This window comes from Scyliorhinus canicula, chromosome 7, assembly GCF_902713615.1.
Source record: "Scyliorhinus canicula chromosome 7, sScyCan1.1, whole genome shotgun sequence".
NCBI lineage: Eukaryota > Metazoa > Chordata > Chondrichthyes > Carcharhiniformes > Scyliorhinidae > Scyliorhinus > Scyliorhinus canicula.
The window spans coordinates 188,195,275-188,267,363 of NC_052152.1; the positions used below are offsets into that span (position 1 = coordinate 188,195,275).

Consider the following 72,089-nt stretch of genomic DNA (forward strand, 5'->3'; position numbering starts at 1 on the left):
TCCTTTCCGGTGATTGGCTGCTGTGTTCTGTGTGTTCATTGGTCATCCTGTGTGTCAATCATTGCCTGTCTGTGCACCATCATATACCTGTGTGTATATTATGACACCGCCCCCCCCCCCCCCCCCACCACTGCCACTTCCCTGAGTGATGCCTGTCAATCAGAGGTCGACAGCTGTGCTTTACTTGCAGTTCCACCTGGATGATGGGTCTGTTGCCAATATGCACCCACTTGTATCACTGAGGGAGACAGGCCATGGGTGAGTGATGGTGGGGGGTGGGGAGGGGGGAAAGTCATGGGGTAGGTATTGCAGGGAGAGGTAAGGTGGGATCAGCAGCAACTCCCCCACTCCCCCCCCTCCCCCCAGCCCCACCACACACACACCTCCTGATGTTGGGTCCCTTGATCATGAACTGAGTGCTTTCCTGTGCTGTTTCTAGCTGGTGCAATGGGGAGATGGGTTAATGAAGCAGAAAGTGAGTGTGAAGTTGGTTCTCAGATTTCATAAGTGAAGGCCTCGTAAATGGAGACAGAGAGTGAAGGATCCGTGCAGCATAGAACTGTTTTCAACTTCATTCCCAGAGTTGCGCTTTCACATTCTTTGGAAAAATAATGCAGTGGATTGTTAATGCTGCTGACCCATTCCCTTTTAAATCAGTTCACCCTTTCCCAGACTCCACTGGTAGTTCCTTATCATGGCTGCTGGAGAGAACGGGTAGGCAATCGGCTGGTAACTTGATCTTACCTGGTCTGTCACTCTCTATCCCCCCCCCCCCCCCCCCCCCCCCCCCCCCCCGCCCCCGTCCCTAACACCATCAGATTACATCCCACTTTTATAGCATAAACTGGAAAGACTTGTCTTTATTCTTCCACCTTAAGATTCATGCTCAGCCTCAGTTGTTACGAGGTAACAAAGTTTGAACTTCCAGACATTAAGCTTTTATGGAGTTGAGCTACCAAGCTGAAATCTGCCAGGAGACACAGAGCATTTTCCCGCAACTGTGTGCAAAATAACATTGGTGGGGCCTGGATACTTGTCTGCCCTTCTTCTGGGCCAACGCTGGCACAGGGCACGGGAAGAAAACAAAGAAAGAGAAAGGTGAGACCGCTCTGGCCATTTATCGGTTCATGCCCCGAACAATCACAGGGAACTAAAATTCATCATGAATAAAATCGATTGGACTTTATGGGTGCAAAATTGATGGGCTGGTCCCAGCTGTATCCCCCCCCCCCCCCCACCCCCCCCCCCCCCCTACCCTCACACACCCCTGGCACTGAAAACATCCTGCCAGCCTCTGATAATACGGGAGATGCCAAACCGAAGCCCGCCCACTCTTTTGGAAAAAAAAAGAATGAACAAGTTCTTAAAAAGCCAATCGACTGCAATTGCATTGTTGCCCATTCCATTTATCGCTAGTTGCAGAGAAACCGCGAATGTGAGTTGCGGCAAGCATGAGGTGGCGTAGAAGAGGTCGATGAAAACGCCCACAAACAGAGCAGTGGCAGTATTATTACTGGCCAGGGTTTAGAGAACACCAAAGCATATCATGGAGTTCACCTGACGACCCACAACTTTAAATAGATTTTGGTGTGATATGGGGAGCACAAAGGCCTACTTTACCGGAGTGATGCAACAGAGAGCTAACGTATGTTTAAAACAAAACAATGTTTATTCTATGAATCCAGTTAACATTTTTATAAGCACACAGTAAACAGTTTATCAACTACCAATCCTGACCAGCCCCCAAAAGATACAGTACTCTATAGATAACCCTTGATAACTATCCGAACAACATCCACAAGTTAAACCCTTTTAAAATAAAGGCAGCAGGTTTAAATTATCTACAGAAACAGGTATTAATTTGAAATCATCAAGTGATCTTTAGGTTGCAGAGAGAGATCATAACATCTTCTTGCTGTGAATGCAGCTCTTCACCTCTGAAAACGAAACCAAAAACACACTGCAGCTGCCAGCTCAAAAAGTGAAAGTGAAAGACAGATAGCCCAGTTCCACCCACACACTGACATTACTGTAGCTATTTGATAAACACCCATTTCTTAATGGTGCATCCACCTGACAGTATGTAGTGGCAGAGTCCCTGAAAGTGACAGCATTTGGCTGTGAACAGACTTAATAATTTGGTCAGTTTTTCCATGCTGACGTGACAATTAGGGGAAGAGCGAGAGGGAAGGGGACCTTTGGGTTGGTGACAGGCACCGTCTTTCCGGGATTTCCGATTCATGGCTTCTCCCACCGGATGTCCCATCCCAGATGGTGAGCCGATGCTCGATTCGATGTACTGAAAACAGTGGGCGCAGCACGAGCGGTGCAGGCGTTTCATGTCCCACCTGCCTGAGGGAACAAGAAAATGCAGCCCATAGAGCTTGCAGTAAAAATGCAGAAGAAAATTACGGTTGTGTGAATTAAACGCACCTTCAGAACGCTTGACTTTCCAAACTGAGAATGGTATTGTCTTAAAGTCATGAAGCATTTTGGAAAGTTTAATATTGAATCTTTGTGCCTGCAAGGCCTGCAAGGTCTGAAACTGCAGCCAGCGGAATCCTATTTTCAATGATGTGGCACAGAGTACAATCCAAATTTAGGTAGTTATAAAAACGTGCTTAGCAGATTCCATTCAGGTCAAAGAAACAAATTGGAATGCACAGCTTAATTATAAATGCAATGCGTGTCGTATCACATACATATCGCAGCCTAAACTGATGATATTTAATCAGCTTGTTGTAACTGCGACTTAAATTAAGATGGCATCGTACTTGCTCTCGCCATTTATGGAGATAATAAGATTATAGTCATTCTTATTAACTCATTAGGATCACATCAATGGTCATGACAGGTGGATTAGGATTAGGTTTCACTTATAAATCACCAGCTTTTCTATCCACGGGCAAATTGAGATACTGTCCTCACGCTGAGGGTGCTGATCTAGAGCCCAACAGGCAGACTTCAACTGAGCAGTTCATGGGCTGAAGCTTCTTATCATTGTTGGTAATGCTTCTTTTAATACAAGTCGTTGCTAACCAAATGAAAAAGATTGATTACAAGATTACCTCCGTTTCTTCCAAGGCACATTACCCAGGGCACTCGTAAAAGATTGCACTGAGTGCTCTGCAACCCTTGATTAAAACATTGCATGAAAAGGCTGAGAGCTGGCACAGAACCAGGATGCATACTGTGTAAGTGTCTACCTTTCAAGTAACTCTCAGACAGCTGAGAGTGTCTTTGTTCAGGTGCCAAACTACACACTGATACAAACATATTTAACAAGGAGGAATCTGTTCCCTCTTGATGAATTATGAAATGAACCATTTCTATCTAAACATTTATGTTTTTCTATTTGGCACAACTCGACCCTAGAATTGTGATTTGTTTTTGTCCGAGCCATCCAACTGCTGTCAATGTTTGTGCTGGTGCCAAGTGTTTATGTTCACCCTGCTACCTCAGTGTGCGGAGAGGCTAATGGCGGATGTTTTTTGAGCCCCTGCCAAGCTGAGAGACAAATGGAATGGATGAATCGGTTGAAGAGCCCCAAACCAAACTCGGATCAATGTATTGCTTCCAGAACTGAACTGAACGAACGATTGGTAAGGGAAAATTTGGAATGATAATGAAAAATGGTGAAATGGACAGAATAAATCTATACCTTCAGAACATTCTTCTATACCAAAGGCATGATATAAAATCCAGTTTGTTGCTGCTGCCATTGTTGTTTACGATATTTGCTTATGATTATCCTCTGTTTTTCCTCCTCCTGCTACGACAACTTACATTTGCCTAGCGTTTTCAACATAATGAAACGCCTCAAGGTGCTTCTTGGGGCATTGTAAGATGAAATATAATATCGAGAGGCATGAGGAGATGTGAGGTCAGTTGGCTATAGTAGTCACAGAGGAGTCCAGATTTTGCCGGGCCCGTCCAAGGAGAACCAAACAAATGGTACAAAAGAACAAAAGTAAAGTATTTACAGGTAAGAGTCCCAGTCCCAGTCGGGACTACTCTGCAGTTCGGCTCCTACCTGGGCCGGCTTTTGAGGTCCTGAGTTGACTATTCCGCTGGGCGTCCCCCACCCTCAGCGGGGAACATCGTACTCCACGAGGCTCATGGGATGATGAAGTGGGTCGTCCCCGTGGGTCTCGTGGGGGTTATAACATCCCTCCCTCCCCGGCATCCGTTTGTCCCTCCGAAAAAGGTTGAACTGGAGGACATAAGCTCATCCTCGCCCACAACTGAACTTCCAGTGGCTGCAGTGTTGTGTCAGGGAGCCTATAGCGTCCGGGGCCCTTCACTATTATTAACGACAGCCTAACGGACTGCTGCCCGTAAATTACTGGGGTCATCGTCGTGCCCGCTATGGCTAGGAATTCCCCCGTGCAGGTTGCGAGCCTTGCCTCAGTGACCCGCAAGCTCAACTGTTGATCTCCATTCCTGATTCTCTCGAAGGTCAATTGCGGCAGTGCAATTCAACTGTATACATTGCTCATCATCAGGTTGCTCTAAGTGGAGCTTCGGGGCTCGGGGCTGGCATCTCCCTCAGGTAGGGTGGCGAGCTTATGACTGGCCTGCGTTTCCTATCCCTGCGGTTTCACCGGCCACAATTGCCGCACCACCTTGGATCATCCTCCATTAACTTTGGGGAGGTGCCCCGCCTGGCTGTAGTGCCTTTGACCAACGGGCCTGGTCCCGGCGGTGTTGGGGTCAGGGCAGGGCTCCGGGGGTCCCAATCCTACGGGGTGCTCTGTGTGGAATGAAGGAGGCATCCTACGTTGTTTACCTCCATTCCTGACATCCCCGTGAGTTCCTGGACCCCCTTCTCTGCGCTCTCGCATGAGAAGGAGATCTCAACGGCCTTTTTTAGATCCAGCAATGGCTCAGCCAGCAATTTCCGCTGATTCACCATTTTACTTACTCCGCATGCAAGGCAGTCCCACAGCATCTCGGGTATGGTGGCCCATAGTCACAAAACTCTGCCAATTTGTGCAATCATGCCAAAACACAGTAATGGACTCCACTGAGGTCCTCTTTGCCATATTAAATCGGTACAATAATCGACGGTTAAGGTGGTAGTGGTTTCCCATGAGTGCCACTAGTTCTTCGAAAGTCTTGGGGTCTGGCGCTGCTGAAAGTGGGGTCCCCTTGGCTGTCAGAAGAATCACTGTCTGGCGATCATCCCCAACGATAGTGTTTGCCTTCAACAAATAGCGTATACGCTCCGCATTTTGAGTCCAGTTCTCTATACCCACATTGAATACATCAAGTCTGTCACAGAGCGGCATTTTTTCAAAATGGTGCTAACCTTATTCCGTCCTGAAGGGAGGTGTCTGTGCTCCAAATGGTTCGCAGTGCAAACTGTAGTTTCACTTTATCTTCGTCCGCAGTCACAGAGGAGTCCGCAAAGGAGAGTCAAACAAATGATTTATTACCGAAAGTAAAGTCTTTACAAGTGTCAGTTCCAAACCCAGTCGGGAATACTCTGCACCTCGGCTCCTTCCTGGGCCGGCGAATAAGGTCCTGAGTGAACTATCCTGCTGGGGCCTCCGCCTCAGCAGGGAAGTTTCGTAATTCACAAGCCTCATGGGGAGATTGATCGGGTGGCCCCACTGAGTCACCAGGGCCGGTGAGGGTAGCGGGGGGGGCGGCCAGGAGGTGGGCCGTGGGGTCGGGGTGGACGGGCACGGAACACCATCGTCGCAGTCTGCAAGGCAACCATGCAGCTGCGCACGCCGCTGACTGCCCACCGTGAACTTAGTGCCATGGGATGTATGGATCTCCCCCCCTCCCCCCCAAGCTACCCCCTCGGTACCCTCTGGCCCCAGCCGACCCATCAACAGGATGGGTGCACTCCAGCGCAACCAGTACCATCTTGTTGGTTGGGATGTGTGTGTGGGGAGTGGAGTGCTTACGTGCGGCTGCAGCTTGTCAGCCTCTCGAGTGCCAATCCCAAACCCAGCGATTCTGACTCAGTTTTTCATTGGAATCCAACGTGTTCTACGTGGCGCTGGTGCTAGCCCATTAACGGTTCCTGAAATGCTCCGGGAGCGGCTCCAATTTTGCTGTCGTAGGTGTCCAACGATTCTGTCCCATTTAATCTCTGAAACGGAGAATCCTGCCCATGGTATCTGCCATACTGAAACAGCCCTCTGTCACCCCGCCTCAAACGGGTTAGCAGAGAGAGCTGCGCAGATATTCAAAACAGCCACAAAGAAGCAGTCCAGCAGACCATAGTACCTTAGCTTGGCCAACTTTCTTCTCTCAACCACCCCTTGCCACCAGGAGTGTCACACTGGCAGAATTACTCACGAGCCGATGACTCCAGACCTGGTTGGACTTAGTTTTCCCGTATTTGACGGGGAGATTGGAGGTACGTGTGGCCTCCCTGAGGAAACAGCACGATTCACATAAAGGAGACAGGTCATTTCAAGAGAGCGATCTGGCCCTCATCAGGAACTTTGCCTCGGGTCCACCCGGCTACTAGGCAGAATTGTATTCAAGTTAGGCCCAGCCTTGTACATGGTGGATTTGAACAGCGGAAGCATGTTGACCAAGTAAGAAGCTGGGGGACTGCAACCCAATCTCAGAACAGTTGGAGTCAGCAGGCAGTACCAGTGCTCCCGTGGTGGAGCCAGAGCAAAGGAAATCTAGGAGTTCTGAGGCGGCCCGGTCAACGACCCAGGAGGGAATTGAAGAAATGAATGCCCCTGCTGTGGCGGTGGCCGAATCTCAGAGACAACCTTCCATGGATGGAACTGTTGCTACCTCAGAGGCAGAAGAGCTGGCTGGGGGACTAAAGCAGTCTATGAGGCCCAAAGAATCCCCAGACCGATTGACATTGTGACGAACTGTTATGGACTCTCTCCCCTTGTGTTTCTCAACCTTTTATTGTACATACTAACTGAAATAACATGTTCTGGAAATATGTTATTGAGGGACTGAAAGGGAAGGGTGTGGTGGGGGGGGGGGGGGTGAGCCTTCGCGGACCATGTGTCCGGCTCAAGGCCTATCATGCGGGAACGCGTAAACCTGAACCAATGAGGAAAAAGGTGCGGGAGTTGGGTCCCAGGCAGAGTAAACCTGGGAGCCAGAGAGTGGAGACCTGTTTAGTGACCATGTGCCTGTATAGTTTACCTTTACCCGTCACCAACAAACCCTTGTTCAGTTATATTGGAAGTCTCCACAGTTTTGCCTACAGTCACCACAGCATCGTTCTGGGTATGTTTATTCTGGATCTGGCTAGCAGAACACTATCTTCCAGTGAGATGTCATCTCTGATAGACCTGTTCTGTCGAATTGCTGGCTGTATTCTCTGTGTCTCACCAGGCCATTCCCTGAATCATTTGCAGAGACAGCTCTGTAACTCATCTTGCCAGTCTCATCTCTAATTCACATTAGAACATTAGATCATAAGAACATAAGAACTAAGGGCAGGAGTAGGCCATCTGGTCCTTCGAGCCTGCTCCGCCATTCAATGAGATCATGACTGATCTTTTGTGGCCTCAGCTCCACTTTCCCGCCCGAAAACCATAACCCTTTATTCCTTTATTCTTCAAAAAACTATCTATCTTTATCTTGAATACATTTAATGAAGGAGCCTCAACTGCTTCACTGGGCAGGGAATTCCATAGATTCACAACCCTTTGGGTGAAGAAGTTCCTCCTAAGCTCTGCCCTAAATCTACTTTCCCTTATTTTGAGGCTATGCCCCCTTGTTCTGCTTTCACCCGCCAGTGGAAACAACCTCCCTGCATCTATCCTATCTATTCCCTTCATAATTTTATATGTTTCTATAAGGTGGGGCAGCACGGTAGCATTGTGGATAGCACAATCGCTTAACAGCTCCAGGGTCCCAGGTTCGATTCCGGCTTGGGTCACTGTCTGTGCGGAATCTGCACATCCTCCCCGTGTGTGCGTGGGTTTCCTCTGGGTGCTCCGGCTTCCTCCCACAGTCCAAAGATGTGCAGGTTAGGTGGATTGGCGATGCTAAATTGCCCTTAGTGTTTGGTGGGGTTACTGGGTTATGGGGATAGGGTGGAGGTGTTAACCGTGGGTAGGGTGCTCTTTCCAGGAGCCGGTGCAGACTCGATGGGCCGAATGGCCTCCTTCTGCACTGTAAATTCTATGAAAAAAAAAGGTCCCCCTGCATCCTTCTAAATTCCAAAGAGTACAGTCCCAGTTGACATAACCTCTCCTCGTAATCCAACCCCCTCAACTCTGGGATTAACCTCGTGAATCTCCTCTGCATACCCTCCAGTGCCAGTACATCCTTTTCTCTGGTCAGGAGACCAAAACTGAACACATTACTCCAGGTGTGGCCTCATTAACACCTTATACAGTTGCAGCATAACCTCCCTAGTCTTAAATTCCATCCCTCCAGCAATGAAGGGCACAACTCCATTCGCCTTTTTAATCACCTGTTGCACCTGTAAACAACTTACAGGTTGCTTTACAGCGCAGCAGCATGTTTTAATATTTTATCATTTAAATAATAATTCCTTTTGCTGTTATTCCTACCAAAATGGATAACCTCACATTTGTCAAGATTAGTTTGTCAACCTCAGTTTCTGTGGTGTTAAGTTCAGTAGGCGATGGATCTTTATACCTGGATCTTTTATCTCATGTTTCTCCTGTGGTGACAAACAGGATGGAGCATCTGCGAGCAATATTCCTCTTCCTGGCTTGTATCTGAGTGAAATTGGAACACTGAAGCCTCAAGAACAACCTCTGCTGTCTTTCTGGAGCTAAAATCAATTTTTCTTGCCAATCTGCTCCAGTGGATAATGATCACTCTAAACTCTGAACGTTTTCCCACAGAGATAAGTGAGGAATTTCTCTCACCCCCCCCCCCCCCCCCCCCCCCCCCCCCCCGCCACGGCTGGCAAAAGATCACTTTCTAAATTGGCATGCCTATCTCAGCTGATGTTAGAGTTTTGGATGTAAATTCTATTGGTCTCACCCTCTTCTACCAGGGCTGCTGCCAGTTCTTTTGTAGAAAAAACACATGCAGAGTTGCAAGTTTCTTTCTGAGTAGTTTTATAGTCCTTGCAAACTATTTTAGATATGTTGAAACTCCTCTTCTCTCATCAGCCCTTGTAGGTTTATAAGTGTGTTCTGACATGTGTAAAAACTCATTTACTCAATCAAGTCACGGAAGCTTTCTTGCTCTTTGGAGCTTCCACCTCAGAGAGGCCTGTGACTTTACAGTACCTGTTTGTCTCAATCAGGTACATGCACCATTCTGAAGAATTGGCATTCTGTCACATTCACAATGCATTCATCTGTGTTTATTTGATCCCAGAGATCCAGGTTCTCTCCATATAGACAAAGGTCATGACCTTTTCCATCGACATCATGGCCTGGATTTTTGCTGAATCGTAATGACTTTGAAGCCTTTTAAAAATGACAGGCCAGGTCCTGAATCTGGGACTCCTAACCCCATTCCCAGGCTGTCCAGGTGTACCTGTTTAGGCTTACCAGACCGATTCCTGGGATGACGGGACTGACTGATAAGGAGAGATTGAATCGGGTAGGATTGTATTCGCCAGAGTTCAGAGGTTTGAGGGGGGGGTCACATGGGAACCTATAAAATTCTAACAGGACTAGACAGGGTAGATGCAGGAAGGATGTTCCCGATGGCAGGTGTGTCCAATACCAGAGGCCACAGTCTGAGGATACCGGGTGAACGATTTAGGCCAGAGATGAGAAGAAATTTGTTCACTGTAAGAGTGATGAGCCTGTGGAATTCGTCACCACAGGAAGTAGTTGAGGCCAAAATATTGTGGGCTGGATTCACGGTTCCCCAACGCCGATTTTGTAATAGGCGATCGGGCGGGGAATCCCTTCAGACAAAAAAATCAGGGGCAGCATCTGTTTGACCAGGTTTGTATCCTCCGTCCCCTCCGAAATGGGGTCATCACATTGCGTGCCACGCGCCGTTAGAACGGCGATAGCGCGTCACCTGAAGGCCCTCCCATGATGCTCCGCCCCCGATGGACCGAATTACCGACCGCGTGATTGACGTGTGGTTTCAGCAGCCGGGAACCCGGTGTGGTGGCAGCAGATTGTGTCCAGCGACGCCACAGTCAGGCGGGGCTGTGCTTGGGGGTGGGGGGGGGGGGTGTCTGGCTTCCACAAGGGCCGGGGGGGGGGGGGGGGGGACTGGTGGGGGGGGTGGCCAGGAGCTGGTTGGGGGTGGCCAGGGGGGGCACTATCTGGCAGACCTGGTACGCACATGATCGGCGCCATGTTTTACGGTGCAACCGCTGCAGGTCGTCGCCATGCGCATGTGCGGCCATGGACCCGGTCATTCTCCAGCTGTTCATATCGTGGGAGCCGGGTGTTAGCCCCTCACCGGTCGCAAGATCGGTGAGGCATTGGCGCAGATCTTCTTGATATAAAACGCCACAGTTCCTCCGCAGCCGTTAACACATGGTCTCAAAAACGGTGAATCCAACCCTGTATGTTTTCAAGTTGCAGTCAGATATAGCACTGGGAACAAAGGATATGGGGAGAAAGCGGGATGAGGCTATTGAGTTGGATAATCAGCCATGATCATAATGAATGGCCTCCTTGTCCTCCTATTTTCTATGATTCTATGTCTGATTTTCAGGAGTGCCTTTTAAGGCTGCAGGCTGGTTTTGATTGTGAGCCTGCACCCAGCATTCCTGACCTGACCGGCTCCATTGCAGAGATAGGCATGTCCTACTCCTCTGCAATTGGCATGGAGGCGTCATTCACCATAGCTTGCATGAGGGGAACTTTTAAAAGGTGAGTTCAAAAGGCCCTCCTCACACCACCTCCGTATCAGTCCCCATGTCCCTCATACCTTTTATGCCAACATATGACATTTCCATATCCATAGGCTCATTATAAAATGTACAGAACCAATGAGCCCTAGAGTGGCAATAGATGTGGGGGGTGGGGGGGCTTTAAAAACAGTCAATTCATTACTTTCCAAGATGTTAAAAAAAAGCTACTTCTTACCACAGACCAATAAAAGTTTCATTCACTCAGATTCTTTATTGTATCATTAACGGAAACTGCAAGCTCTTGAAACCTCTTAACCCACATCAGTGAATATTGTACAATTTACAGCAGAGACCGAGAAACATAGCTGTCAATCAAGCAATGATTTCTCTGATCCTCAGGTGTTTCAATTGAGTAATGGATGCCTGAGCTCTCAGCCAAGAAAACATAATGAGGCCTGTTTCTGGTGGGTTAACTGAAAGCTACTCATCTGGTTAGTCAGCATTTCCATTCATCTACTCATGGCTTCATGTGCTATGGCAATGCCTAGAGCCTGTGATATTGTGTCCTTATCCTTGCTGATCAATTCTTTTTTGAACTTCAGGATGTGTGAAGCCCTATATGAGCTGACCTAGCAACCTTTCATCCATGTCCTGAAATGTAAATTTAATGGTTGTATATTTCAGTCTTGTTAAGAAATTGTCAACAGGCTCTGCTGATTCCTGCCTCAGGCCGTTGAAATTCATCTGAATAAATCTGATGATTTAACTGTGGCTAAAGTGTCCTGAATTTTTCAAAACATGTCTATGTTTCTGTTGTCAGCTTCATTCAGCTCCCAGCTACTAAACAATGTCAACTCCTGCCTCTTTCCTCTTCATTCGCATATTTTAGAAAGCTATTGGATGCTTGCCCATGCTCTTGTTTTGATATTCTTAAATGCCTCGCCATCACAATCAGCCTCCCACTTCACCATGGGCTGGAGGTGTATGTTCATTTCTGGGGTGGCAGCCATTTCATTTTCACACTATTCAATCAGTTTTTCTCCCTTTGTCTAGCACTCATTCATATTAATTTTCAACCAAAACAAATCAGCATTAGATTTGTTTACAATGAACCGATTTTTAACTCAACCCGCTGCCACCATGTTATGTCTTTTGGTTCTCAGAAGTTAAGAAATAATCGCATTTTAGTTTCAAAATGCTGGAGCTTCATCAAGTGCATTTCTTTCAGTTCTCCTTGTGGCTGGTGAAATAATAGGGTGATACATTATTGCTTGCCACATGACTTCAGTGCAGCAGGAACATGTGACACCCCAGATGCATGTTCTCATAATTATTTCCTATTTCTTTACAGATAACACAACAATATAACAGGAGTGTACTAGATATATGGAGAATAGTGCTATTTCACTCTAGATTCTCTTTAATATGTCATTGGTTTCTACCGGGGCTGTTTAGCACACTGGGCTAAATCGCTGGCTTTGAAAGCAGACCAGACCAGCAGCATGGTTCGATTCCCGTAACAGCCCCCCTGAACAGGCACCAGAATGTGGCGACTAGGGGCTTTCCACAGTAACTTCATTGAAGCCTACTTGTGACAATAAGTGATATTCATTTCATTTTTTTCAAAGAAAGAGAGACATGGCACCAGTTTTTTGACCCATTTTCCATTATAGATTTTGCCACATTACTTATTATATTAGCAATGTTGCTTCTATAAGCTCATGCCCATGCAATGCTACACAGAAGGTGGTTAAAAAAAAAACAAGAAAATGCAGGTTGAGGATGTCTGTGTTGCAATACTGAAATAATGATTGTTCAATTGTCATGAAATGACACAAGCGAAATCCAAATGTTAAGAAAATTTGTGCTCACTTTAAATGCAGAATGCTTTGTTTGAGTGCTATGGATGCAGCGTGACTTATAGAACATAGAACAGTACAGCACAGAACAGGCCCTTCGGCCCTCAATGTTGTGCCGAGCCATGATCACCCCACTCAAACCCACGTATCCACACTATACCCATAACCCAACAACCCCCCCCCCCCCCCCCCCTTAACCTTACTTTTATTAGGACACTACGGGCAATTTAGCATGGCCAATCCACCTAACCCGCACATCTTTGGACTGTGGGAGGAAACCGGAGCACCCGGAGGAAACCCACGCACACAGGGGGAGGACGTGCAGACTCCACACAGAAAGTGACCCAGCCGGGAATCGAACCTGGGACCCTGGAGCTGTGAAGCATTTATGCTAACCACCATGCTACCCTGCTGCCCCAAATCTTCACATGGAAGTGGAAATTGATCTCAGAATTCTACCTAATTTACAGGTTTTTCCTCCCTAGTCATGTATTGGGAACAAATTCTGCATAATTTAATCTGAAGATGAATTGCAATGAAGCTAATTCACTAAAAAGCAACCTCCTCAAATTTGTCTGAAAACAAATTGACTTGTGTGTCTCAATTGAAAATGCGAGCCTCGACTTCCGGTGGCGGCGATGTCCGAGTGAGCCGCACATTCGGTGGGCTCTCACTCCGGCGGGACTGAACAGCTGTTTCCCCGCGATAGCGGGACCACGGAGGCGGCAGAAAGGCTGCCGGGAACAGAAGAGGAGAGCGGGCTGCAGAAAATGAAAGTGTGGGAGGCCAGCAGGTGAGGAAGAAAGAGAGAGAGACGGAGGCAAGGAGGAAGCTGACCTGCAGGGTAAGATGGCGGACCCACGGACCTTCCTTCCTCCAGGACAAAGGGAAAAAAAAGTTTGGAGTTGCTGAGGAGGGACAGCTTGGACCCACCTCAGATGCCCAGGAGGGGGTAAAAATTTAAGGTGCTGGGCAAAGGAAAGCGGCAGCGAAGGCGCTGAGGAGCGGGCTGCGGCATATGGAACAGCGGGATTCCAGAAGGCAGAAGAAGAAGGAGAAAAAGGGACAGAGACAAGGACCTGAAGAAAATTACCTGGGACCTAAGATGGCGGACACACGGACCCCGGACTCAGCAATCCAGTTGGCGCTGGATAACATGCTCCAGGTAATGAAGTCCAGTTTTGAAGCGCTGAAGCGGGACAGCTTGGACCCAATCCAGAAAGCGGTGGATCAGCTGAACCAGAGGATGGACGCCCAGGATGTGAAAGTTAAGGAGCTGGGAGAGGCGGTGGAGGAGCAGGCGGATGCGCAAACGGTTGCAGCGGTAGAAGTGGACGGCCTGAAAGAGCGGCAGAGAAGACTGCTGGACAGAGTGGAGGAGCTGGAGAATAGAATCCGCAGGAACAATCTGAGGATGGTCGGCCTCCCGGAGGGGGCGGAGGGAGCTGATGCTGCAGCGTTTGTAGCAGACCTGCTGAAGCAGCTGATGGGAGCCGAAGCCTTTCCACGACCGTTGGAGCTGGAGGGGGCACACAGAGTGCAGGCAAGGCAGGGGCGGCCGGGCGGACCCCCCCGCCCGATGGTGATTAGGTTCCACAGGTTCGTGGACAAGGAGCGGGTGCTGCAGTGGGCAAAGAGCGCCAGGAGCAGCACGTGGAACAACAGTGTTCTCCGCATTTATCAGGATCTAAGCCAGGAGGTGGCTCGGCGGCGAGCAGCCTTTAAGAATGTCAAGGAGGTGCTGTTCAAGAAGCACGTGAAGTTTGGTCTGCTGTTCCCAGCCCGGTTATGGGTCACGCACCAGGGTCAACACCACTACTTCTCCGAGCCCGAAGAAGCGATGGATTTTGTGAGGGACCTGGGGCTGGTCCCGAAAGGAGGCCCCAAGGACGCGAGTTAGGGCCCGAGGAATTCTGTGGGAAGGAACGCCGAATGTGCCTGGACCGCTGCTCAACGGTTTGCTGGGCCAAAGGGACCAAGCGGAACATTTGAGACTCTTTCCTTTGCTCATGGACATTTATGTGCTTTTTCTCTTTTTTCTGTGGTTTTTTTCCCTTTTTATGGGGGTTTTTTTTTATTTTTTTTTTATTTTTATTTTTTCCTGTTTGGGCTTTTTGTGCAGCTCGTGGAAGACACTGGAACTGGCTTGCCCCAGTGGGTGGGGAGGAGGGCGGGGAAACAAGGGGAATGGGACAGGAAGGCGCCGGAGTGTTGAGTCACCGGGCTAGCAGATTGGCTAGTCAAGGAAGTCAGATGGGGGGGGAAGTAACAGCCAGTAGATGGCGGGGGTGGGGGTATCGGGGGATGGGGTTAGGGGAGGGGGGGGTTGTTCTGCTGACGGGAGAGGGACTGGAAATAGGCACTGGAAAGGAGGTCGAGGGTGGAGGCAGCCGAAGGGCGGGCCAGGAATGGCGCGACGCACGGGTCAGGGGCCGGCCCGAGAAAGGCTATGGCTGACCGGCGGGGTGGGGGGGGTGGGATGTGCCCCCCGACCAGGCTGATCACCTGGAACGTCAAGGGACTGAATGGGCCGGTTAAGAGGGCGCGGGTGTTCGCGCACTTGCGGGCCCTGAGGGCGGACGTAATTATGTTGCAGGAGACACATCTGAAAGTGTCAGACCAGACCAGGCTAAGGAAGGGCTGGATTAGCCAGGTCTTCCACTCGGACTTGGACTCAAAGTCCAGAGGGGTGGCAATCATGATCAACAAGCGCGTGCAATTTGAGGCAGAGGGCATATCTGCAGACAGGGGGGGCAGATACCTGATGGTACGGGGCAGACTGGAGGGGAGAAGGGTGGTGCTGGTGAATATATATGCCCCGAACTGGGATGATGTGGACTTTATTAAAAGAGTGCTGGGGAAGATCCCGGACTTGGATTCTCGCAAGCTAATAATGGGAGGGGACTTTAACATGGTCCTTGACCCGACTTTGGATCGGTCGGGTCCCAGAACGGGTAGACTCTCAGCAATGGCAAGGGAGCTGAAAGGGTTTATGGGGCAAATGGGGGCAGTGGACCCCTGGAGAGAGGGACAGCCAACAGGAAGGGGCTACTCGTTTTACTCGCACGTCCATAAAGTATATTCCAGGATAGATTTCTTTGTAATAAGCAGGGACTGTATGGGGGAGGTAAAGAACACGGAATACTCAGCAATTACCATTTCAGACCATGCCCCGCATTGGGTGGACCTGCAGTTCGGGGGAGCGAGTTATCAACGCCCGCAATGGAGGCTAGATGTGGGACTGCTGTCGGAGGAGGGGATATGCGAGAGGCTTCGGAAATGTATAAAAAATTACCTGCAGGTGAATGACACTGGGGAGGTCTCAGCGGCGACCGTGTGGGAGGCGCTAAAGGCAGTAGTTCGGGGGGAGCTGATCTCAATTGGGGCCCACAAAGCCAAGGCAGACCGGGCAGAGATGGATAGATTGGTCAGGGAAATGGGCCGGATAGATGAAGAGCACGCGGAGTCCCCGGGGGAGGTTTTACTCAGGGAAAGGCGGAGGCTACAGGCGGAACTGGGGGCACTATCCACGAGCAGGGCCGTGGAACAGCTTAGGAAGGCGAGGGGAGTGGTGTACGAGTATGGGGAAAAGGCTAGCAGGCTGTTAGCGCAGCAACTCAGGAGGAGGGAGGCGGCCAGGGAAATAGGTAGAGTGAGGGACGAGGGGGGGCGCAAAGTGGAGGATCCGGCAGAATTGAATAGGGTATTCCGGGACTTCTATCGTAAGCTGTATACTTCGGAGCCGCCGGAAGAACCGGAGGGGATGAAAAGGTTTCTGGACGGGTTAACATTCCCAACAGTTGGGGGGGGGCAAGTGGAAGAGCTGGGCGCCCCGATTAGAGTAGAGGAGGTATTGGGGGGCCTAAAGGCCATGCAATCGGGGAAGTCCCCGGGGCCGGATGGATACCCAGTAGAGTTTTATAGGAAGTTCTCTGAGCTGGTGGGCCCGGTCTTGGCGAGGGTTTTCAATGAGGCAAGGGACAGAGGGACCCTGCCGCCGACAATGTCACAAGCCACCATATCTCTGATATTGAAGCGGGGTAAAGACCCGGAGGTGTGCGGGTCCTACAGGCCAATCTCCCTGATTAATGTAGACGCCAAGCTCCTGGCAAAGGTACTGGCGGGGAGAATGGAGGACTGTGTACCGGAGGTGATTGGGGAGGATCAAACTGGGTTCGTTAAAGGTCGGCAGCTGGCGGCCAATCTGAGGAGATTGCTCAACGTGATAATGATGCCCCCGGCGGGTAGAGATGTGGAGGTAGTGGTGGCAATGGACGCCGAGAAGGCCTTTGACCGGGTAGAGTGGGACTATCTATGGGAGGTGCTTGGACGGTTTGGGTTCGGGGAGGGATTGGTGGATTGGATCAAATTATTATATCAGGCCCCGAGGGCCAGCGTCAGGACTAACAGAGAAGTGTCGGAGTACTTTAGGTTGTACCGAGGGACCAGGCAGGGCTGCCCGCTCTCCCCGCTGCTGTTTGCGCTGGCCATAGAGCCGCTGGCGATGGCGCTGAGAGCCGCAGAGGGTTGGAAGGGGATGGTGAGGGGCGGGGTTGAACACAGGGTTTCTCTTTATGCAGACGACCTGCTCCTGTACGTGTCGGACCCAGTGGCCGGGATGGGAACTATACTGGGAATGCTGAGGGAGTTCGGCCAGTTCTCAGGATACAAATTAAATACGGTCAAGAGTGAAATGTTTGTGGTCCAGGCAAGGGGCCAGGAGAATAGATTGAGAGGGCTACCGTTTAGGCTGGTTGAGGAAAATTTCCGGTATTTGGGAATCCAGGTGGCACGAGACTGGGGCAGGCTGCATAAGTTAAATTTGGCCAGGGTGGTGGAGCAAATGAAGGGAGAGTTTCGGAGATGGGATGCACTCCCGCTGTCGCTGGCAGGGAGGGTGCAGACTGTAAAGATGACAATCCTCCCTCGATTTTTGTTTATTTTTCAGTGCCTCCCGATCTTTATCCCACAGTCCTTCTTCAAAAGAGTTAACGGGCTGATCATGAGCTTTGTCTGGGCGGGAAAGTCTCCGCGGGTAAAGAAGGCGATGTTGGAGAGGAACCGCAGCGAGGGAGGGCTGGCTTTGCCGAGTCTGGTCAATTATTACTGGGCGGCCAACATCGCTATGATAAGGAAGTGGATGGTGGGTACGGGGTCTATTTGGGAGCGGGTGGAGGCGGCTTCGTGCAGGGGCTCCAGTTTGGAAGCCCTGGTCACGGCTCCTCTACCGCTGCCGCCGGCCAAGTACACCACCAGCCCGGTAGTGGTGGCGACCCTGCGGATATGGGGCCAGTGGAGGAGGCATGTGGGGGAGATGGGGGCGTCTGTCTGGGCGCCAATCTGCGACAACCATCGGTTTGCCCCCGGCAGTATGGATGGGGGGTTCCGAGTATGGCGGCGAGCAGGGGCGGGAAGGGTGGGTGATATGTTCCTGGAAGGGAGCTTCGCGAGTTTGAGGAGCTTGGAGGAGAAATTTGGGGTGGTAAGGGGAAATGATTTTAGATACCTACAGTTGCGGGACTTTGTTCGTAGACAGGTCCCATCTTTCCCGCGCCTCCCGCCAATGGGGATCCTAGACAGAATAGTCTCTGGGAGGGATGAAGGGGAGGGTAGAGTCTCGGGTATTTATAAGGTGCTCATGAGGGAGGAAGGGTCCCAGACAGAGGAACTGAAACTTAAATGGGAGGAGGAGCTAGGCGGGGAAATGGAGGATGGGCTGTGGGCAGAGGCCCTGAGTAGGGTAAACTCGACCGCGACATGTGCTAGGCTCGGGCTGATCCAATTTAAGGTCGTTCACCGGGCCCATATGACGGTGGCTCGGATGAGCAAATTTTTCGGGATAGAGGACAAATGCGCTAGGTGTGCGGGAGGACCAGCGAACCATGTTCACATGTTTTGGGCATGCCCTGAGCTGAGGGGGTACTGGGAGGGATTTGCGGGGGTCATGTCCCAGGTGCTAAAAACAAGGGTGGTGATGAGCCCAGGGGTGGCAATTTTTGGGGTTTCGGAAGACCCGGGCGTCCAGGGGGAGAAAGAGGCCGATGTGCTGGCCTTTGCTTCCCTGATAGCCCGGCGACGAATACTATTGGCGTGGAGGGACTCAAAGCCCCCGAAGACGGAGTGGTGGCTAGCGGACATGTCGAGTTTCCTGGGGATGGAAAAAATCAAGTTCGCCTTGAGGGGTTCTGTGCAGGGGTTCACCCGGAGGTGGCAACCATTTATTGACTTCTTTGCGGGAGAGTGAGCGTCAGCAGGGGGGGGGGGGGGGGGGGGGGTTAGAGTAGAGTAGGAGGGAAAATATGGCGGGTAGTACCGATGGGAGGGGAGCGGGCTTGTGCAATATGTTACGGTGGAAGTATTGAAAGAACGTGGATGTTTGCACATTTTTGCCTTTTTTGCTTCCTTTCTGATGATGTCTGTAACTGTTTATAAAGCCAAAAACTACCTCAATAAAATTGTTTATTAAAAAAAAAAAAGAAAATGCGAGCCTCCCACCTGTATTGCAGGAGTTAGGAACACTAACATTACCTGACTAAGTGTGGGAGTTTTGTTTGCCATCTGCAGATTAATCTATTCAAGATTGCAAATGATGCAGCTTCATGCATTTGACTGTTGTGGAAACAAATATTTCTCAACTATTATGAAGCATATCCTGTTCTTGCCTCTTGTGCATTTCCAAACTTACTGGCTGCAACATTGAAGGCTGTTTTCAGTTGCCTGTACCTAGAGTTTACTCCCTAAACCACTTTGCCTCTCTATTTCTCTTTCTTTCCCTTCAAGATGCTGCCTAAAGCTTGCCTCTTCGCCAAAGCTTTGGGTCACCTGTCTAATATCTCCTTGTGCAAATCGGTATCAAATGTTGATCCTTAATGCTACTGTGAATCACCTTGGTGGCTTTGCTGCATTTTACTTTGAGTTAAATTAATTGTTGTTGTACGCAAAACAGTACGCAGAACACCGGAGTCTGGATTCTCCGTTTTGGAGACTAAGTCCCCACGTCGGCGTGAAAACGGTGGTCTTTTACACCAGGAAACATGGCATCAAAAGGCCATTGATTCCCCGTTTTGCAGGGGGCTAGCAGGGAGGCAGCGTAGAGCTCACAGCTTCAGAGGCCACACATGCAGCGGCCGTGCCATGCTCCATGGCGGACTCAGCCCACGGACCTGGGCCACCAAAGTAGTACCCCCCCACCCCCCACTTGCGCACCCTGGACCGCCCACCACAGAGCCCCAAGGTCCGAATTAAGTCCCTCCCCCCGCCCGCCAATTGGCCCTCCCCCGACTGTGGCGGCCCCGGATTGAATCCGCAGCCGACTTGCAATGTTCCCGATCAGCTGGGACCATGAAAGTTCCACGCCATCGGGAATTTGGTCAGTTGGGGATGGAGCATCGCGGGGCAGACCTCAGGCAGTGGCCTGAGGTGGTAGATACTCGGCGCGGCGTACTCCTTGAGTACACCGCTTTTCAGGGGGCGGAGTACTGAAAAACCGGCACGGCTCCCGATTTTGGCGCCAAAACAAATTCTCCGCCCAGTTGCCAAACGCGATATCGGCGTCGGGGAGCAGAGAATCCAGCCCCGGGTGTCATGGTAGCACAGTGTTTAGCATTGTTGCTTCATAGCGCCAGGGTCCCAGATTCGATTCCTGGCTTGGGTCACTGTCTGTGTGGAGTCTGCACGTTCTCCCGGTGTCTGCGTGGGTTTCCTCCGGATGCTCCGGTTTCCTCCCACAAGTCCCGAAAGACGTGCTTGTTAAGTAAATTGGACATTCTGAATTTTCCCTCAGTGCACCCGAACAGGCGCTGGAGTGTGGTTATTAGGGGGTTTTCACAGTAACCTCATTGCAGTGTTAATGTACGCCTACTTGTGACAACAATAAAGATTATTATACTTCTCACTGTACCTCGGTACCCGCCACAGTAAAACAAATCCAATTCAACATCACAGGCCAAATTCATTGCGGAGGTATTCATGATCTGCGCTGGATTTTGAAAAAAATGAAGTGACCAAGATCAGCACAAATAATTTCATTGCTGTGAGCTGAATTATTTCCTTTATCGGTCAAGTACTGGTCATTACCGCAGCTGTCTGTCAAGTTGTAGCTGCAGAGGTCTTTCATTGTTTATCTGGTATGCTGTGTGTTATTGCATTGATGTTGTAATTCTCATTTTGTACCTCCTGAATAACATGGATTACATACAGCCTTTGGTTTGTATCACTTCAGTACGTTAACAAAATAATTAACTGATGAAATAAAAGACAGCTTACAATGGCCATTTTTTGATTCTTTTGGTCAACCTTTTCCAGAGTAAATTAACATTTTATGGTAACCTATGTGATAAAGCATGTCAGTGGAATAGTCAATTAATTGATAATAATCCAGAAATTTGGCAAGACATGTATTATTGCATAGATATTGGCCCTTGCTGAGGACCCTCTAGTGGCAGTTCTCAGACGGAGTTTGATTCCTGGAGCAAGTTAACTGGACTTGTCCCTTTAAGGTCATTGTCCACACACAGGGGAAGGGATCCAAATAGATTAAGCCAAGTCATTGTAGCTGCCTGTATACTTCGGAGACCAGTCAGAGGCAATTGCTATTGGCTGTAAATTCTAGGCTTCATGTTAACAATTGATTTTTATTCTCTTTTACCTTAAGATTCTATTGCATCTGCAGAATGTGAAACTGCAGTGGGTGCTGGGCCAGTCAGTAAAGTTAAGGAGGAGTTAGACAGATTTTTAATTGGTGATTGGTTGAAGGGTTATGGAGAACGGGCAAGGCAGTAGAGTTGAGGCCATGATGGGAAAAGACATGATCACATTGAAGGTGCTTCGGCATGGGAGGCTACATTTTCTACTCCTGCTCCTAGGTCATGTGTTCTAGTGAGGAAATGCTCTGGCTGATTTTACAAGCCAGTGCTTGGTCTGTAGCATTGAAGGTAACAGATGAGGAACAAATCAGCCATGATCGCATGGCAGAGCATACCCGATGGGCCGAATGGCCTAATTCTGCTCCTATATCTCATAAATATGAACTTATGATAGTCCGCTACAAGGCACAAGACTTTGTAGCATAGAGTTTGTCTTCATCACCTGGATGGGAATGTGGCAGATTGGAATGAAATGAAAATTGGCAAAGTTCTATAAAAGTCAAGAGATCTGCCATGCCATACTGCCCATGGCTGTGAAGAATGAAGATTATATAGTTTACATATTCAGATAAAATTAATGGTTCTTATCCTTGACAAGCCTCACTGCGGATGCATTACAGATGAAATGAAAGGATCAGTTTTGTTAATAAGGTGCATTCTTTGGCTTGCTTTATTATTTTGACACATCATGAATCATGTTCAGTTCTGCTGCTCTCATTATTTGAAGTATTGCTGGAAGGTTCGTTGCATTCTAAATTGAACCCAAATTTCTATCAAGCTTCAACAGTGAACTAAATTTGAACTGAAATTAATTTTGAGAGTTGGAAGTGTTCTTCTCGCTTTTGAAATGAGCTGAGTGAACGAATATTTTGCCTCTCAAGAATGAGCTGGAGCACTTAGCAATGCAACTCAACAGCAGCATTTCTGGGCATTCTCAATGAAACTTGTTCGAACCCAAGAGGATCTTTAAGGTTTTGCATCATGGAAGAACTGCAGTCAGCACAAGTGTGGATCACCCATCATTGGTGGCATCTGAAAATGAATAGGATAAATACACTGATCCAGCACCCTCAAAAGGGCACAATGTTGATAAAGTGTACTTAAAACAGAGAGCGTTATTTCTCCAATCCATGTTTTCTTCACATATGCCGTCCTGCTGTGAGAATGAGATCGGTGAAAGAACCTCTACAAGAACAGAGGTCTTTAGTTTTGAGCAGCCTTGTAAATTAATACTGGGTTCACTTGATTTGTTTTTGTCTGGCTTCTAATGTGCCACATGTAAATGTAAACAGAGAGATTGGCCAATAAGGCATTCCACTCTGAGAAATGGAACCACAAGGTTAAACTTCCTTTAAGCCAATAAGGTTGCAGCTTTAGAACCTGCATTCCAGTACAGAGAATTCAAATTGTGAAATAGAAAGCATACTTATTACCATTCGTGGATGTGTCCAAAGGTCTAGAAATTAATTTACTCTCGCAATAATTGTCCCTTTTCAATACATTCAATTACTCTTCATAAAATTCTAACATGGAATGAATCCATTAACAACACATTTGTTTTGCTTTTTTGCTGATATATCATATCCTAAAGTAGATCAAAACTAAGAAAAGATGGAACCCTGTGTTAGCATGGCTAAGCTGGCTATTTGGGGTGAAGATGGATTGGGTAATGCAGTCTATTAGATATTGGCCGGAATTCTCTGATCTTGCCAATGCCGGGATTCTCCGGTCCTGCTGCAGGGAATGGAATTTTGGCTGAGTGCCAAATTCTCCGGTCTCCCTGGCAGCGGTGTGGGGGGAGAGACAAGAGCGGATAATTATGGCCATTGTCTTTTCAGTTCCAAGGCCGAAGTCTGGGCTAAAATCCAGGAGAGATAAATTGGACATATTGTTGACGATAAAGGTACAGAATTAAATGATCTGGTCAATCCGATTCCGAATGGCCATGAATCCCCATTATAAAACTAACCCTAATTGAGCCACTATACCAGCAAATTCACTTAGAAAAATCAACGTAGTCGGTGCAAGAAATGCGAAACTAATACCTGTGAGGTGATTTTACGAGGTGAAGGTTGGGAAAGAGTAAGAGAACTTTACTCCGCATCTAATAATGTTATATCCAACCTGGAGGTGCTTGATGCAGACACTGAATGGTTTAAGTGTTATGTTCCTCACATCCCTCTCTTTGATGAGTATGAAGAAAAAAAAGATTTGACTGTTGTAATAATGGAAGGAAATTATTGCAGTAACTCCAGTGAACCAGATAAAAGAGATTAAACCATTTATTTATATAATCAACACACAACTTGTACAAGTATTGATTAACTAATATTACGAGCTGGCTACATGAGAAAGATATTGCTTTGATGAATCACGATTCCACGTTAGGGGAAAAAGTTTAGCACTTTGAAAGGAAATGCCAGAATAAAGATTTCTCTTTCCATGCATTCCTGGCTTTCCACAGGTCTGCTTGATTAGGGTGCAGCCTACCAGTTTACGTACACATGATATATTTGTAGATGTCAAGCATCATAATTTCCCTATTGACAATGTCTTCATAGCTGTTTATCTTCAGCCTTCATTGACAGTTTCAGCTCAGGCACGTTCTCTGTCTCCAGCTCATGCTGTGGCGATCAATGCACAGCTACAGCTGGTTGAAGGGGACCAAATCCATAGAAGAGTTGATTTGGTTCCATTTTACCAGCTTTAGCAAAGCATTTGACTCAGGAAAGGGTAGTTGTTTATCTGAAATATTGATTTATCAATTAAAAAACATTCACATTTTATGTAAGAGCGTAATCGAATTATCATATCTTAATCACCATACAGCCGCTTCCGAATCCACTGTAACATAGAATGATAATGTACTTACCAACTGCACTGGTAAAATTTCAGCCACATCAATCTTTTATTGGTACTTTTGCCTATCATTTACTGTACATGGTTCTCTAAGAATTGACTGTTCTGGAGCTTATTTATTGGCAGATAATTATTTCTCGTGTGAAAGCTTAAGAACAGAAATTAATTTCGGCCAGAGCATTGGAGGCAGGCACTTTTGTCCTCTTCAGGGTTTCCTAGTTATGAGCAGAAAAAAAAAAGGAATAACATTAAAAGCAAAGATGGTTGTTGTTTTCTGCAGATCAGTTTGCCACCTCCACGACAGCACTGTTGGGTTAACTGGCACCATCTCTTAAGTTGTACATGTCTGATGAACGCAAGACCAGCATTCTATCATAACTACAAGTCAGCACTGAAGCACCTATAAATCAAAAAGTGGCAAAATATATATTCAGTTAACATTCACTTCCTTGAGTTAGACAGGAATACTCTCTCTCTCTTCTCCCGACTCAAGAAGTTAACAGAAATTTGAAAGAAATGTTCCAAACTTAGGAAAGGCATAGTGGAATAAAATGAACAGTTAAAAGGAGGGAATAAATTCCAATATTAACACGGCGCAGGCAAAATTGACCTCTGGAAACAGACAGGCTGAAAAATATGTCCAGGTAGCGATTAATCAGGAAATATACATGGGTCATTCTTATATGGACTATGCAATTATCAGAACAAAACATGCTGTGCTACTGATACCCTTTTTGTTATTGAACTGTAATTATCTCCTTATAGCACAATACATTTTGCTGTCATGATACCCCAGAATAAACACGCAAAGCTCAGCAGTAAGCTCAAGTAAATACATTCTACAATTATCCCAGAGCCGTAGGAAAAAGAAGCGCTGGATTAGCTTGGATCTCCAGAATGATCCTGGAAAAGAGAATGGTTTGATAGAGGATAATGATCAGAATTTGATCCATTCAGATCTGATGATGGATGGTTAGGTCAGCTGTGTATCAGACAAGCTCCTGTCTGAATCCTTTCAACTGAAGGAACAAAGATGGATGGCCTGGGTATTCATCCTCAAGATGGGTGGCGAGAGTTGGGAAAATTTCCAGCTGAATCCTTACCTGTCCTGGGAGAAAGTGCCCGCAAGGACAGGATTTTCATTGTAGGGGGTGGCTGATGTAAGTTGCAGTCATGCCAGCCAACTTAGGAAAGAGTTCCAAGATAGCCACAAGAGATGCTGGGTTCAGATGCAGACTGCTTAAAAGGCCTCTTATGGTGCATTATTCCAGTTAAAATACAAATAGAAAGTCAAATTTCCCTTACTCCTTACACCCCACAGTACTGTGGGTGTACCCACACCGCATGGACTGCAGCAGGTCAGGAAGGCAACTCTCCATCACCTTCTCAAGGGCAATTAGGGATGGCAATTAATGCTGGCCAAGCCAGAAATGCCCATATCCTGAAAATGCATGAAAAAAACACTCCCTGTGCCCTAACCATGCCACCTCATGTCCCCCACCGAACCCCAAACCAGTTTATAGATTTCTGTGCTGAGTCAGCCTTCATTATGTATTCGATGCGTATTCTATGCTGAAAGCCCAGACATCCATTAAAATGAATCATTATTTGATTACTAGCTCTGGCTCTCTGACCTCTTCTGTCAATTTTACAAAGTTTACTTACACAAAATGGAGGTTCAGAGTGATTGCAGGTATTGATAGTTTAATGGTCTGGATGATTGACTTTTTTGTGTTACAGTAAAATAAGTTAGTTTTTAAGAAACTGGAAAGTTATCAATGAATGACTTTTTTGAAAGCTCTGTTTTGCACATCCTACTGTCACTATGGGATTCATTGGCTCGATACTATGTATAAGTGGGTGAATGATCATGAAGGTCTGATAGCTTGTCTTGTGGGGACATGAGGGGCCATAAGGGTTTTTGTCAGCTGGGGGTCATACCATGACATGTGGATCATGAGGAGAACTTGGTGAACTCAACTTTTTTAAAGATCCCCTTGGTTCACGACACCTCTAAGGTGCTATGAACTACGACGCATTGAAAACCTGCCTGAACTCAATAGAAATTCTGGAGGACGGGAACATGCCTTTTCCCATCGTGGAGCCAGCCAGGTCAAGAGTTCAGGGTGCTCGCTCATGATCCAAACCAGCCCATAGCCTTAAAAAGCATCCCCAAAAATCAGAAACCCCAGGACCTGGGTCAGGGATCTTGCAATCAAGATATTTTTAAAGGGTTCCTGAGTCATTGCAACTCAGTGAAAATCACGTCTTGGACTTTAAAATGAGGAAGAATCAAGCAGAATGAAAGTGAAGGTTTTAAAAATGGTTGGGATAGTGATTGAGAGAAACAACAATTTTGTGAAGCAGAGGTCAAAGTCTAGGCAACTAGGAGATTGAAAGTACAGTCATGAGCAGCCATTAAAGTCTTTTTATGGACACAGAAGGAAGTTGAGTGGGAAGAGGTTAGGGCGGAATGGTGTCTCATATTGTTAGTGAGAGCTTATTGCTTTACTGGAGTCTGTTCAATTGTTTATTTCATGAATTAATAAATGAACTTAATTTGCAGGAATTTTTCAGCCCCCTCCGCTGGGGGTTCTCCCATGGAGAGGACAACTAACGGTTGAAATCTCCATTCACCTTGGTGGAAACTGGAAGATCCCACTGGTGTGAAGGGCTGGAAAATCCTGGCCAATTATATTTTTATTCTCACAGGTTATTAACCTCCTATAAGTATCAATCTAGGTGAACAATATTTAAATTTCAAATAGATTTGTTTCAGAAAGAATGCCATGATATTTTTCCTTTATAAGCTTACGTTATTAACTGGAACATTGACAAGTATGATTAAAATCTACTTGTGACAAACATGCAAAGTGAAAATAGCAGTTCACTGAAATTGAATAATCAAGGGATTATTTTTCAGTAATGTTCCACAAATTTAACAACATTTAGCCCACTTGAACAATCTGGAGATCTGGACATCAGGAAATGCCCTTTTCAAGTATTGAAACATTCCTGAGACATAATACCTCCGATATTCAGGTATTTTTCACATTTACTTTACTTAAGTTGAAGCTACAAATGTATGGAATAGAGAATGATAAATATAACATTACTGTAAATAAGGTTAAAAAAAGTTCTAATATGTGTATCAGTCTGACACTTTTGAGCCAAAAATATAACAAAGTTTTATGTTTAAATAGAGATCAACGGTGCATATTGGATTATCCAATAACAGTCATCTAAGTTGTCTATTTAATTATGTGTTTCAAAACTAGCCTCCATATTTACTGTGATTTTATGATGTTTTAAACTGAGGCAATTTTCTATATTCTCTACCACAGATAATGGTATTCCCTATCATTTCAGGTAATAGTGATTCTCTGTTTCAGTTGCTAATTCCTCTTCTCATTTGTTAAAGTGCAACTTAGCTGGTAAATTGGAATGCCAATGTTCCTCATAAGGAAGAGAGCAATATGCAGGATGCCAAAATTTCTGGAAACTATTCTCTTCACGAATCCAGAATACCAAATTCTGTCTTCCTGTTTGTCTTAGGCGCATAGAACATAGAACATACAGTGCAGAAGGAGGCCATTCAGCCCATCGAGTCTGCACCGACCCACTTAAGCCCTCACTTCCACCCTATCCCCGTAACCCAATAACCCCTCCTAACCTTTTTTGGACACTATTTTCGGCAATTTAGCATGGCCAATCCATCTAACCTGCACGTCTTTGGACTGTGGGACTGTGGGAGGAAACCGGAGCACCCGGAGGAAACCCACACAGACACGGGGATATCGTGCAAACAGTGACCATACAGCATCTACTTGTAGATTTTGGCATTTACTGTTATTTATAAAAAGTACTCGACAAAAGATAACATTGCTTTGCAGAGTTCAGTGTGTGTAGTTTGAAACTTGTGTTAAATTGTGTGCAATTTATTGTTGCATGATGGGCAAGCAATTACTTGGATTATGTATCACAGCTAAACCAAAATTAATAACATGGAATATTGATCATCTTTAGGTTTATTAAGACATGTTTTACTAATAGAAACAGGAATAAAGCACATGAGAATAGTTGTGTCCATTACCAGGATGGTACCTGAGACATGCGCAGAACATTCAGGGGAGGTTTAGTAGAGGTGTTCAAAATGATTACGAGTTTTGGTGTGGTAAATAAGGAGAAGTTATTTCCTCTGACAGGTGGGGCAAAGGTAAAAGGACACAGATTTAAGGTGATTAACAAAAGAAGCAGGGGAGTGATGAGGATTTTTTTAAAAATGAGTTACGATCTGGAATGGGCTGCCTGTAAGGACAGTGGAAGTAGAGCAAATAGTAGCTTGCAAAGTGGAATTAGATACACCCTTGAAGAGGTGCAATGGGAAACAATTGGAGGTCGGACGAACTGGGTAGTTCTGTTCAAGAGCCAGTAGGTAAAATGGGTCAAGTGTCTTCCTGCTGTGCTGCAAGACTCAACAACTTTCAAAAGCTTCTTGGCAAATTTTACAATTGTAAAGCTGTCAGAAATTCAATAAAGGAGCAATAACAATATTAAAATTTGACAGGTGAATTCTGCCTTCTCCATCATAATTTAGAGTTACTTTCAATTTTGCATCCTTTTCCATGTGATTGTTCCACTGAAAGTTTGCCGCTCTGTGATTTATTGCCCAATAATTCATCCTCCCCTCATGATTTTATTTGAGTTTTACTTGTGTGGCATCTGAAATGCAACAAACCTCCAGGTGAAAAAAATGGATTCTTTCCTTGTGAGAAATAGGTTTCAAAATGCTTCAAAACACATTGTAGCTTTATAATGAAAAATAAATGTCACTAATCATATTGTCCTTTATGGCTAACTAATTCTCAATTAGACGAGGTAACTTGGACATTCAGAATTCTCCCTCTGTGTACCCAAACAGGTGCCGGAATGTGGTGATTTGGGGCTTTTCACAGTAACTTCATTGCAGTGTTAATGTAAGCCAACTTGTGACAGTAAAGATTGTTTAAAAAAATATATAAAACCATTTGGTGGCTGAAGTATGCCCATGCATACACCCCTTTATGTCACAGATTTCTAGTTATTCAATTTTAAAAATAATAAATTTAGAGTACCCAATTAATTTTTTCTAATTAAGGGGCAATTTAGCGTGTTCAATCCACCGACCATGCACATCTTTTTTGTATTGTGGGGGCGAAACCCACGCAGACACGGGGAGAATGTGCAAACTCCACACGGACAGTGACCCAGAGCCGGGATCGAACCTGGGACATTGGCGCCGTGAGTGGGACCTCGGTGCCGTGAGTCTAGTTATTCAATTTAAATGCTTTTTTAAAATTCTGGTAATAACTATTTTATAATTCCGTTAAAATTCCACTTGAATTGTAGCCTTTTTATTTGTAGTTTATTCGCCGAATCTTAAATGTTCACTTTTGACTGAAAGACATACGAAGGTGGAGGTGTTAGGTAGTGCAGTGCTGGGTCGGAGAATCACCGGGGGTGGCGCGCAAATCACGCCACGCCGCCCGACGCCGGGACGCAATTGAATCGGCACCATTGGGGCCGGCGTGGTCGGCGCAGGTTCGGTCGGGGGTCGCTCTACGTGGCCCCCCCTCGATTCTCCGGCCTGCATGGGCCAAGTGGCCGTAAAAAAAAAACCCGAATCCCGCTGGCGCCGTTGTAACATGCTCTGAGCCGGCAGGGCCTTGGCGTGAAGGGTCCGGGGGGCGGTCTGTGGGGAGGGAGGGGGGGGTCCAACCCCGAGGGGGCCTCCGATGTGATCTGGCCCGCGATCGGGACCCACTGATCGGCAGGATGGCCTCTCTGTCTCCTGGCCTCCTTTGTTCCCGGCCGGCGCCTGTACTCCTGCGCCATGTTGGGTTGGGGCCGGCGCGGACAAGGGAGACACTGCATGTGCGCGGAAATCGTGCCGGTGGGACTGTGCATGCACGGGTTCGCGCCAGTCCTGCGCATGTGCGCATTCCCCCAGTGCCCATTCCACGGCTGGATCAGCAGCTTGAGCAGCGTAAACCTCTCCAGCGCCCTGCTGGCCCCCTATAAGGCCCAGAATTGCTGATCCTGGGGCTGTGTTGACGCCTTCGAGAAACGCAACGGCATTTCAGATTGCGCCAACACTTAGCCTCAGGATCAGAGAATCCCGCCTCCTTATTGTAACCCAGGAGTGGTGAGAAACAGACTAGAATTCTCCGATCGTTGGAATTCTCTTTTCCCGCCTGCAGCGCACCCCCAATCATAGTTTTCCCAGCGGCACGGGGTGGCTTCAATAGAAATCCCAATGGCAAGTGGTGGGAGTAGAGATTCCTATCGCCAGCGAACGTTGCGCCGCTGAGAAACAGGCGGCTTGGGGACTGGAGAATCCTGCGCACAATTTTAAATTCTCCACGCTGTTCCACTCCTTTTTAAAAAAATAAATTTAATGCATCCCATTCATTTTCTTCCAATTAAAGGTCAGTTTGGCGTGGCTAATTCACTTACCCTGCACATTTTTCGGTTGCAGGGTAAGACCCACACAGACACGGGGAGAATATGCAAACTCCACACGGACAGTGACCCAGGGCCGGGATCGAATGGTCCCTGGAGCCGTGAGACAGTCACCGTGCCACCCATGCTGTTCCACTCCTGGTTTCAGATTTACACGGGAGGAAAATGCTGAATAAGAGCAAAGGAAGCGGATCAGGTGGAAATTACAGAATGAACCATACCTCTGGACAGTCCAGAGAGTGGAATTGTCAGCGGTTGGGAGGTAGCTACTTGACCTCAAGGCGACAGAATGGATGAGAGTTGGAGTTGATGTTTCTCAGTTATATTTCACTGAACAAGAGCAGATCTCTGTTTTTATATCGATTAGAGTATTCATGCCCCCATGTGCATTTCTGTTAATGAAAGATAGAATCAGCATTCATAAGTTTCAGAAATGAACTTTAGTGAAAGTATTGAACCTCATCATTGTGTCATGAAGTCTGTAGTAATTAGTTACTGAAACTAATGTTTATATCTTAAATGTTTTAAATATTAACCCATCTTTCTCCTCCACCTGCTGACTGCCCTGCTGTGTATTTCCAGCATGTCCTCTAATAGTTTCAGTTCCCAGCACTCACTATATTCATCTCACCATTATAAATGTATTTCAGATTGTATTGGTGGACCTGTTAATTTAGTAAATAAAAAGATAACAGAAGACTCCAAAATAGGTTACAACCAAAAAGAAATCACTGTATTTGGGTACTTTCTTTGAAATTGTGATTATGATTCAGACCTCAAAAGTGACAATAACTAGGCTTGTAATTATCTGCTTGGGTGACCTTTAAATCTAGTAACTCTCCAGATAAGTAAATAGGATAATCTGCTCTAAGCAAGTTGAAATCCATAGTACTGAAAGAGGGCAGAAACGTGAGATGTATTGAACTTTTTTCCTCCAGAGCTGTACCAGTTAACTATTGTTAAAGGAAACATTTGAGCATTAAAAAATCATTTCAAATTGTTTTGCCCATTAATAAACATGTGATGACTCGAAGTGTTACCACTGTGTGTTAACTGAAATGTTTGGATGTGCTGTATGATCAAAATTATACATTGTTTTAAAAGCTGCTGCAGTTCAATGCTTCTGGGTTTAGAGTTGGACAGGAACAATTTAGACACAAGAAGAACTTCATTTGAAAGATTTTTAGTTTTCTTGTCATTTTTTATTACTTAATTTAGCTCAGAAATTCCACCACAGAGTGTTTACTGCAAAATCCATTCTGTGCGACTGAAATGGACATTCTTTGTTAGTTAGGTTTTTAAATCACAATTATTTCATCAGTTTGGATCCATAATGGCCATTATCAGGGCAACTCAAAGCACAAAAATGTGAAACGGGTTCCCACAGCTATTACTTTGAACATTTATTGAGCCGTAGTGTTTAGTTGAAGAAATTGTTTTCACCTAATTGCATCACAAATAAGTGTGAATTCACCTCTCAAAGTAAATAATTGTACCAATTAACTGTTACAAGCCAAGGTAACACCTGCAGAATATTTAACATTTCAGCTCTGCATGCTGACTTCAATGTTTTTAATGACAAATATGAACCATTGTAATTTTTGAGGTCCTGCTTAATAAATACTATTACCTCCTCTTTGCCAATATTTGTTACATTAAATTTTAATGTATAAAAAGACTCTAATTACTTAATGAATGTGGGAAAGTTCTTCACATCCGAGACAGTAGCTCTTTTAACTTTGAATCAGCATTTGCTTTATGAATGTAATATGTGCTGGAAAAAATTAATAACACCCAGAAACTTTTCACATGACAAATTTAATTATTTAATGAGGAAACTGCTCTGATAAAATATTAATTATTCACTTAAAATCTCATTTGGAAAAAAAGATGCTCACATCATTGAAGCAAATCAATGAGAAAGAACATTGACTTCAGATCATTTAAATGAGCATTCAGGACCGAAATAAGCGGGAGCATCAATTTTCTGTTGCTCCCTGTACAACATTGAATGGATTCAGAGTTTCTTCTGCCAACTGGCCTAAATTTAGTATCAGAGAAAACTTGTAGTGCTTCGCAAAGCAAATAGAAAGCAGCCACTTTCATTAACTGAAACTGGCCCATGGAAGTAAAACATAGAGGTTCAATATCCCGTGCGCTCAATTGACTGTGCGACTGACTTTAATCATATGGCCATGTACCCACTGTGCTACCCAGCATCATATTCTGACATATTAAAAAATTGCCTGTGGAAAAGAAAATTGTCAAAGTTTACCCATAAAACTGCCATAAAGGTTACATTGAATAAATCTTGCAGATTCCCAGTACAAAATAAGATATTAAATTGAATTTGATACTGCTGTGTATGGGGTCTTGTAATGATGCAGAATTTCATTTAGAAGATGTAACTCTCTGTACTACTCATTCTGTTTATTGTAAATAGGTTAACAATGTTCACAGATAACACAGAAGTATTTTTTTATAGTTGTTCATGCATTTTTTTTAATGTAGGAAATCCTTAAAAGATTGGGTAGTTCCAACAGCTTTACAATAAAGAAAATTGTCAATTCTTCAAATATTGTTGGCTTGGGTGTGATAATTAACAGATAATGTTGGTACATGTGTTAAAAAATTGGTTTTGACAGCTTTAAATTTGAGCCATGATGGCCGACAACAGGAATAGTTCAGATTTATCTTGCCCAGCTGTTCAGCTACCAATCACTGTACACTACTGCATTTGGTTACCATGAAAAGCATCTCACTGTTCCATTACAGGGGCTGGTTAAGTAGGATGTCGGCTGAGAGGGCAGCTGAGAATGAGGACTATTTATATCAGCTGTCATGGTGTTCTTGGACACTTTAGGCTGCTGGGGTTCTTATTTAGACAACAGAGCACTTCCATGAGCTGCCCATATCAGGGCATGACGAGCTACTTGCTCGGGCAGCAGAGCGCTTCATAGAATCTGCATCTGTTCAGAACGTCAATCAAGCTGAAAGAAATTGCTCCATCCACAAGAGTGTCAGCAAATGTTCAGACCTCTGTACCTTTTGGGAGGGTAGAGCAAATAGAGAAGAGGATGGGCAGGGGAGGGGGAAAGTTAATCACTCTGATAGATAAGGCCGTCTCAGCAGAGGGCATGAATGAGGCAACCACACCAGTGTGGTGCAATGTCTTTGTGGATTTATCTGGCCTTTTCTCTACTTTTATCTGAATATAACAGTGGAAATAGGGCAAGATTAAATAGCCAGGCCAGTGTCAGACGCATAAAGAGATACTGCAGTGCAGTGCTAATCTTTCTGCAATAGGACGTGCACAGCCCAAACTCTGACTCAGCAGATTTTTTTTTGATTTGTTGATCCAGGTACCATACTCTCAATTTATGCTAAAACGGCAGCTGCCGCTTCCCTTCTTTAACCTTTAACCACACATAAATTGAACACTTCTGGCAATCCTGTGCATTCTACATGAAACCCGTTAATGCTGAACACGTGCTTCTGATTTCACTTGCGCCCTTCTTTTTTAAAAACAAAAATATCTTAACAATTCTCCGTCCTGATCTGAGAAAACTGATCGACCTCTAATGCAGCAGCTGAAATATCTGTCCTTTGGGTCAATCTAATCATGCTTAATAGAGGTTTCCTTCTCAACGCAACATTTTTCACTTTGAGACGACAGCTTAAAATGAGATTGTTTATGCGCTATTCACTAATGCTACGCTGAGACCAAATCTGAGATTTTAAACACTTGCACCATAAAATGGTGACTGGCTTTGTTGCTGAGCTATTAACTTTGGATTGTAAGCTGTCTTAATTGTCTGTAGACACTGGAATTTGCTGGATTGCAAGTTTACCAACTCACATTATTGAAAGATCCATTGGCATTTTTTGACTATGTAATAAATGAATGATAAATTAACTTCACAAAGGGTGCCTTTGACAGGTTCACTTCCAATATGCTTCACACTACAAACTAACTAATGAGTTATAACTTTGGATTTACACTTTTACTTGGAAAGAAAATCTGAAACTTAGAAAAAGCAGTGTAAAGGGTTGGGCACTTGTTACAATTATTTGGGATATTTTGATATGAGATCCCTGCATGTTGAAATTAAAAATCTAAATTGATTTGGTAAATCGTAGATTGTGATGCAGTGAAGAAAAATCTCTCAAAAACAGTATCCCCTGCCTCCTATTAATAAATCATAGTTTTCTCGAAGTGCTGGCATTGAGTGGTAAATAAAATGCATTAACCAAATAGCTCAACATAGTCGTAAAATGCTGTTCAATTCTGCAATGACCGAATGGACCAAGACCTTTTCAGAGAATGCAGACTTATTCTGTTTGACTGTGCCTGTCAAGTTGGATTGAATACAACCCACAATGCTTTTCTGTCACCCTCGTCAAAGGTCATCCATTTATACTGCAGAATGTTCTCAATCTAGTCTGCTTCCCACCTGTTGCTGTCGCAGTTCCTTTGCAGTGCTTAACATTAGTGGGATTCTCCAAAAGAACACGTGTCACATGACTAATCAACAATACTTACACCCTCTGACCTTTATCAAAAGTTGCCAAAATTAAAGTGCAATTGTCTTTTCATAACAGAAAACCAATTATTTTTCTTTTGTCGGATTTTAAAACCTCACAAGCCTGTTTCGGAAATCACAGTGGTTTTTCATTTGTAGTCACTTCCCAACTAAATCATGAGGCAGAACCTGCAATTTATTTTGGCGTCTAATTTCTAAATTGCGCATGCGGCCATGCCTGGTGGAAGAAAACTATGGTGAAGGAACATGCTACCTGGAAAGCACCAAGAACGAAAAAAAATCTAATTCGCAAAGACAACTCCGTCTCGCCAGGAGAATGTGCCAGATTTCAATTTCCATTTTCCCGTAATGAATTAAGTTCACGTGAACATCTCATCCAGGTAAATCTACCAGGTTAAATTGAGCATAAAACAGAACGAAAAATGAAAAAGATTTGCGCTAACGTAGAGGCGTGCAATTTTACATTGTCAAAACCAAAATGTGAATGGTCAAGGTTCACATAATTAGTTGAACCTGGAAAGTCCAGTGCAACTTTGCGGCAAAACTTTTTTTCGGATGCGGGTTGACCTCTAACTTAGTCCAGGCTTTCTAAACGATGTGTATGGGAGTAGGATAACTCCCTTGCTGAATCGTGTTTTGGGCAACACTTTGACAAAATGTCTTTTTGAGGTATAGTTACATTTGACTATTCTGTTTGTAAAATATTTGACTTCAAATTTGCTGGAAATTCTTAAATTGTTAATTTGGACAATAATAATGGCAAAATACAAAAGTCACCACCTCATGCTGAAAAAAAAAATCAGGTTTAAATACATTTCTCCTGGTCCCGAAATAATTAAGGCTGCTGCTTCGTGCTGCTAGACTGATCTAGAGATAAGGACACTCCTGCAATTTGAAATACAATGGGGTGACTGCCTGACTAACCACAATTGTCACCATTTACGTGACATTATTTCCCTTTCAAAATAAATAAAATGAATGCTATTTTGATTCTGGTTTGTTAAAACAAATGTGGACAGGGAGCTTTTCTCTAGCCTTGCATTTCAAAGCACTGCCGCAGTCAGCATATTGAATATTTAATGTCCTGATGAGCAGTTCCACCTGCTGACACAGGAAAAGTGACAGAACAATACATGCACTACAACAAGCTCATCAATTGACTCCACATTCAGGCTGCCCTGTCAGGCAATTTATTTTTTTCTGGAATGGTCACACTACTCCGATGAACCTTTCCTACCAGAAATACATACTTCTTTACATTCCATAGCTTGCAACGTTCATATGGGCATATAAAGAAGTATGTGCTCCAAGTAGGTAATTGCCGGATGCGCATCCTTCATGTAAAAGAAATGCTGATTCAGAAACCGTATTCCCCTCGGTCTGGGAGACATGCAATGAATTTAAAGGGGTTAGAAGGGTTTCTTTCACACACACCTCCCCCCCCCCCTCCCCCCCACCACCACCTCACCTCAACCCCCCCCCCCCCCCCCCCCCATCCCATTCAACCCCTCTTTTTAAAACAATTGTTAAGAACTACAACATGGAAAGGCAGTCTGCTTTACATGTTTTCCATGGATTAGCAGATAGTAGAGTTGGGGGTGGGGGAGACACTGGGGAACACTTTTATATTTCACAATTCTTTAAGTCAAAAAGATTTTTACTGCAGTGACATATTGCAAAGTTTAATTCATGCTAAGATCAAAAAAGAAGACTTTTCATTATCCAAACTGGTTGCTTGTCACACAGTTTAGAAAAGAAAAAAAATTTGCTTACCTAGGTTCAAAAGACAAATTCCAGTAATGATATGGTTTCATTCGTCATATTTTGACTGGTGGATATGCTACTGCTCCTGGAATTACTTCCTGATTGCAGGGTAGGTGCACTTTTAGACTTGGTGCAGCTGAAGCACACATCTGTTGCCGTCGTTGACAGTTCACTTGTACGTAGCTGTTAGGCACCAAGGCTTCCCCACAAACAGAGATTTCATAAGGCCGGACGCAGCAGTAGTTCGGCCCCTCCTGACTTCCAGTCCCATTCTGTGCTTCCAGTCGCTCTTTCTCAGTCTCTGTCTTTCTCTGTCTGCTTTGCAGTCATTTCAGGCTGAGCTTTAAACCTCCCCTAACAATGTGGCCAGAGTGGCGACGCTGAAAATGATGATCAGACTGAATAAAAGGCTATTATAGGCAGGATTTAGACACTAAAGCAAGAGGTCACACGGGGCACTTAATGCTCATTCAGCATTGCTGTAATGGTATGCTCTGCCCGTCCACTCACCTGCTTTGTTGACTGCTACTCTGTCCAAGCCTCACAGATCAATACCAATTTGCAGGCAAATGCAGAGCAAATGTCTCGGTGGTAATGAATTTTACAATTTCACACGTTCTCCTGATCAAAACTACCAGGGAGACTTTAAACAAACTTCAGCGGTGACCGTTCGAAGCTGGAAGGAACATTCATTTCCCTGAAGAGATCTCAGAAAGGCCCTGCTGGGGTGGATCGAGGGTGGGGGGGGGGGGGGGGGGGGGGTTCTTTTCTAATTTTTAATGGTTCATTTCAAAGAGAATTCTTGTCCGAAATATACTTCTAATCACGAGCCTGTTAACTTTCCTTAGATGCCAAGGATAGTTCAGCTACACTGCGTTCTCTCAAACACTGGTTGGCACCTTCAAAATTTCACACGATAATGGCAGCACGGGGAGGTGAAGATAAATGTGTGACACATTCCTCTGCCATTTGACAAATGAGGATAGACGATGAGAAACAAATGAAATCAGAAACTGGCTACAGATGATCTCACTAAGGAAGCATATATGCAATGAACATGAGGACAGCAGGAAATTGCCCCCCCCCCCCCCCCCCCTCCACACACACACACACACAAACCATGCCACCCCCTTAGAATATTCTTAGCTTCAGTATTAATTTATGACAATTCCCCATGGAGGACATGGGATGAAAGTTTTTTTATTAATCTATGATTAAAGGGACATGGGTTTTTACTAACTGCAGTCACATTTTGAGATAGGCTGCTATTAAGTAATTACTATTATTCCTGTTATTTATCACTGTGTTTTATTTACTACATCACCCGGTCAGCATCCATCAAGCAGCCTATCTCAGCATTAAGCATAAAAGGCTTTTTAACCTTTCAAAGTGATCGCATGTCAGAGGTCTCACATTTCTGTTTAGATCATTCCAGCCTATTGCTTGCTCTGCAGTTTTTTAAAAAAAATACGAAGAATTAAACCCTTGCAACCTCCTGCATTCTCACACACACACACACACACACACACACACACAGCCTCCCATCATCACACTAAAATATATGTACAGATACACAGGCAGGCACACCGACTGACAGCGCACAGATATATCTGGGAGCATATTGGTGGGCAAGGGTTTTCTGAGCCCCACTGTCATACACAAATGCAGTCAGAGCAGTTAGAAGAGAAGGAAAGGAGAGAAAGACATACCAGATCAGAGATTCTGTTGCAGCAGTTGTGTCACCAGAGCACTAGCTGAAAGCTGAATCAGCTTTGGAGAGTTAGGGATGCATAGAGGAGGGTCACAGTATCACGAGGTAATAATGCACTTCATGCAGCAGTCGTCAGCCTTCTCTCATAACCAATCTCTTATGCAGAAAACAGGCCCTGTGGTAGTATTAGTCCTCAGATGTAGAAATTCTTCTGAAATTAGCAGCCCCAATTCCTTCTATCCTGCTGCAGCACAGGCTTACCACATTGATGGGTGTTAGAAGGTGTAGCATACAAGCGACAAGCAGTAGCTGAAAGGCACAGAGAGAGAGAGAGAGAGAGCAATCGAGAGAGACAGAGACAGAAAAAGAGAGAAAAGAGGCAGACCACGCTGAAGGACAAAACCAGGAGTTTAGGAGAGGCAACCTTCACTTGAATGGATGCTGCAGCACAGCGCACCTTGATACATATGAGCTACACTGAACAGGACTGCAAGAAGCTACCTTCTCCCCTCCAGAGGTCAGTAGAGGTCAGGACTCACACACGCAGGAGGGGGCTGCTGAGAATACTTTCTAATCAGAAAGTGGGACCACATTTCTAGTACTTATATACCCAGCTAAGCATCTGAAACATGCACTACTGACAACCAGTCTCTTCAGCGTTGCTGCCTCCCTGACCATATTTAGTCAACCATGGCAAAAAATAGCCTGTCAGCTGCAGATTGCCGAGCCGGGAGTATTTGGAGTTCAATCGCTCGCTCAGCCCATTGACTACTAGTCCTGCAGTGTCCTGACTCTGCCATTTGACTGCTATTTTTAGCCAGGCCAAATAAAGAGGTATCTCATCTTACCACTAACGTGTCCTGGTGATGCTGTAGGTCCCTACTATGTATGGTAAGCATCAGTATAATAATAGATCTTGACAGAAACTGCTGTATCTGTTGAACTTCCTTTTGCTGAAAGAAACAATGGAAATGTCTTGAAAGTGGAATTTGAAAGGGTATTGATTTTTATCCCATTCTCTCCCCCTTCATCTGCCTTGTGCAATTAAATGCAAAGGGGCTGGTTTAGCACAGGGCTAAATTGCTGGCTTTGAAAGCAGACCAAGGCAGGCCAGCAGCACGGTTCAATTCCTGTACCAGCCTCCCCGAACAGGCACAGGAATGTGGTGACTAGGGCCTTTTCACAGTAACTTCATTTCTGACAATAAGCAATTGTCACTTCTGACAATAAGCAATTTTCATTTCATTTCAATTCATTTTCAAATACTTGGGAATGATAATATTAAAGATACAAGCCAACTTTCATCAGTTTATAACAATGTTTTTCAATAGCATTAGGATAGCACTTGTTATCTGTGTGGCCTGAAGATCACTTTAGATAGCACACAGCGGAAACTCCTCTTGGGTCCTCCTGAACTGCTCTGGTGAGCACTAATCTACTGTAAGACTTCCTATTGGAGCTGAATAATGCAAATCCCAAGAGATAGCAGTTTAGGTCACCAGTGGAAACTGACCAAGAGAGCATCTCCAGACTCCAGAACTAGACATTAAGCTCCAAAGATAACTGCCCATGAAGAAGACCAGAGGGAATGTTGTGTTTAATGACAGATTCTTTATGTAGAGTTGGGGGTAACGAGAGCATTGATTTATTTGTTTGCAGCAACCAGCTGTTCAATACTAAAAGAAAGCATGCGAGCAGGGTTTAAAACATAAGCACACAGCTGTAAAACTAACCAAGTTTCACCTTTCCCCTGTGAGCCATAATCTATACAATATTTTTGTAACATGTTACAGAAGCAGGAGGATCTTCATTACTGGTCCCAGGCTTCTTGTTCTCGCAACCGATCACATACCAAACATAACTTAACTGTACAACAGGCACCAGTATTGTATATTGCAGATTATAATATATCTATTAACTATGGATTTTGCTCTTTTCCTGTCACCAAAAGGTGCGGCTGCCTGAACTGCTTTCAATACATTCTTTCGCATTTCCTTACCATTTACATCAATCTTTACACATTTAGGTATAAATATAGACCCCTGTACAAAAGCCACACACACACACACACCCATCACCACCTATCTATACATGTCTGTAATTTCCACACAATTGTATACTGCGTCTCTGGGAAGGTAGGCCATCTGGAAGAACCTATGGATATTTTGAAGTCATGTATACTGCAGGAATTTATTCAGCACAAACAATGCAGCTAGTTTGGTTGGCATTGCGCACGGCCGCTGGTGAGATCAACCATATATTTAAGACAACTGAGGTGCATTCGACTATTAGTGATGAAACACCTTATTAATTTCCTACCTTTCCCTTTCTCAAGGATATGCGCCACATCTTACTGACTTGGGTGGAATGATCTATATATTACCCCCTAATAATTCCAGGTTGAGTTGGCAAGAAGGTAAAACATAGGTAGTAATTTTAATGTCTGCTTGCGAGGATACTTATATTTTAGAAATACAAAGCAAGATTTATAGTGAGGCCAGGAATATGTCAGATATTATTTATTCTCTGCATAAATGAATTGCAGTTTTAACCCTTAAGAGAGTGCGAAGAACAAAAATTGAACTGCTTTAATATGCTCTCAGATAGATCTATGAAGAATTGCTGTGTCCCAGGACTGTGAAAGCACGACCACTAATTTTGTTCCATCCATCATTTATATGGATAATTCATTATCTTTTTCACAGGAGAATTGATATCACACAGTGAAGGAGAAATGTTTATTTTTGTATGTTTTCCCCTGTTCATTAGACAGTAAACATTCATACTCAGCAGTGTATCTTGTTTCCGCGATTCTTTCTATAGATTTTTCTTCAATTTTCATATTAAATTCTGCATTATTCCCACGGAGGGGAACAAAGGAAGATTGTATGCATAATTTGTCTGCATCAAACATTAACTTACAATGTGTACGAACATCAACACTTATTTTAGTATCAAGATTTTGAAGGGTAGAGTGGGACTTATACTTCAATGGTATTAAAAGGCTTGTTTTATTTGGGATATTGATTGGCTTGCAGCTATTCATTGAATACTATCCTTACTGAATGAAGGTTCGAGGAAATTAAAATCGAAGAAAAATAAATTGGTGGAGAAAAGGCAGAAAGGACATTACAAATATTGTTATGTTTTGCTTCCGTAAATAGTCACTGAGGGATTGTTAAAAGATCCATTTTCATCCTTGCCATGACCTATCATAATTTTAATTTGGATTTATTTAATAATACAGTTTTTGCTAGTTTTCTGCTTTTTCCTCTTTTAACCATGCAGAACAAGACATCGCTTCAACCAAAAGTTAAATTGCAATATGCTTATTTGATTCCTTAAGTGTGGAGCTGAAACTCAAGAATGTACATTATGAAAGACCTTGATTGAAAGACAACAGTATCTGTCATTTTTTCAACTCAATTTATACCCTGAACATTGTGGTAAATCTGAAATTGATAACATAGAATTGATTTTATAGTAACATTAAGTCCCATTAATACTTGTACGCTGTGTGATATCAGTATGAGATACCTCAGGTGTCACTGAGATAAAATCTAAGGTCAGGCCGATGGTGATGCAATGATATTACACCATGTCACCACACTGGCATCCCTTTTGTCTGGGGATAAGCAGTACGGCTGAAATGTGGACTCTAATATCACACTGAAACTACATTCCCATTGTGTTCAAACTGATGTAATAATCCCACAGCCAAGAAGACAAGATTTTTGAATTAGCGGGCTCGTTTTGTCCTTGGGTGACAGTGCAGATTGTCTTGTAATATTGACCGCCATTATACATCTCAAAATGAAAATTTAGAGACGTATATAGTGGCTGCCTACTGGATATCACCCATTTTATACTGTCACCAAAAGGCAAAATTACCCATACTGTACTCTGTCGGGTTGTATAAAACTATTCCTCAAGAATTGAATGTGGTATGCTCTCCAGAACCACAGGCATTTTAAATGAAATATTGCTTCCCCAATGTCTCGGTGAGTTTACCAGTGACTTGTTGAACAATGCAGTCTAAATTTAATCTCTATGCAGTGCTGAATAGACTAATCTCAACTGAGGAGATAGTGGAGGTTCAATAATTAGTTTCAAAGTGTGCATTGGTTATAGAAGATGAGACTTGCCTAGGCTCCAATGCAATACTTCCATATCCCTCCTGCCATGACTGAATGGCCTGCTGCCTTTCACTATCAAGGCTCAGAACTGAAGACTGGCCACCAGGGAAAAATTACCAGAGTGTACCAGGCACTGATAGAATCATAAAACAGCACAAACTCATTTTAGGAACAGTGCCTAAAATCAATAGGAACAAAAGATACCATCTTATACACAACCAAAATTCAATGGATATATGCACCATCTGGTGTGTAAGCAGTAGTCCCAGGTCTGTATAACTTAGTTAGGCACTGGCAATTGGGAGGAGGGGAACACAGCTACAATTGGCCTTGGTATCGTCAGCATAAGGTGGTGGTGGAGCGTGGGAAGGGGGTGGAAACTAACCAGGTTTTACAATCCCAAATGCTTTTCAATAACCCTCTGGTAGAAAGTGCAGGTGACTATGAAGTGAGGAGAGAATAGGTCTTAATTATGATACTTCCCTGGTTACAGTCAGGCCTGGATGTTTGCAGAAACTGCAGACCTTTAGAAATGATGATTGGGACCTGGACTCAGAGGTCCTTTTCACTGGTTGCAGAGATGGGTACAATCTGACTCACACATGAAGAAAACTCAAACTCAGCAGGACCATCTTATCTCAATTGAATTTAAACAATCCCCATTTGTGTTATCATAGAATTTACAGTGCAGAAGGAGGCCATTCAGCCCATCGAGTCTGCACCGGCTCTTGGAAAGAGCACCCTACCCAAGGTCAACAACTCCACCCTATCCCCATAACCCAGTAACCCCACCCAACACTATGGCAATTTTGGACTCTAAGGGCAATTTATCATGGCCAATCCACCTAACCTGCACATCTTTGGACTGTGGGAGGAAACCGGAGCACCCGGAGTAAACCCACGCACACACGGGGAGGATGTGCAGACTCCACACAGACAGTGACCCAAGCCGGAATCGAACCTGGGACCCTGGAGCTGTGAAGGAGCTTGTTGTAGCAAGGGCCAGTGTAGAAGTCACAAATTTATGGAGGAGACATAAAGGCTCGTGAATGGTGGATAAGGCCAGTAAAATTGTCAAGCTGTGAAGTTATTTAAATCTCTGACTATCATTATGTCCTTATTAATACTCGTCTGCTTCCCACCACCTACAATTATCTCAGTAAGGTACCCTTAGTTCACTGCTTTATTGACAAGTAAAAGAGGCTATTAAAGGATTAATTGTCTTTGATGTGACTTTATGAACACAACTCTGTTTTTACATGGGATTAAATACTTGAGGGGATTTAAATGTGTTAATGGGCATTCATGAATGGGAATCCTTTATCACTATAGTAAAGACTATAATAGATATTTGAGCCTTTATTTTACCTCATGGCAACATGTCTCCTTAGGTTTCCCCATGTGGATACTGAATGAGTTTGCATGGAAGATGTAAGGGCAAAGGGCAGTGGATTGCAGGGGCATAGTTTTCCATGAGTTGGTATTAAGTTGGCATATTGCTTCCAAAGGGTCATGGATTGAATATTGGCATGGGATGCCTTAGGTTGACATGGGGGCATGGACGTGTCCCGGGTGTGGGTGATGGGTGCAGAAGAGGGGGTGATGAGGTGTGAGGAATGAGAGCTAGATGGCCAAAACTGTGATGAAACAACAGGGATGAAGTGTCGCTGAATTGACGTGGCCTTTTCAAACAGCCCGCCTCAGTACTTGACAACCCAGGTGGATGCCTCCAATCTACTACCCCAGTGACAACAAGCCCGTCTGCATCCCATATCTACCTCCCCCACAGAATGAAGATTGTGCCATTCGAGAGAGTTTCCTCCAAGTTGAGTCTGGCAAGCCTGGAAATCTCCCGACTCACCCTACCGACCTCAGGAGCGAAAATCCAGGTTTTAACATATCCGGGTCTCAATGTCTACACTCACACATGAAGAATGATCACTTGGGCAAGGCATGTGAGACTTACTAGTACCATAAAACTGTGCCCTAGGTAATGCCTATGGGAGAAATAGGCAGCAGAGAAAATGAAGACCACAACAATAAATCCAGACTACAGCGATCTTCGGCCACTATACAAAACTGTGGGCCGAAGGGCCTGTACTGCGCTGTATCGTTCTATGTTCTATGTTCTGATGTATCTGAAAGCTAATCAGGAATAGTAAGAATTAAAGAATGCAACTGGATTGGGTGGAAATTATTTCTCGGGTTGTATTAACTCCTAATCAGGCTGCAATATATTCCACAGTAGCACAAAACGGATCATTTATTTTAGTTGTTAAACACCTTGGGACATTTCATTTAATTGAAGGCACTATATAAATATATGTTCCTATTGTTGTTACCATATAACCAAAAGATCAATGTTTCTGAAATACAACCCAAATTGATATAAAATTATGCGCAGGTTAAATGGCCACTTGCTAACCTGGAAATTAAATATTTATATTTATTAATCTATTTGTTGATATTTGTTGCAGTGTGAACCGGGTGGTAATTGTTCCTTTTAAATATCCATTGTAAATGAAAAATTTGATGAAAACACTTGTTGTACTGCTCCCCCTTTCTTGGGCAAGATATTCAAGTGAGCGTCATGGTAGTCAGAACTATAACTGATGAAGCTTTCATTCAATAAAATGAAAAAATTAAACAATCTAAAAATGATGGGGCAAAACTGGAAATGAAGGAGCAAGGAACAAACTATTTCTGTGGTAGTATGTTTTTGAGCTAATGAGTTCTTTTTTTATTATTATGGAGTTATCAGTTTCCCCATATTAGTCATAAATGAGCACTTGAGGCACTTTATCATCTGAAGAAGGAACCGCTGAGATTTCAAAAGCTCACTTGTGCTATAAAATATGTCAGTGTTACAAGAGTTATGCTATCAGTACTTTTATTGTCAGACTAGCATCAGTGCTTACTGCTCTTAGCAGGAGTTTTTGTGGAGATTTGAAACAATCTATTTAAATGCATATCATATGAACGTATTATTCGGAACAAGTACAATACCCAAGCATCAGCTGATTGTGTCTGAAAACAGTGCTGCCTCATTGGATGTTTTATGGATTAAGTAGTTTGCTGGCAATATGAGCTGATGCATTAATATCAGGACTGTAATGAATGACCAAGGATTTCTTGTGCTGTCAATTCTGCAGCTTTGGAGATTGGTAATTAAATTGTCAACATATCCAATTATGTATATGGTTCCTACTTATCAGTGCTATTTAAGTTATTTAAAGTAATGTTTGATATCGGAGAAAGTACTTGGTAATTTCAATAATCAATAACCGACTAGGTATTGTGTGTGGCAGTGTTGATAAATGCAAAATAATAGGCATATGGAAATGAGTTACAAGGTTATAATTCAATTCAGGAGTGTAGGTAACATCATACAGAGATTGGAGTGTAACATTTTAATTTGCTCCAAGGGATTTATTACTGTATTTACTATCTGCTAATAGGGTAAATTTAGTGATCCTGCACTCTCAGCAGGCAGCTTTGCTCAAAGGGAACACGATCGGAGACCTGGCACGGTCATATTGTAGTCTTATCTTTGACATGCATGCCCCTCGATTGAGGTTCCTCGCTAGCAGTATAGGAGCACTGCAGAACCTATCCTATACTTTTACTTGTTTTAACTAAGCTGATGATTGCATGGTTGATAAGTAAAGTGCAAAATCTAGGAGATTGCAGATGAGAGATTTGTTGTTATGTTTCAGGATCTGTAGCATTAGAACACATGGCAGCAACACTTTACTGGTCATTAAGCTACACATTGCATACATTATAGAAATCTATTTTAATCATCTGACACAAAACAAGCTTTTTTTCAAATTAAGAGGTTTATCGATGTTCAACCTTTTACATCAATTGGCTCTACAGATGCTCATAGTCGCTTGGATAGCCTTATCGAACGAGACAGGCAATGAACCATGTGCTATTCTGCTACTTCAAAAAAAATGTACTGCTTCTTCCTTTAGACAATATTATGAGATAAAATCAATAGAGCATAACATGACCACTTGTAATTAGTGAAAAGACATACATTTATATAACTTTTTTCACAAGCTCAAGATCTTCAAACTTGCTTTGCCGCCAATGACTTTTGAAGTCTAGTTACTATTGTCCTGTAAGAAATGTTCCGGTCAACTTCCACAGAGCGTGGTCCCACAAACAGTGATGTGATAATGACCAGATACTCTGGTTTTATTGATGTTAATCGAGGGATAAATGTCAGCCAGGACACCAGGAAGGACTACCCTGCTGTTTCTTTTTCAAAATAATGCCTTGAATCCTTTAGGTCTGCCTTAACATTGCCTCCAAAAGATAGTGGGCTGGATTCTCCGTTTCTGCGGCTATGTGCCAGCTCGAACGGAGAATCCGTGGCCGTTTCACGACAGGAAACTCAGCGACGGTCCCGATTGTGGCGTCGGAATCCATTCTTCGCCTGAACGCCGATCATAATTTCGGCATCAGGCTACAGAGAATCCAGCCCAGTGCTCTGGCAGAATGACCTCAATATTGTGCTGAGTGCCAGCCTGTGCTCAAGTCTCTGGAGTGTGATATGAAGATAAAACCTTCTGACTCAGAGGTGACAATGCTATCAACTGAGCTATGGCGAACACCTGGGCTGTACATGGATTACCACAGATATAGGAACTGTCTGTCATCAGGTTATCAGTTTTACTTAATAAGCCACTGTTGGGACATTGAGTAGTGCACAAGCAAACAATTCAACATCTGAAGCAATTCTGTTCTGCCCCATTGGAGTAACAAGTGAACTTCTTTCTTTCGTACACCAGGCACTTGAAGCCAACTGTCACTGAATTAATTTCTCTTCATATGCCCAATGCATGTGGGTGCTTACCAAAGTATAATGCACACATAGGAATAGCAGTCTATGGTCAAGTGTCTCAGTGACCCAGCAATTTTAAGGTTCTGATGTAACCTTTTCTGTCTAAGGTGGAATGTTGACACCTAACCAAGTAGAATCTTCAGGCACATTGCTTTGGCATACCTTCAAGCAATGAATTCTTGTCTAAATGTAGTCTATGGATGTCAGCAAAAATAACCATAAACCTTTCAATTTCACTAAACATCAAAACTCCTCCGAGTAAGTGTTCATTATGCTATAGGCAATAACAGCTGCAAGTGGAAATTTAAACTGGAAGTATAAATGTCATCACACACAGCATTGTCATTGGAGAATGTAGAACACAGATGTAGAGGATAAGTCATGGCCAGCAGCATTATATGATAAATATCTTCACAGTGAGCTTGACTGGTTATGGTGAACCTCACAGGGAAAGAAATTTGTCACATCATACTACTGGCTATAATATCATATTACACACTTCGACTATCTTTTCAGATAAAATATTTAAAATTATTAAGGGATATTAGTATGCTGGGGACAGGAACATATGCTCAGATCAAGGGTTGCACAGTTAGATACAGTGTAAAACTTAATATATAATCATATTCAGAAGAGAGCATTACTTCAGCAGTGTAATGTAGAACATATAACATACATTGCAGAAGGAGGCCATTCGGCCCATCGAGTCCGCACTGACCCACTGAAGCCCTCACTTCCACTCTATCCCCGTAACTCAATAACCCCTCCTAACCTTTTTTTTTGGACACTAAGGGCAATTTAGCATGGTCAATCCATCTAACCAGCACATGTTTGGACTGTGGGAGGTAACCGGAGCACCCGGAGGAAACCCACACACACACGGAGAGGACGTACAGAGTCGGCAAAGACAGTGACCCAGCGGGGAATCAAACCTGGGACCCTGGCACTGTGAAGCCACAGTGCTAGCCACTAGTGCTACCGTGCTGCCCATAAAGGTTTTTTAAAAATACATTTAGAGTACCCAATTCTTTTTTTTCCAATTAAGGGGCAATTTAGCATGACCAATCCACCTACCCTGCACATCTTTTTGTGTTGTGGGGATGAGACCCATGCAGAATGTGCAAACTTCACGTGGACAGTGACCCGGAGCCGGGATTGAACCCGGGTCCTCAGTGTCGTGAGGCAACAGTGCCACCCATGGTGCCACCGTGCTACCCGAGCAGTGTAATGTTTATCAGTTTCCCACCTCAGTCATCCTGTGAGCTCGCAAGTAAGATTGTCGATTAATCCCAAATTAGGAGTAGTTTTGTTATTTGGAATAGCACTTGCTCGGGACCAGATCCAACTCTCATATTGCACTCCCAGAAGGAAAAACCAGTAGGAATTCAAGTACAGATTAAAGTTATAAGACCAGTTCAGACCTGTACCAGTCAGTTCCAAGTTTTACTCGTCTTATGCTTGAAAACTAGGTGTGGCACAATCAGATTTCTAGATCAAAGTGAAACCACACATTGACATTTCTGACTGAGAGATGGTTTAATCCACTCGTTGATGAGTCATAGTCACAGCTTTGGGCATGGTAAATGCTTTGGGACATAGGAAGATCAAATTTAGGGGAAGCCATTTGACATATCAAGGCCACTCTGTTAGTTTGTACTGCAGTACTCTATGTTAACATCTTATCTGAAAGATATTCAAACCTCTTTCAGTCAATGGAGTTGAGAGGACATTTGGTCCTAGAAGAATCATAGAATCAGTACAGTGCAGAAGGTGGCTGTCAGAATATACACATCAGTATATAATGGTGCAGACACACACTGACTGACACACTGCAAGACCAATCAACAGACACAACACAGCAGCCAATCACCAGTTAGGGTACGCTTACTATAAAGCCAGAGGGCATTAGTTTTCCCGTTCATTCGGGATGCAGCCTCTGAGAAGGACAGAGCTCGCAGCTTGTAGCTCAGACCTTCACCATGTGCTAACAGTTTAGACTGGTCAGGATAGGCATAGGTCTTCAGTTTAATCTAACATAATGTCGACCCACAGTACAAGTATGTTCAACAGTTCCCAGCTTAATAAAATAGTGTTGTACTATTACAAGTGTTGGTAGCCTGTATATGTTACTGCTAAGGTAAACGCAGTCTCTACAGATCCAGAGTACCCAACACATCAGTGGCCATTCAGCCATTCGAGTCTGCACCCACCCTCTGAAAGAGTACCCTACCTAGGCCCACGCCCCATGCCCCACCCTATCATTATAACCCAACAACCCCACCTAACCTTTTGAATACTAAGGGGATAACTTAGCATGGCCAATCCAAACCTGTATATCTATGGACAGTGGGGGTAAACCGGTGCACCTGGAGGAAACCCACGTACACATGGGGAGAATGTGCAATCTCCACACAGACAATCACCCAAAGTCAGAATCAAACCCGGGTCCCTGATTTGGTGAGGCAGCAGTGCTAACCTCTGTGCCACCGTGCCGCCCTGTCAGTGCAAGGACTAAAACAAAGGAACAATATTGAGATTCAGGCTTTTTTAATGTTGAGGAACCATTGACATCGAACCTTTCTTAGACTTGACCCTTTCCTAGCCTTCACATTGAGGAGACCCACCATCACGTTGTGTGGTACACCCACTAGTTCAAAACTAGGCATTCATGGGGCACTGTGGGCAGAATTGTATTTCACCGCAATCTCTAATCTTGTGGTCCATCATATCCCTCACTCTTACCATCAAGTTGGGGATCAATTCTGGTTCAGTGAGTAACGTTGAAATCTTGACAGAAACAGCAATTATCTTCCCATCAGTCTACTGTCAATCATCAGCACAGTGAGGGAAGGGATCAAAGGCAGTTCTATGAAGCACTTACTCACCAATTCTGAGCAAAAGCAGTGAATAAAACAGGCCTGACTTGAACTGATAACACACGACCAGATATCCCATGAGGCAACAAATGTCTTATGTCCTGCAGAACTGGAATCTGCCTCAGCAGCAGTATTCGGACTTATGAAAAACAATCATTCTCACTCGTGAAGGATAGACACTAAATATTTAAAACTTACCAATAACATGCTGAATTTGGTTTGCATCAGGGCTACTTGGCTTCAGATACCGCGACAGCCTTGGTCCAATCATAGTTAGAAAAGCTGAATTCCAGAGACGAGGTGAGAGTGACTGCCCTTGACATCAAGCCAGAATTTGGTTGAGTGTGATATCTGAAATCTTCCACCATGAATGTTCTGGTGACTTACAATTAACCAGACACTTAAATGGACCTGTCACAGAAATGTATTATCCACAAGAACAGGTTACAGACTGCATATTCTATGCAACTTCCTAACTCTCCAAAGCCTTTCTACTATTTGAGGCAGCAAAGTGGCACAGTGGTTATCTCTGCTGCATCACAGCGCCAGGGTCCCTAGTTCAATTCCAGCCTTGGATGACTGTGCGTGGTGTTTGCACTTTCTCCCCGTGTCTGCATGGGTTTCCTCTGGGTGCTCCGGTTTCCTACCACAGTCCAAAGGTGAGCAGGTTAGGTGGATTGGCCATGCTAAATTGCCCCTTAGTGTCCAAAAGGTTAAGTTGGGTTACGGTGATAGGGTGGAAGCATGGGCTTAAGTAAGATGCTGTTTCCAAGGGCTGGTGCAGACACGATGGCCTGAAGGGCCTTCTTCTGCACTGTAAATGCTATGATTCTATGATTTACAAGGCACAATTCAAGACTGTGATTAAATACTTTCCACGTGTCTGAATGAGAGCTGTTCCAACATTCAAGGAACTCAGCACCAACCAGGACAACACAGCCCACTTGGTTGACACCCCATGCATGTACATACACACCTTAAACATTCAACCTCCCCTTTCCTCCTCACCCCCTGCCCTTCCACTCCGAGCACACTGTGGCAGCAGTGTGTGTCATCTACAAAATTCACTGAATCAACTTCAGACAAGGGCAACAGGCACATGGGAGCACTAGCGCCTGCAACTTCCTCTTCAAGTAGCACACCATCGTGGCTTGGAAGTATATCGGCATTTCTGAATTATTGCTGAGCCAGAATTCTGAAACTCATAATAAGAGCATATGGGCTGCAACAGTTTAAGAGGCAGCTGAATGCCGCTTTCTGGAGGATAATATGGCATGGACAATAAATGTTGGCCTTGCCAGAAATTTCCACATTGCACGAATAAGTAGAAAATAATGCCATCTTTTGAAATAGAACTAAAGTGTTGCATCCTTATAATTCTGTGACCTGGCTGTAATCAGTGCTCTGGTCATCTTTTTGGTTTCTTTTAACGTCAAGGGCTGTTTAGCACAGGGCTAAATTGCTGGCTTTGCAAGCAGGCCAGCAGCATGGTTCGATTCCCGTAACAGCCTCCCCGAACAGGCGCCAGAATGTGGCAACTAGGGGCTTTTCACAGTAACTCCATTTGAAGCCTACTCGTGACAATAAGCGATTTTCATTTCATTTCATTTCAATATTACATGTCCCTTATTAATGTCTTAAACCTTAAATGTGGCTCATGCTTAAACTATTTCCCTTCCCTGGGCACTTTTGGCACTTGATGGTTCATCTATAAAACCAGTGTCAATGCATTGTTTTCACATTCTTCTCAACAATGTAGTGCAAATACATAACATTTGTTTTGCTTAATCTTCAAATTAGTGCCTAGGTTTATCGATGTCACCAGTCACAAGAGGTTTATGGGAAAGTCCAGAAAAGTCCTTCTGGGCCTTTCTCCTCCTCAATTCTCCACACCAAAGGTGCTTCTCTCAACTCTGACAGGCATGTACTTGGATATCATTGAAACAGCAATGCATCTTTCAGCTTCCCAGGTCTTCATATGTGAGCCCAGGAAGGAAGAGTGGGCAAATATTTTGACAGCAGGAGGAGTTTAACTGATCCAGATCTTATCTGAATCAGAGGTCCGTACATTGCCAGTTTCCTGTAAAATTCAGGGAAGTGAAAATGAGAGTGGAAAGTGCAGCTGAGCAGCTTTTACATTTCCACTCCCTCGAAAGCTGAAACAGACACCTGTGACAGTCTTGTCATGCCCGTAAAGCTAATTGGGAGGTGAACGGTTTACTTTTAAAAAGAAAGCCATGTGAAAAAATGGACACTGCACCTTAGAAATGGATTCCAGAATGTCAAATGGTTCCTTTTGTGGTTTCTGGACAGACAGTGACAATGGGCTGTATTTACACCAAGTCTGGATGACTCAGGAGCCCTTTAATATGCTGGGTGTGTCCCGGGTCTGGCATTCCCAACTCCATTCTTGTCCTATCTGATTTTCAGAATGCTTTTAAAGGGTGCAGGTTACTGTCAAAAACCCACACACAGTGTTCCCAACTTAGCTGGCTCCATTGCAGAGATTGCATCTCCTACTCCTACTCCTACTCCTGGAGTCACACCAGGTTTTTAACTTATGGCCCCTCAGAGGATTCATGAACCGTATTCTACATGGGGGGGGGACCTTTTAAAAGGTGAGTGAAAAATGTCCTCATGTCCCCTATGCCTTGGTCCTGCATACATAATGAAGGTTGACTGAGAGCCCAGACATCCATTACTCTTGTTGAAACAACTGTGTCCCAGAGAAAGCATTGCCTGATTGACAGCTCCGGGACACTAGTCTCTATACTGTTAATTTCACAATATTTATTTACATAAAGCTAAGTGGTTTCAAAGGCTTGAATTTTCTGCCATTGATCCTTGAAAGGGTCTACATGATGGACACTTGTATTAGCTTGCAGTGAAATTATATTTTTTAACATAGTAGAAAGTCATGAATGAATGACTTTTTAAAAGCATTTTCTTCCACATCCTACTGTCACTTTAGGTGTCATTGATCTATAGAATAGGTGGTGGGTCAGTGAACACAGAAGTGCTATAGCTTGGCATAAAGGACATGAAAGACCATGGGGTTGGGTGGAGTGACATAGCTTTGCATTGAGGGTATAATAAGGGGCTATTGGAGGGTGGGGGGGGGGGCATAGTTCACCATAGCGGACATGAGGGGTTATAGAGGATGGGTGGGAGGTATGTCGTGACATGGATGGGGGATGGTCGTGTGTGAGGGGGGAGGGGGTGTGAGGGGTGAGGGCTGGAGCACCTTTGTATTTTTATTTTAAGACCCACAGCACTGAGGCGGGTCTTTTAAACAGTCCCGCTTGGAAGCTTTGTGGCTGCCTCTAGCCTCTCACCCCACTCTAGCCTGCACCCTCTCCTCAACAATAAAAGATTGGCCAATTGCTGGCCGTGTAGAACATAGAACATAGAACAGTACAGCACAGAACAGGCCCTTCGGCCCTCGATGTTGTGCCGAGCAATGATCACCTTACACAAACCCACGTATCCACCCTATACCCGTAACCCAACAACTCCCCCCCCTTAACCTTAACCTTACTATTAGGACACTACGGGCAATTTAGCATGGCCAATCCACCTAACCCACACATCTTTGGACTGTGGGAGGAAACCGGAGCACCCGGAGGAAACCCACGCACACACGGGGAGGACGTGCAGATCCACACAGACAGTGACCCAGCCGGGAATCGAATCTGGGACCCTGGAGCTGTGAAACATTTATGCTAACCACCATGCTACCGTGCTGCCCCAATTTGTAATTTGTCTGACAGTTGGCACACTGCATTCTTGAAGGCTTGAACATCCCTCTCAGATAAACCATTAGAGACCGGGTGGTATGGGGCTGCCCTCGCATGTCGCATGACACTGGTTCATGCAAAAACCTGGAAGTCCTTGCCTGTAAAATAAATGCCATTGTCCAGCACAGTGGACTCCAGAAGTCCATGAATAATGAACGCTCGGCGCAAAGCATCCACCGTGGTCACCGATGTCAAGGCCCCATCTCCTGTATTTAGCGTGGGCATCACCAGAAATATAAAGTCTTGCCCATAAAATGGTCCACAATAGTCAATGTTGATCCAGGTTCAAGGGCGACCTGGTCTTGCCCAAGGGTGGAGAGTGTCCGAGGAAGACAGAAACTGCTGTGTTGGTCAAGGGTGATACTTGTACTCAATGGCTTTAGCTATGCCTGGCCATCAGATGTAGCTGTGTGCCAATCTTTATCTTTTCCTGGACAAGTGAGAACTATACAGCTCCTGTAAGAGGGGTCCGCTGGCTGGAGACAGAACGACTACTCAGGATCTTCATAAGATCGCACCATCTTTGCAAGTCAACTCATTCTGACGTGTAAAATAGGGCCTTAGTAGCTCAGATATCTCCTTGTGCCACCTGGTCTGTATCATTCTCTTCACTTTTGATAGTATGGGGTATCTCTGAGTCCAGTTACAAATGTGCCCAGCTTATATTAAACCAATATGACCTCCTGGTATTCTGGTGACAGTGGGATTCCCTTCAGCAAAGGAGATCCGGTTCAGTACATCTGTATTGGCAATCTGCGCTCCAGGCCGGTTCTGGAAAGTATAATTGTCGGCCGCCAGCAGCAGGATCCAAAGATGCACCCTAGCAAAGGCTAATGGTGGGAAAGGCTTGTCTTCCCTTAAAAGTCTCAGTGGTGGCTCATGGTCGGTGACTATGTCAAAACAGCATCCATGCAAATATTGGTGAAATTTCTTCACACCATATGCAACTGCCAAGCCCTCTTTCCAGATCTGGGCATAGTTCCGTTGCGCTTCTGAAAGGATCCTTGAGGCAAAGGAAATGGGTGATCAGAAACATCTCCCATTCTGTGGGATAATGCTCCCCCTAGACCGTATGGGGACACATCACATGTGAGCATGATTGCTTTCCCTGGGTCAGAGTGAACCAAGATGTTCGAGGACTGCAAAGTTTGCTTCACCACTTGAAAAGCTTCTTCTTGGGCCTCCCTCCATTGCCACCGCTGATGGTTCTTTAGTATCTGGTGTAATGTTGTGGCTAAATTTGAAATGAATATTCCATAATAATCTACCAGAAGTCTCTTCACTAGAATCCCTTTTATTTACAAAACCAACAGCCGAACAACCAGGTGCATTCAGCTTGCTGTCTACACTGGGAGTGCAGAGGATCTGACACTCCCTGTTATATACAGAGAAAGAGGTTCCCTGATTGGGCCACTAATCAGGGCACTCGTATTCTAATTGGCTAATCTCAAAGGCCTAGCCTAAGTCATTACACTGGCATTTCGGGCTGCTGGGGCTTCACGTATGGCCTTGACCTTTTCTCCAGGGAATGCAATTCTGTTGTATCAACATGAATTGTACGCTGGAAGATAGCGCAGGCTGAAGTGATACTGAATGGTAGTTTTGTATACTGAAAAAGACACTTGTGCGTATTTATGGTGTCAAACTTCTGGGATTCTTTGTCCAATTCTAGTTGCAGGTATGCACGCCTGAGATCCAACTTTGAGTAGGTAAGGAACCGGCAACTTGGCATAGAGGTCCTCAATCTGGGGAATCGGGTACCTATCCACCTGAGCAGCCGGACGGATGCTTAGATTGTCGGCCCCATAAATTCTTATTGAATGATCCGGTTTGAGAATGGGCACTATGGGTGTCGCCCACTTGGAGAATTGAACCAGTTTGATTCTGCCCAGCTCTTCTCTGATGCAGGACAGAGGGCACTTGTCTGGCTCTTAAGAACTTGGGTGCCAAATCTGGGTTGACATAGATTTTGGCTTTGACGCCTTTGTTTTGGCCCAGCTCACTGCCAGGGTTCGCGCGCTCCAGCATGATTGACCCTGAGCCCATCTCGTGGTCTGTGGAGCCCGTCCCCTTGAAGAATTCAAATAAAAAGTTAATGTGGTGTGCTTTAGTAGATTCCAGCTGCTTACAGATACTATGCTCAATAAATCATTGGCAATGAGTGGGCTTCTTCTTGTCCCATTGCTATAACTTCCCAAACCGTAATTAAATGCAGACTCTGGAAATCTGGGTGGCAGGAAGTTGGGTAAAGCATTGTAGAAGGACTTGCAGGTGACAGAAAGCCTTACAGGGATCCCACATGAGCTTTCCTTCTGCCATTCCCTGCATGTGCTTATACTCTGAGTGACAGCGGACTATTTTATACTGGGGTCCATTATATCAGAGCCCTCTTCTGATGTCCACACATGTGTTTACGTCAGCAATGGACATTCAATATCAATTTCTAGCCCAACAATATTGAGACCAATTGTCACGGGAGGGACTTTGAGTTTGAATCACAGCATGGCAGATGGGAAAATTTGAATTAGAAAGTCTAATGGTAACCATAAAACCATTGTTGTAAAGACCCATCTGGTTCACCAGTGTCGTCCTTACCTGGTCTGGCCTACATGTGACTCTGGATCCACAGCAGGTTGACTCTTCACATGCCCATAGTTCAAGGGGAAAATGGGGATGAGCAATAAATGCTGGTCCAGCCAGTGATGCCCACGTATCACGAATAAGTAGAAAAATAAAATCTGATAGTATGGATGAGATCAACTAATTCAATACAGAACAGGGTGAATCCTTCAGGTGCATATGACTCAGTGCCATTGGGGATGGTGCATTCACCCACAAAGAGATGCAAGATGATACGACAAATATTGACTTTGATCACTTTGGTTGCAATGCAGTGTTGAAAAACAGTCCTACTTCGTTGGAGAGTGATAAAGAGTAATTTGTTAACCATTCATCCCATAATCTACGGTAAGCACTAGACGATCACGTTTTGTTTAGAGCTTGTTATTTAAATGGGATCCTCATCTAAACATTATTAGTAAGTACTGAAACAGATTAGGGGCCTCACGGTAGCATGGTGGTTAGCATCAATGCTTCACAGCTCCAGGGTCCCAGGTTCGATTCCCGGCTGGGTCACTGTCTGTGTGGAGTCTGCACGTCCTCCCTGTGTGTGCGTGGGTTTCCTCCGGGTGCTCCGGTTTCCTCCCACAGTCCAAAGATGTGCGGGTTAGGTGGATTGGCCATGCTAAATTGCCCGTAGTGTAAGGTTAATGGGGGGATTGTTGGGTTACGGGTATACGGGTTACGTGGGTTTAAGTAGGGTGATCATTGCTCGGCACAACATCGAGGGCCGAAGGGCCTGTTCTGTGCTGTACTGTTCTATTCTATTCTATTAGTGGCTATTTATCATGCAATTGTAATCAACTACAGTTTAGTTATTTAAGGCAAATGATGCACTCCGTGGGAAATTACTCACTTGTTTTATTTCGAATATTCAATAGTTTTTGTGTCGCCGGACTTCCATTTTCATAGATTATCATAGAATTTACAGTGCAGAAGGAGGCCATTCGGCCCATCGAGTCTGCATTGGCTCTTGGAAAGAGCACCCTACTTAAACCCACGCCTCCACCCTATCCCCATAACCCATTAACCCCACCTAACCTTTTTTGGACACTTAAGGGCAATTTTATCATGACCAATCCACTTAACCTGCACATCTTTGGACTGTGGGAGGGAACCAGAGAACCCAGAGGAAACCCACGCACACACAGGAAGAACGTGCAGACTCCGCACAGGCAGTGACCCAAGCTGGGAATCGAACCTGGGACCCTGGAGCTGTGAAGCACCTGTGGTAACCACTGTGCTGCTACCGCGCTGCCCACTTTAAATGAAAAATATCCAAAGTGTACATTACATCACAGCTCTCCAATCCACAGTACCTATCCACAGTAACATTAGATTAGATGGGTCCCATTCATTCGTTCATTTTCAAAGGCACAAAAACTTCCATTTGGAAAATGTGGCTGCGGATTATTTGGGTCAACGGTGAAAACTGGGTATTCCTTCAATGTTTTTCTTAATTCAATGGAAGTTCATCCTTCTCTAAACTAATTTCAGTTTGAGATGCTTTATATGCCATCGGGACTGAGGTGGAAAACTTGTATGCAGTTTCCTTGGTAGTGAGTTCCCCAATCCTATCAGGGACGCATCTGTATTAATTGAAAGTTGAAGCTGCAACCATCCAGGGAGAAAAATGGTAGGCTTTTTCGAGAAATACTTCCATCAAGGTATTGCTAAGGGATGCTGTCTCAGATTCTGTATTACCAGCAGTATTGCTGAATAATTGCTTAAGTTTGTTTTTTCCTGTATTTGAGAAAGATGTGTTCTATAAATTATGGTAATTTTTGCATATTGTTGCTTCTTATCTTATCTTATCTGACCTTAATAAATCACTTCCATCGTTTATAGTCACAGACACAATGCAACAGAATGTTTATTTTGCTGCTTTCTAATAGATCAGAGGATGAATTCTCAAGGGCCCGTGAAGGTGGCTCAGAAGTTGGAGAGAAACCCCGTCAATCCGCCCTATAGGGACTCGCTAGTGGGCTTTAAAATGTGTAACCCTGGCCTGGACCGGTGATCCCGATGGTCCCGGGCCGGGACGCCAGCATTGTACGCTACGGTTCCGGCTGCGTTTGTTTTTCGTTCAAGGAATAAACCCGAGTTTTGAGTTCACCTCACCTGAGCTGGTGTTATTAAAGGCGCTTTCATCATCTCCATCATCATCTCCCCCATCAAAGTCAGCAGCACCCACCTCTCCTTGTGGGCCTGCCAATCCTCCAGTACTTAGTAGCCTCTGATTGGCCCTCCAGTTCCTGGAGCCTGCTTGCCATCCTTAATTCAGTAAGAAGTCTTACAACACCAGGTTAAAGTCCAACATGTTTGTTTCAAACACTAGCTTTCGGAGCACTGCTCCTTCCTCAGGTGAATCTAATTCTTAATTCGACAGGGGCCTCTTAAATAGACATCCGACACTCTGTGGCCACCTCCTCCACATGAAAATGGACTTCTGTCATTTTTGTGGTGTTGAAAGCCTTTAACTGGAGTTGATGCAGCTTAGAAAGTGTCCATTTCACACTTCAACATTTCTTCGAATTTACAGTGCAGAAGGAGGCCATTCGGCCCATCGAGTCTGCATTGGCTCTTGGAAAGAGCACCATACCTAAGCCCACACCCCCACCCTATCCTGAAACCCAGCAACCCCACCCAACCCGTTTCAGCACTTTCAACTTTTCTCACTTTTATTCTGTTGCTGTGGATTCCCGACCCATATTTCATTCTGAAAGTGGGATCAGGAGCCAGGAGTGAAAATTCAGCACCGTAAGGTAACGTGAAACATATTCAGAAAACTAAAGACACTTTTCCGTTCAATCTATGACATATCTTATGAAGCATCGGATGTACATAAGGATTCTGTGCTTTGCTGAGGGCAATTGCTCACTTCTGGGAGTGAGTCCTTGTTGATCAACATAAGCAGAATCTGAGCAACAAAAATGCTAAGAAGTAATCGGTCATTTCAGAAATGCTGGGTGCCAAAGTGACTAACATTGAGGATGACAATGATAGATTGGTTGTAGCTGCAAACACTGATCTGGATTTGGAGCCTGCAGCTGATCTTTGTACTCCCCTATCATCGGTTCAAGCACTCTTGTAATATTTATTGGATCTGTCATGGCCATTCCATTGAACGTCTGAGTCACAGAATCCTGTCCTTATGGGTATAACATGAAAACCTTTTGCAGAGTTAGCAATTACTCGGGTTGTGATCCAAAGACAGCCACTTGAGATAGAGATCCTGCCCGTCCATCATTGAAAATGGACTTCCGACATTCTTGTGGTGCTTAAAGCACAATGGGAGTTGACACAGCTATTTTGTTCACTTAGAAAGTGTCCATTTCACACTTCAACATTTCAACACTTTCAACATTTTCTCACTTTTATTCTGTTGTTGTGAAAAGGATGGTACATAATATTTGCAGGAAACACTCTGAAGCAGGGACAGATATTTGAGGTACTTTGAACATTGCTGATTAAATAGAGTTTAAGTCTGGAACGGGAGGGTTTGGGCACACTGCCTTTCTTTCATAGTGAATGGAAACAGTGAAATCGCGCATTGACAAGGACACCTATGACATTGGCACGGTTGAACACGTAACTCCTTACAATCAGTTGGTTGAGGGCTTGATTTTGCAGAATTGTGAAAGGAGAGTTTAATCATCATATTAGCTTTCAGAATAGACTACAGTTAAAATGGCCTCAGTACCTGAACTCGGTTAATTCCTTCTTACTTATTTTTATGTAATTCTACGAGAATAAGTTTCCAGCAGATGCGGTTATTGCATATCTGCTACAAGCATTCTGGCCTTGCGACAAGATTTTCCTTTCAAGGTAATCAAGCATAAAGAAGTGACCTTGGTGAATTCTTGAGAGTGGCTAACATACAGAGTTACGTGACCATGAGGGGGTGCATCATCCAATCATTGAGATCTCCTGGGACTTGTTTTGAGGGTGAGAGAAGAGCTGCCTTAAATTGCTCTTCCCATGGCTGTGTGGGTGGGCAGTGAATGCCATGCAGACGTTGCATCAGAGAGGGGTGGGACAAGATGAACCAGCTAGTTTTACCTGTTCGTCTTTATTTTATGCTCCTATGATTATAAGACTACTAACGCTTCCAATTCAATTCTGTGTTTAGATTGAACTACTTCACGTAGCCAGTGAGACACAAATACAATGAGAAGATGGCTAAGTATCAGGTGACACATCAGTAGAGGAGGTCTTGTGAAATACAATACTCCCTAGGCATTGAGGCTAGTCTAAGGTACTTCAATGGTCTATTCCAATGCTGTACATTCCTATATTTTCCTATTTATGAAGGGAAACAATTAAATCCAATTGTAGTGAAATTGGAAAGTATTCCTGACGTATAGATTAATAAGAGATGGGGTTGGGGGGGAGGGGAGTGATGGAGAGAAGTTTGATGGAGGGTGATGAAGGAGTGCAATGACAAATGAATCAGAATACTGAATTAAAGGAGGTGGAAGTGGCGGAGTAATGCAGACCTTCCCTGTTTGTCAAGGAACCTTTCTTTAGCCCACCTGGACCTGCTACATTGTCATCTGATGGCAGGATCTGCCGATGAATACCGGCTCCCATTGCATAATCGCACATGTCTCACATACTTGTCATCGGTCCTTTAAATTTCAATTTTAATCCCTTTTGCACTAGCCCCTGACACACAACTTCATTTGTGCCATCAGGACCTGTGTGTCTCTTGTTAAATTCCATTTATAGTTTCCACTTACGGTGGCTCCCTTTTGCTCATTGGAATCCAACACTGCCAGGTGATATAATTCATTTATTCTGCTGGCAACAGATTTTACACAGATAATTTAGTACCATTCAAGTGTTTTGTTAAAGCACAAAGTTTTACAATCACTATATTTAAGTCCATCTTGACTCCTGTCCACTCAATAGAGTTACCAGGGTTTATATCACACATGACATGTGTAACTCTACATTCCTTACTGAAATAGATGAATGATTGTCTATGTGCCCTTCTCCATATTCACTGATCTGAAAGTAACTGTTGTTCGGAACTTGCTGATTGCTCTGCCTTCTGCGTTTTCATTGTCTTTGTTATAGCAATATACAGGCCAACATCACCATTACTTCAACAGAAGAAATAGAATTGCTACCTGTTACATTGCTGAATTAATTCTAAAGAGCTGGATTAGCCAAAGGATTAGCCATTCTCAAAAATTATCTATGCTTGGTTGAATCCAACTTATGTTGTTATACTTTAATTCAGAACTTGGCTTCTGTAGGTTTTGTTGAACACAGTGACATTGTAGATTTGAAACCAATCTAGATGGGAGCTTGTGCTCGGATTGGAAAGACCAATTTGTGGAAGTTCAAAAATGGCTGGAAGATTTCCTAGCTTCAGTTGGAGGGAGATATTTCCAGGAAAACTCATACTATGAAAGACAGTCCTGGAGTTAAAAGCTTTTAGGCTGGGATAGGAAAATATCGGAGTAAACCCTTGGGAGCAAAAACTTTGGGCTAATCCTGGGAGAATTGAATATCTATTTTGGATGTGTTAAAAGTTCTGTTCTGCAGTTTAAAGTAAAGATTTCCAACAAAAATAACGTTCAGTCAATCATTCTTTTCGTCTTTTTGTTACAGTAAATGACTTAAAACATAAAAACTTGTCGTGTCATCTGTTCAGCTTTTAACTGGAAGTTCTTTATAAAAGTTATTGGCCTCTACAAGGATTGTAACAATAAGTCATATCATCTTGGAGCTCAACTGTTTCATTCTGTTCCAGTGTGCATTTTCAGCAGGTTGCAGGAGGTGAACCCTAAAGCTTTCACCTCTGTGTGCTAATCAATCGCACTGAATGTGTGATTTTACTAGCTGTTGGACCTACCGACTTATTGAACTCTCACTGGTGCCTCCATGTGTCCCCTATGCTGGGACCTTGCCTCTGTTGGCCAGCTATGCCCAGTGAGAGGAGTGATGGGGTAATTATGGAACAAGTTAGTGAATTCCAGACTTCTAACCAAAACCCAATCCCATTGTAGCTGCTGAGCTGATGAATGGGAATGTTTAGTAGCTCATGGCAACTACATACATGTCCAAAACATTTGCAGCATTCTTCAAAATTCAGCTTTCGTTACATGTTATCATAATGACTTTTGGAGCGATTTAGATTTTTAGGAATCCATTCTCGATTCATCAACTTGTATGACTGATTCCCCTTATCCCTTGGTAAAAGATTGCTTGACTGTTTCTAATTATGCAGACTGTTATTAATAAACCTGTTGGCAGCACGGTGGTGCAGTGGGCTAGCCCTGCTGCCTCACGGCGCCGAGGTCCCAGGTTCGATCCCGGCTCTGGGTCACTGTCCGTGTGGAGTTTGCATGTTCTCCCTGTGTTTGCGTGGATTTCGCCCCCACAACCCAAAGATGTGCAGGCTAGGTGGAATGGCCACGCTAAATTGCCCCTTAGTTGGAAAAAATGAATTGGATATTCTAAATTTTTTTTAAATTAAGAAATCTGCACAAAAAGGAAGTTTTCCCTCTTTTTGCCTACTTTGATATTTCATACAATACCAAAGTTTTATTAATGTTGAAATGACTGAACATTGGCTTTGAACCATTTGATTTAGATAGAATTTCAGTTTCACAGAAACATCCGAACCCTTGAACATCCTTATGAATTTATTAAGATACACTCTCATTTTGCCTCTTAAACTTTTCTGCATCAATTGATAAATTTGAAAAGGAAGAAGTGTTGTATAAAACTTTACCTCATTTTCTGAACTTCAAGCTTGTTTCCCAATCAGTCAGATAAAACTTATGCATCTTTCAAGACTTAGTAAATGATGTTTCTTTGAATACTTTATCAATATCCAACACAAAGTTGTGTGCTATTAAATTGTGGACAAATCTGCGATGTTAGAGCTGAAATCAATATCCAAAAGCATGCCCCAGACTGAGACCAATATCCTTTGGTCATGAAAGAAGCCATGGTGGGTTTACAGTGAGCTATGACTTGGTGTTGGGACGGGGCCTTTGAATATCGTAAGAGGCCTGCATCAAGGTACCCAACGCTCAAAACGTCTCGCGAGAGTCAACAGAACCAGTACCTTTTCAGGAAGTCAGTTCTACTGAGGGAGGCAGAGTGACCCACCCTATCTATACAACCTTCCATCTGAAGGGTTGGATACGATTCAGTTCGGGTCACTGCATTTCCTTTCTGATAGTCAATGTCGAGCAATTAGATCCATTCAGTTTTGGGTCCAGTACAATGGAGGAGCTCCAGCCGCACTGGGTGGGCTTAATTATATCGCTGTCGAGCATGTGTCATTCCTTTTTCTGACCTGAGTCCGCTTCTTGGGTTCAATCAGTAGGAATTTTGCTTAATTGCTGTGGTATTCCCTGCATCAGTCAGTGGTCAGTCAGTGGTATGTTCCGGTTGATCCCTACAAATATCTTTAAATTCCCTGAGCAGAGGGCAGCACGATGGCACAGTGGTTAGCATTGCTGCCTACGGTGCTGAGGACCCGGGTTCGAATCCCGGCCCTGGGTCACTGTCCGTGTGAAGTTTGCACATTCTCCCCGTGTCTGCGTGGGTTTCGCCCCCACAACCCAAAAGTTGTGCCGGATAGGTGGATTGGCCACGCTAAATTGCCCCTTAATTAGAAAAAAAAAAATTGGGTACTCTAAATTTTAAAAAATAAATAAATTCCCTGAGCAAGATTTTTCTGTTAGGTAGGTTATTAGGGCATTTAGACATTTCAGAATTTCTGTGCTTGCCTAACAGTCGAGGGTTCAACCTGGGAGAACTCCAGACCCTCCTCCCTGTCTGACTCTCCCCGGCTATCGTCTGCAATCTTTAGCCTCTGGCAATCACTTACTGGTTGACTGTGTCCTCGTCTCTGATATGTCTTTGATATGGTGACATAACCAGTGTTTCTTTCTCCAGTCAGCAGTATGGGTCAAATGATTTACTTCAGCGATCCACATGGCCAGCTGCCATGGGCCACTGAACTAGCTCTGAATGGATCATTTGGCAGCAACACGAGGGCCTGTTCCCCTTGCTGGAGAGTTTGGTTCGCAGCCATTTTATGACTCGTTGGGAGCCTTTAAAATGTTCCTTGGCCGCAGCACAGATATTGAAGAGTCACTCCTGGAGCATGAATATGTACAACGGCAGTGAGGTGTCCTCCCCGGTGTCATAATATGCACCCATGCACGTCATGAGGTAAAAGCAGGCTGTGACAGACAGGTGAGCCAATCAACATACAGAACAGAACACGACCAATCACCAGACAGAACACCAGAGGGAGGCTTCCAACTATAAAACACACGAGGCATCAGCACTCTGCCTCTTTCCACTGGTGACAACTGTAGTGACAGTCAGGGTGTACAAATCATTCAACACCTTCTACACGTGGATCAGAGCTAGCCTGGTCCAGATAGTTAATGTTAGTTTACTTAGAGTAATAGACAGTCAACCCACAGGCAGCTATGTGCTTCGTTACTGAAGTTCAATAAATCTTATTGAACCAGTGCCTACGTTTGGTGTATGCTTGATCATTTCACTGCATCGTGTTGCAGTCCGTGTTACCCCAGGGTGAATAACTCGACATCCGGAGGCCAGAGATTTTTTTTGTTGAGCAGCTTCAGGGGCCTATGAACCCTTTCGGGAATCTGTTGTAGCGAACAGTATGAAACCTAAGCCCGTATCCCACTCACTAATATTCTGGACAATAGGTCCACATCATAATTTTTGGAGTCTTTAACAGTCCTTGGGTTTGAGGGTGGTAGGCTGATGACTTCGGCTAGATTAGTCCCAGACTGCAGACAACCATCTGAAACACAAGGAATATGAAACTATACAGGACGGTACCATTACACAATGGTTAGCATTTCTGCTTCACAGTGCCAGGGACCCGGGTTCAATTCCGGCCTAGGGTGACTGTCTGTGTGGATTTTTCACGTCCCCGTGTCTGCATGGGTTTCCTCCGGGTGCTCCAGTTTCTTCCCATAAGTCCAAAGATGTGCAGGCTAGGTGAATTGGCCTCGCTAGAAAATTGCCCTTAGTGTCCAAAGGTGTGTGGGTTGGGTGGATTTACAGGGATGGAGCAGGCGAGTGGGCCTGGGTGGGTTGCTCTTTCAGAGGGTCAGTGCAAGCTCGATTGCCTGAATGGCTTCCTTCTGCGATGACGCTAAGAGCAACTTGGACACCAACCCTCCATCTGAGACGCAGGACACCCCGGCGCTTGGGGCGGAGGATGACAGTGATTTTCCATCATAGCTGTCTCCAACACCCTCCACCATCCCAGAGGCACTCACCTCGGTTGGGCACTTTAGTGGAGAGGCTCCTAGGACACGATCTGACGCGCACCACACAGCTGATCCGGTACAGGACGTGGAAGTAGGAAGTCCTGAGTGGGCGGGACAGTAGGAGGGCGGGCCGATCCCAGGGAATAGCTGCCGTCCAGATGGGTTTCGGCTTCTGGACATCGATTGTAGAGATGCAGTCACAGAGCCAGGGATTACATGAGGGTTTGTCGGTGAGCATCCAGCACCTGCAGGTGCAGTTGGAGGAGTCCAACCGCATTCAGGAGCAGGAGGTGGTGCCAACCATGCGTGCCATCAGGGCAGCACCGCTTGGGTGGCGTCCGCGGTGGAGGCATTGGGGGCGACGGTTTCGGCTATGGATCAGCATGTCCAAGGCCTGGGGCATTCTGTGCCAGCGCTGGCCAAGGCCCAGGACACGGCTGCCATCTCACAGATAGCTATATGCCAGAGCCACCTGGAAATCGCATGGTTTCTTGGCCCATCGGAGGCAGAGAATTGCGGAGGCCATGGAGAATATCGGATCAGGCCCGCTAATGATATACAAACAGTGTTTACTGTACGTGCGTTCCGGATTGCATTGACGCAACTGTCGAGTTGCCAGAATATTGCGATTTGGCGTCAAATCGCTGCCCGCTGCGATTTTGCCGTCGGAACCTATTCTCCACCCAATTGCATTTAGCGATTTTGGTGTCAGCTGAAAGAGAATCCCGCCTAGCAACACTCTGGGATGAGTACCATAGACACTTAGGATAGAAATGTTTGTCTTTTCTTAATTTGCAGAGTTTTCTGCAGGCAGAAGAGCAGATCTCATGGGCTTTTCCTGCTCGCTGACCCTGCGCTAGGGGAGCCTAAAACTCAGCACATCCACCAGCTTCTCAAAGACTACAAAGAAGATTTCCACATTCTGTTTCTCTTGGGCACTCGCAGGAATACTTTAAAAATCAGGGCCGGGATTCTCCCCTTCACGGCGGGGCGGGGGGTCCAAGCAGGATTGAGTGGCGGGAACCACCCCGGCGTCGGGCCGCACCTTTAGGGGCCAAGCCCTCATCTTGAGGGGCTAGGCTGGCGCCGGTGTGGTTGCCGTCCTGCCGGCTGGCGTGGAAGGCCTTTGGCGCCACGCCAGCTGGGGCCGAAGGGACTTTGCTGGCCGGCGGAAGTCTGCGCAAGCGCGGGAGCGTCAGCGGCTGCTGACGTCATCCCCGCGCATGCGTGGGGGGGGGGGGGGTCACTTTCGCGTCGGCTATCGTGGAGGCTATGGCCGACGTGGAGGGAAAGGAGTGCCCTCACGCACAGGTCCGCCTGCGGATCAGTGGGCTCCGATCGTGGGCCAGGCCACCGTGGGGGCACCCCCCGGGGCCAGATTGCCCCAGGACCCCGGAGCCCGCCCGCGCCGCCAGTCCCTCGGGTAAGGGAGGTGGTTTGATTCACACTGGCGGGACGGGCATTACAGCAGCGGGACATCAGCCCATCGCGGGCCAGAGAATTGCCGGGGGGGCCCGCCGACCGTCGCGGCGCGATTCCCGCCCCCGCCAAATCTGTGGTGCCGGAGAATTCGGCGGCCAGCGGGGACAGGATTCACGGCCTCCCCCCCCGGCGATTCTCCGACCCGGCAGAGGGGTCAGGGAATCCCGCCCCAGAACGTGTTTCTAAGCCTGGGGTAGTTGAACTGCCAGCACTGCCTCTACTTGGTAAAGACAGGTTTCCCCAGCTGCTTCAATCTGCTTTAGCTCCTGTCCTTTTATGATTGCCAACTTTTCCAAATGAAAGGATCGCTCCTCCCTTCACTACTGGGATTCTCTCTCTCTTTTTCCCCATCCTCACTCATTCCTCTTTCCCCTCCTGAAACTCCATCTCTTTGAGGCAAATGTTGGCTGAGGTGACTTGGTAATGTGGTCTGTTTCAGGTATCTTCTGCTTGTTCCTATTCTGGGATGAGGTCAAAATTCTCAGGCTTTCAAGCTTTATGACTCTGCTACCTGCTTAGCTATGGCTTTATTTCAGTTGTCTTATGGTTAGGGACACATATTTAATTCAAGTTAATGAATGCTTTTTTACATAAAATTCAGCCATCTTACATTCTAGTGTTCGTATTCACAAAGCTAACTGTTGTAGCCCCTTTTGTGTTTGATCCAAGAATTTTGGCTAAGCAACATTTCCTTTCCATTTCCAATTTGCCTTTAAAATCAAATTTGACTCATTTGCTCCAGTGAAATTAAATCTTAAATGCTACCTTCAATTTGGTCACGGACAGGATGCATGTGCTTTCTTGCTGATCATTTGCATTGAAACGGTGTCTTTTCTTACAAACTTTTGTGAGTTTTTATTCTTACACTTACTTACACTGGTTCATGCATTGTCACATTGTCCCATGCAGACACACACACACAGATAGGATACCAATAAAGTTAACACACTTTTAAAAATTGCAGTTAGTGACCTCTATATGGTTTCTCGCCACACTACCACAAGGATGTGGATGCTTTGGCATAGGGTACAGAACAGGTTTACCAGGATGGTGTCTGGTCTGGAGGGTATAAGCTATGAGGAGTGTTTGGATAAACTCGAATTGGAACAACGGAGGTTGAGGGGAGAACTGATAAGGGTTTACAAAATTATGAGTGGATTGGACAGAGTGGATAGCCAGTCACTTTTGCCCAGGGTGGAAAAGTAAATTATTAAGGGACATAGGTTTAAGGTGCAAGAGAGAAATTTGAGAGATGTCCGAGACAAGTTTTATTACACAGAGGGTGGTAAGTGCCTGCAACCTGCTGCTGGGGGAGTTGGTGAAAGCAAATACGATGGCGGAGTTTAAGAGGCATCTTGACAAACACATGAATAGGAAGGGAATAGAAGGACACGGACCCCAGAAGTGCAAACGATTTTAGTTTAGACAGGGATCATGATCGGCGCAGGCCTGGAGGGTCAAAGGGCCTGTTCCTGTGCTTTACTGTTCTTTGTTCTCTTTGATAGTGGTTGTTATATTACACTTTGTGGTAATATGTCATTACTCTTTGCCTCAAAATCCAGAACGGTCAGATGGTGTGGTGATCAAGAAACCACCAATCTTTAACTTGAAGCAAAACTGATTTATTAAATAACGATTAAATTAAATAGAGTTCGCACACTCTACTGAACTGTAACTATTAATAAAATCAGACTGAGTCTGTTAAACTATAATCTGTGATAAAGTATTAACTAATGAAGTCCACATGCTAATTCTCTCTAACTTAACTAGTCCTTGAGTTGTGATCTATCTCTATCCTCTGCAACCCAAGATTCCCTGAGCTTTGATATTTATACTGGTAACTGGTGGTGCCCTCCAGTGTTTCGCAGAGCCAGGGCAGCACGGTAGCATTGCGGATAGCACAATCACTTCACAGCTCCAGGGTCCCAGGTTCGATTCCGGCTTGGGTCACTGTCTGTGCGGAGTCTGCACATCCTCCCTGTGTGTGCGTGGGTTTCCTCCGGGTGCTCCGGTTTCCTCCCACAGTCCAAAGATGTGCAGGTTAGGTGGATTGGCCATGATAAATTGCCCTTAGTGTCCAAAATTGCCCTTAGTGTTGGGTGGGGTTACTGGGTTATGAGGATAGGTGTTAACCTTGCGTAGGGTTCTCTTTCCAGGAGCCGGTGCAGACTCGATGGGCCGAATGGCCTCCTTCTGCACTGTAAATTCTATGTATTCTATGTATGTTTGAATTACACTGAGACATAATAATTAACCCGTTAGTGTTATGCCTATGTACATATCATTACAATGGCCATTGAGTTTCGATCTCCTCCTTTGTTTACTATGAAACATGGAGTAAGGCAATGTAAGGATGGAGAAAAAGAGAGAGAGAATCCCAGTAGGGAAGGGAGGAGTGATCCTTCAATTTGGAAAAGTTGGCAAAAGAATTGCAATCATAAAAGGACAGGGAGCTAAAGCAGATTGAAGCAGCTGGGGAAACCTGTCTTTACAATCTGAAAAGTCAATATTTTTAGGTTTTGGCCCATCCAAAAACAATGAGATGGATGAATTCCCCAAAATGTCTGAGAACTACCCTTACCTATGTCCACAATTAAATTATCTATTCGTCTGAGACTTGATATTGTCTGTAGTCCAAATGCCAAAAGTCACATGATTGGCAGCAGCCATTTTAACAGCTTGTTTGTGTCCAATTTTTAGAAGTATTAACTGCAAGTATTATGGGCCAGGGTTAAGAGAACCCCAAAGTATATCATAGAGTTCACCTGACCCACAACTTTAAATATATTTTGATTATGGGGAGCACAAGGGCCCATTGTGCAACAGAGAGCTGAAGCATGTTTAAAACAAAATAATGTTTATTCTGTGAATCCAGTTAACATTTTATAAACACACAATGAACAGTTTATCAACTACCAATCCCAACCACCCCCAAAAGATACAGTACACTATAGATAACCCTTCATAACTTTCCAAACAACATCCACAAGTTAAATCCTTTTTAAAATAAAGATAGCAGGTGTAAATGCTCTACAGAAACAGGTATTACTTTGAAATCATCAATGATCTGGAGTCATTACTTAGCTTGTAGAGAGAGAGATCAATATACAGCTGCTTGCTTTTAATGCAGCAATCCACCTGTGAAAATGAAACCAAAAACACACTGCAACTGCCAGCTCAAAACGAAAGTGAAAGACAGACAGCCCAGCTCCACCCACACACTGACATCACTTCAGCTATTTGATAAACACCCATTTCTTAAAGGTATATCCACCTGAAAAAAAAATAAACTATCAACTTCAAGATGGTTTCATTTTTCACCTTTTCACTATCCTTTAAGAAACATTGACAGTGAATATACATTTTTTTTAACAAAACAAAACACACAAACATTTATAATAACATAGTCCATTTTAGTTCTCCTTCCTCCAACTGGAATTCCTCTTGATTGACAGTCTCTTTGGACTAGGAGGCCTCTGCACGGCTCATCCATTTCTCTATGCTTCGGCATTTCTCTTTAAAGTCAGATGCTTTAGTTCAATCAGATCACAGAGCCCCTTATAATTCTCCAACACAGGAGCATTGGTTAACACAGCCTTCAGGCAGTCAAATGCCTGTTGACACTCCGCTGTCCACTTAAATTTGTTACGCTTCTTTAGCAAGTCTGTTAGTGGAGCAACCACACTCCTAAAGTTCGGCACAAATTTCTGGTAGAATCCACTCATGCCAAGAAATAGCATTATTTCCTTAAGGGTACTGGAAACTCCCCAATAACTTTTGTTTTCACATCCCGTGGGACCATTCGACCTTGTCTGATTGTATGGCCAAGGAAAGTGACTTGGGCTTTTCCAAATTCCAAATTTTCCCCCCTCTGTTACATTACATATCTCCATCCCTCCCTCAGTGTAATGGTTCGAAAATTCTCTTGTCCCGTCCTCCCATATTGTATTGTCCATTACCTTGAGCTCGTCCTGTACTATGCTGCCCCTATTCTAGCTCGCACCTAGTACAACATTTTGCCAGCCCTTTGGGGATGGAGTAGAGGTGGGAATGGGGGTAAAATGACATGAGGAGGAAACCTGCATGTTCCCACCAACCGGCGATATTCCCTGGGGCAGGAAAGGCAGCGGCTCTGCCATTCAGTGACTGGAGGAAGGTGTCCAATTAAAGCAATTAAGCAGCCTAATTATGGCCTTTTGTTCTGGCCACCAGGATTTTTAAACTGTCGGAATGCCCCAGCCTCCTGTGTGAGGACAATCCTACAGATACATCAAGGTGGCCTACCAGTGGCTTCCCGGAAGGAGGGTCCTCCCTTTCCAGATGCCTCATGGTCCAAGGAGGGGCTGCCTGGCAGCAATGGCTGCTCCCAAGGCTCCAATTTGGATGAGAATAGATGAG

At 44.8% G+C, this 72,089-nt stretch overlaps 1 long non-coding RNA gene across 1 annotated transcript; it reads right to left on the reverse strand.

The window, feature by feature from the left end:
* Positions 1–23,526: 23,526 nt before the first annotated feature.
* On the reverse strand, positions 23,527–39,204 carry LOC119969623. Its single transcript, XR_005461428.1, has 3 exons — positions 38,638–39,204; positions 36,938–37,308; positions 23,527–24,334 (listed from the first exon to the last, which is right to left on the reverse strand). It is a non-coding gene; the product is annotated as an uncharacterized LOC119969623 (long non-coding RNA).
* Between the last annotated feature and the right edge of the window lie 32,885 nt (positions 39,205–72,089).